General features: G+C 40.4%; 2 protein-coding genes across 6 annotated transcripts in view; one reads left to right on the forward strand and one right to left on the reverse strand.

Annotated features, from left to right (window-relative positions):
- Positions 1-10,141, reverse strand: part of PABIR2 (PABIR family member 2) — a 22,228-nt gene extending 12,087 nt beyond the window's left edge. For 2 of the 5 annotated variants that reach the window (XM_004379645.2, XM_004379643.2), the window contains exons 1-8: positions 9,999-10,141; positions 7,649-7,727; positions 3,431-3,487; positions 3,090-3,133; positions 2,950-3,004; positions 2,599-2,700; positions 2,194-2,276; positions 1,569-1,630 (exon numbers count right to left, since the gene is read on the reverse strand). In XM_004379645.2, coding sequence (XP_004379702.1) covers positions 1,569-1,630; positions 2,194-2,276; positions 2,599-2,700; positions 2,950-3,004; positions 3,090-3,133; positions 3,431-3,487; positions 7,649-7,727; positions 9,999-10,096 — 580 coding nt within the window. In that variant the 5' untranslated portion in view covers positions 10,097-10,141. Of the gene's footprint in view, positions 1-1,568; positions 1,631-2,193; positions 2,280-2,598; positions 2,701-2,949; positions 3,005-3,089; positions 3,134-3,430; positions 3,488-7,636; positions 7,728-9,998 lie in introns of all 5 variants that reach the window. The other 3 variants (XM_023734315.1, XM_023734314.1, XM_023734313.1) reach the window with 3 other exon arrangements.
- Positions 10,142-13,591: 3,450 nt separating this feature from the next.
- On the forward strand, positions 13,592-44,189 carry LOC101344307 (PABIR family member 3). The gene is given in 11 exon segments (XM_023734316.1): positions 13,592-13,862; positions 14,043-14,229; positions 21,485-21,563; positions 36,086-36,129; positions 36,242-36,296; positions 37,545-37,634; positions 37,731-37,823; positions 38,436-38,524; positions 39,084-39,142; positions 41,896-41,992; positions 42,472-44,189. Coding segments are annotated over 11 exon segments (1,125 nt in total). The 5' UTR covers positions 13,592-13,675; the 3' UTR covers positions 42,617-44,189.
- The last annotated feature ends 27,900 nt before the right edge of the window (positions 44,190-72,089 follow it).

Consider the following 72,089-nt stretch of genomic DNA (forward strand, 5'->3'; position numbering starts at 1 on the left):
CCCTGACAACCCTAAGTCAGAAAGAAAAAGCCCCTTTCAAAATAAGCTATGGTTTGAATTAAAACATGCACAAACCCTGGTTTTGAAACTTTTTATCTGATCTTTAAAATGGAATGTTAAATTTCATTCGTGAGCCTATCTATATTCCAGTAGGAAATCAGTTAACTTTGAACTTAAAATTGTACACGATTCTTATGATGAAAAAAGAGTAAGCAAGAACAAATGCACCATTCAGCTTTTCCATATTATTAATTAATTTATATTATCTTTCCTCTGCATCTATTATGAAAATTCCTGAAATCCAGAAGTGGCTATATTTTTATTTGCTTTTTCTATGCTCTAATATGTAGCTTTTAAAAGCAGCTGCTGGGCTTTCAAACTCCACCTCATTAGCAAAAGACTTCAGCCCTTTTAGCAAAGAACCTCTCCATCTGCTGGTGTATTTTGGAATTGCTATGAAACTAAACAACCATACTAATTCTACCAACTTACTTCCTGCAACAAATTTAATAATAATTTTTGTTTTCAAGTGTGATTTTCACATAATAGCCCCTGAGTAAGTCCTCAGGACTGTAACTATTGCCTTGCAACAAATTTTAAGGAAAAATACTATTTTTATTTATAAAATAAAATTTGTTCACTAAGTACTAATACTGTCACCATGAGGATCTACCTTCTAGAGCACACCATTTTCAGTTTTAAGTTGTCTGAAATATAGCACTTGTTTTATGACTCTACCACTGGAAAGTTGTAACCAAAGCCACAAGTACCCATTCACCTAACATTAGGAGAGTTGGTTTGTTTATTGGTCCCAAAGGTGATCTTCACAAAGTAACCACTCAGTGAATTGCTTTTTTAAAGTCACTGTTAAAAGTCTTGTTTAAAATGACATACTACACTTGCAATTGTGTGGTCATATCCCCAGGAATAATGACTAAACCTGTGCTAACTTTCTTTGCCTTTTTTTTTTTTAAACAGATGCTATCAGGTGCCTCTATAAGCATGAAAAAACTAGCACTGATTGAGATTATTTTAGTTTACTGCTTTGTGGTTCAAAATAAGGTAATTAAGAGAACACCCTGTTATATCAAAAACACTATAGAGACTTGAATATCAGGCAATTCCCTCTTTGCCGAGGAGTAATTTGGTGGTGGGCGGAGGTGAATCTCATTGTATATGTGAGCGTATAGCATGTTTATAGATCTATATGCTATGACAGAAGCGTATACTTCTGCAACATAGCAACTATATATTTCCTTCACATTTGAATCATTGACAGGCAATATTTTTAGAATATATGTTGATAATATGAGTTTTTGAATAAGATTCAGTTATGAAGTGTAAAAAAGATACAAAAAAAAATCAAACCCATTGCCATCGAGTCAATTCCGACTCATAGGGACCCTATAGAGATAGTATCAAACAACCAACTTACAAAACTCAGAATCGGTAAAGCATACATTCACATTCAGAAAAAAAGGAGAGTATGCGTTGAACTAGTTTCAGACAGGAATTCTAGTTTTTAATTCAAGCTCGATTCAGTTTAACATCAGAAGTGTGAAGCATACCTTTTCTTTTAAGAGGACCAAGGACGCTGGGCCTAATGCACTTGACTGGACTTTGACTCCGCCTGTTTAAATGAATAAACGAACAGGACGACTTGAAGTACTTCCAAGATGGAAGACAAACAGTGTTACAGCCCACCAAATAAATAAATAAATATAAACAAAAAAATAAATAAATGAATTTGACATTCATGTAGGGAGAAAAGGAAAATGTTTGTGTTGCACATAATCTGATCTGGTATACAGCAATCGGGAATAACATGGCATTTTAAGCAATTTATTTTAGTCATAATGAAACAAAATGCCCACAACAGTTTTAAAAAATGATACCTTATTAAATGTTATTTGGATTTTGACTGATATACGATCTTAAAAAATTTTCCTAATCGTTAAGAAGGATAAATTATAGCGTGCGTGTGCAGGCGCGCACATGTCGTTTCCCTCTGGATATATACATCAGCACTAAGTCTCAATACCGGCAGCAGGTATATGGATGTTCACTGTGAAATTCTTTCCGTTTTGCTGTACATTTGACAATTTCCATAATAAAACGTTGGAGAAAAAGTTAATCTATAGACAAATTTAATGAGTGGCACTTAAACTACATTTAGAATACCGGTTCACATACCTCGAAAATCGTCTTGGACTAGGAACAGGACTTGGCGATAATCCACTGCTACTCACAAACATTTGTAAGGATGGTGAAAAACACTGCTAGAAAAAAATTTTAATATTAAAATCTTTCTACTGCTCCAGTTTTTACAAGGTTCTTTTAAAAATGACAGACACAAAGTACTGAGAACTGCTTATTAGCTGTCTATGGGTCTTATAAATATTTTTTCAAATTACTATCATAAATTTTCATTAATGTTCTTTTAAGTAATTGAATTCTTCATAAGAGAGGTGGTGTGTGTGTGTGTGTGTGTGTGTGTGTGTGTGTGTGTGTGTGTGTGTGTGTGTGTGTGTGTGTGTGTTTTAGAAAAGAAACAGCTCAGTGTGTGAAAGAAAGTTACTATCTTGCCCATGATCCTACCTTTCCAAATCCTCTGGTGGGTGATGGTGCTGGAGAAACTGGAGTGAAGTCAATTCTCTTCGGAGAATATAATTTCTCCGACTTGTCGAAATCACTATCGCTCTGTAAACATAAAGTGTTACCTCTTCATAACAAGTCTTACTTACTACTAGAACGTACCTACATTTCTAGAGCAGAAATATATAGACCAAAAAGTTGCACTCTACTATTCTTCTGGAAAAGCAGAGATGAAAAACGAATACAAATTTGGAAGCAGGAGGTACAAAAAGACATGTAAAAACTAACGAAGTCAATGAACAATGTACAGGTTTCTGGAAAATAAAAAAGCAAGCAGATAAGGGAAAACTTTACCAGGCTCAAGCTCTCATCCCATGATTGGCTTATCTGCATTGCTGTTTGCACTTCCCTTAAACAAACAAAATGAAACGCTATCAGTGCTTACAAACAAGACACATTCGGCTCTCTATGTTCTGTTCTTGTGAGGCACTAACCTTTCACGTGAAGTCTCTCTGTTCATCATATCCACTCCTTCTTCCTGCAAAGACAACATGTGCCGAAAACATAATATTTATCCACGTATTTCTCTACTGAAAATAAAATTAAAAGGTTTTTCTACCTCATTTGACATAACACAATACAGTAGAACTAACCTTCTAAGATTGCCACCCACGCCACATTTGCATTTTGTCTGCAAACCCAGAACTGTAATCTGTCTACAACTAACCAGAGTTGCCACTTGACTCATTTTTAGTATCTAACCTTCAAAACGAAAATAAAATCAAAATGTAAAATCCAGAAAATGTTTAGATCTGAGCTAGTAAGTAAAACTTACCTTTCTGATTTGATGCAGTCTGCTACTAGGGATACGGCTGGGTGAGGATGACAGCAACTAGAAGAAAAAAGTAAACATTTACTATTTCCTGAATCACAAAGCAACAGTCCGCTGTTAGTACTGGTGTACAACCAATTCCCAGATATTGTCATATTCTTCTTAGAAATTTAGCTAAGTCATTGAACAGTAATGGACTAGAGGCAATACATTCATTCAGTCTTTACAAAGTACACCAGGTGTCCAACCTCAAACCGCCATCTGTCGCTCAACAGGCACTGACTTTAGCACTTTTCCCAAATGAATGTAGAGCTGTGTACATTTATGTAAAAAGACTCCTGCCCTTGGAAATATCCATTACCCTACTTATCTAAAATAAGGAGCTCTATAAGAAGAGAAAGTAAAAAACAGTGATTTTTATTCATTTTTATTACCACCGCACCAATGGGGGAAGACAGGCTAATAAAACCAGTATAATGTTTTGTCTAGGATTAGTGTTTACCTCAAACACCTTAAAATTGCAATAAAGAGATTTTGCTTACATAATGTAAAGCCATTCTAAAATTTGATCACTAATGCTACCACCACAAACCTTAATGGTTAAAAATAAAATCAGTGCAAAGGCAGGGAGTACCTTTAAAATCACTGTTGCTTTCCTTCAGATCGTCATTTTTAAAGACTAATTTTTAAATAATCACAATCTGATTACAAAATATAAGGTATAATTCCTTCCAACAGATCTTCCAAACCAAACCAAACCCACTGCCATCGAGTTGATTCCAACTCACAGCAACCCTACAGGACAGAGTAGAACTGCCCCACAGGGTTTCCAAGGCTGTAAATCCTTACGGAAGTAGACTGCCACATCTTTCTCCCAGGGAGCAGCTGGTGAGTTTGAACTGCCGACCTTTCGGTTAGCAGCCGAGCACTTTAACCACTGTGCCACCAGGGCTCCTTTCAACAGATCTTACAGGGTTCTAATAGCCAGAATGTAAACAACTACAATTTATTCCCTAATGAGATACAAATGAGTTTGTAATACCATAAAACTAGATAAGACAACTATCCTGTTGCAAAACCGAAACCAAACCTGTTGCTGTCAAGTCAATTCTGACTCATGTTACAAGAGGTACTATTCTGTTAAAACGTTCTTGAACACAAATGTAATAAGTAGTATAAAATGGTAATAAACCGCTAAGTGTTTTAAGTCAAATCTAATTCAGGTAAAAAAAATTTTAAAGTTATCCACTAAAATATGATGTTACCTCAAAAGATATCCCGTCATTACCCAGCCCTTTTACTTTTTCCTCTTAGGCTTTAAAAAGGGAAACTAGCAGTAAAATCATTTTAAAAAGTCTTTTTTTTTTTCCATTATGAATGCAATATGTGTTTACTGGTAACCTGTTAATGAAGTCATTTGGAAAATGCTAAGCCACTAGGCAAGTAAATAAGGCAGGGAAAGCTCTCTTAACAGGAGGGTGTGGAAGAAAGCATGGATGTGACAGGCTCACAGGGAACAAAAGGAACCCAAAAGGCAACAAAATAATCAGGAGAGCCAAAGTAAGCATTGCCAGAAACTGATGGCAGAGAAAATCAGAAATTTAGATTCTACACCTACATGACACACAACTTGTCAATTTTACACAAAACTAGAAAGTAGACCAGAGAGGGACAGAGAGCAGCAAAGCTGCGTCTAGTACCAGAAGCAAGAGAGTGATGGATAGGCTGAAAAACTGCCTAAGAACTTCAAGGAGGTGCTGGTTAATGGTGCTGAGTAAAGCAAAGAGCTCAAGAGGGATAAGAAATGAGGGCCCTGACACTGACAATTAGGTGGTCACAGGGACTTTTACAAGAACAGTCTTTTAATGGAGTTGTGGCAGGAGTAGGGAGATTACGAATTGGCTGAATAGTTTGGTAAAAAACTGGGAGACAAGGAATTAGAGGCAGCTGAGCTTAGATGATGCTTTGGTAAAGCTCTCAGAGGGGAAGGAAAAGAGGGAAGGAGACACCTATGGAAAGAAAAAAGGTTTTCTGAGTGTTAGATGTGTAAGCTGGGAAAAGAAGGCAGGAGGAACAGAGGCAGCGAGGAAGGGACTGAAGACTCAAGATAGAGAGGAGGTAAGAGACGGAGCAAAGTGACAGCAGAATCAGAAAGTGCATGCGCCATTAGGGGCACAGCACCATGAGTGAAGGTAAAGATACTTTAAGGAGAAGAAAACTAAGGTTCATGAAAGATAGGTGTCTGTCTTCTCTGTGGGGTGAGCAGCAGGGGTCATCTGGAAAGTGAAAGGTGGTGAGATAGGAAGCTTGGAGTTAAAAAAAAAAAGATTTAGACTGTTGCTCTAGACAATAGCATGGGGCCAGTAGCACCTTGAACTCCACATGTCCAAAAATAATGCATCTTCTTCCCCTTCAAACCGCCGATTTCTCTCGATTTCCCTACTCCAGTAAAGGCAATACCATTCCCCTGGGCACCAAGAAATAACATTTCAGCCACTCTGAGTCTTCCTTCTCCCTGCCCTGACGTCTAATCAGCTGTCAAATCTGCATGTGTTTTTCATCTGCCCCCTCCTTTCCATCTCACTTGCTATCATCTTACTTTTTTGCAGATTACTGCGGGACACAGACAAGTGCATCAAGATTTATACGTATGCTGTGATCTAATGTATACAAATGATTGTTGTTAGTTGCCTTCAAGTCGATTCTGACTCATGGCAACTCCATGTGTGCAGAGTAGAAGTGCTCCACAGAGTTTTCAAGGCTGTGATCTTTTGGAAATCAATCACCAAGCCTTTCTTCCTAGGCATGTCTGGGTAGGTTCAAACTGCCAGCCTTTTGGACAGTAGTTGAGTGATAAGCATTTGTGCCACCCAGGGACTCGTATACAAATGATAGAAGTACCCAAAAGAGTGCTGCGGAAGGCTTCCCAAAGGAAATAAAAGGATTACACTGAGTTTTGAAGGTTTCGACAAGCTAGAAAGGGGAATGGGATGGGATGGGGTGAAGGCAAGCATAAGGGTTAACACAGAGCAGGGAATTAACATGGTCCCTTCAGAAAACGAGGTATTTTAGTGCAGCCAGAGCAGAGTATTTGTAAGGGAGCAGTGAGAAATTAGCCTAGACTCGAGTTGATAAGAATCTTCATATCTTACAAATGAGGAAAGTGAAGTGTAGAGAGACGGACTTATTTTGCCCTTCTCTGTGATGCTACTGATATGAGGAACATAGCTGTGTAACACTTATAAACATTTTTCCTACATATGACAAAAATAGTTATGATATTTTCTAGTATTCTTGGGGAAGGAAGTGAAGTGAATCAAACCTCCAGATAACTAACATTTTTATGTATTTTTAATTAGTTCAGCTGGAAAGCTAAAATGTGTTATATATTTCCCTTTCTTAAACAGATTATACCACATAGGATGGCACCGGAAGATATCTATTCTAACTCCAGCTCTGCCATTTATTAATTGTGTGATTCCGAGCAAGCCACTTATATCGTCTGAGTCCTAGCTGCTGCTTCTTTCAAATGGGAAAAATCTTTTGCCCTGCCTTCTTCATAGGGGTTGTTATGAGAAGTAAATGTGTGAAAGTACTTTGTAACGTGTAAAATACCATACAAGTGTAGGTATTACAATAATTTAAGATGAGGTTAATGACCCAGGTCTCCTTAAGACCATAAATTATACTGTTCTATACCAGTGACAGGAGCCCTGGTGGTACAGTGGTTAAACGCTTGGCTGCTAACCAAAAGGTTGGCGGGTCAAACCCACCAGACGCTCCGCGGGAGAAAGATGTGGCAGTCTGCTTCTGTAAAGATTTCAGCCTTGGAAACCCTATGGGGCAGTTCTACTCTGTCCTACAAGGTCGCTATGAGTCAGAATGGACTTGACAACAATGAGTTTGGTTGGGTTTGGGGTTCTCAACTACAATTAGAAATTAACACTGACTTGCCTCACAACCAGATGCAAGTACTGACAAATAACAATAATTTTTAAAAACACAAAGTCCCACAGCAAAAAAAAAAAAAAAAATTTCTTTAAACCAGGTCACCTTTTTCACTGAAAGCTGAAAATGGCCACAGTGTAAGCAGTAAATGAGATAGGTAAAATAAATCTTTTCTTTTTTTAAACAATTATGCACGGCACACAATTTTAAGAAGTAATTATTTGAAGTGTTTTCCCCTACCCAAACCACTTAGATACTTACTTCCATACTTACCAAGCTGTGATGGCTCATAATGGTTGTACTATTCCTCCGAGTTCTAAATGTGTATGGTTGAAAAACCTGTGAAAAGTCGCTGCAAAATAAAAACTAAATTGTTAATGTCTTCTCATTTAAGATATTTGTCAACTATATTAACATCTGTTCTCCAATTAACAACTCAATGGCTCCTCCTTTCGTACAATGAATAAACTCCTCACCCTTCTCTTCACAGGCTTTCCAACTGGTATGTTGTGGATTACAGGTTTGCCAAGATACTGATCTCCTCAGGGGGGTGGGGGACACCCGCAGGGAGAAGTATGGGGCGGAGCTCTAGACTGGTTGCCTCCAGCTGCCCCAGGTCAGAGCTCACATCCCTAAACCGGTTCTCTCCAGACATAGAAAGCCTCATCTGTTTACCCTACAGGACCTACAAATACTGTCTTTTTCTGTGTGCAGTGATGTGAGACTCCTAGCAGCACATCTCCCACTATTGCCCTGAACATGTGTTCTACCTCTGAAGCCCACCGTTCAATGAAATAAACATACCTGAGGTTCTGCTCATGTGGCTCCTTCTGCCTCGGTTGCCCTCCTTCTTAGCACCATCTGTAAAGCCCTTCCTCCCCTTCAATGCCCACCTCAAATGCCATGCCCTCCACAATGCCTTTCTGCATCCCACAAACCTAATGCAATCTTTCAACCCAGGAGCACTGTGGGAGATGAGATGCTTCTTGAGACACCTACCAAACTTTACCTTTTATCAAAGAAAAGTGGGTATACATCTTAAAGCCCTTAGTACCGAAGTGTTTTGCTCAACTTTGTATAAGGACCCTGCAGTGCCTAGCAGAGTGCCATGTCTGTGATAAGTGTTCAAGATGGATTTCCAGAACTGAACTGGATCAGGCTTTGGGGCACCGTTGAGATCACCTACCTCAGCTATCCTGATTTTTAAATGAGAAAACGGAGACTCACAAAGGTTAAGTGATTCATTCATGATCATAGCTAGTGAGAAAATCGGGATGAGGTCTGGCCTGTCTGTCACATCATGCTATCTTCAAGTAATTACTTAAATCATCATTCAAAAAAACAGTATATTTTTAGAATTACCTAAACGCAGGTCAACAGGGTCCCCCAAGTGCGTAACAATCGCTTGCTTGCCAGATTTAAAAAGACAACCAAAAAAAGATGAGTTTATTCCTATGTTGTTGTCAGGGGCCGTCGAGTCGATTCCAACTCATAGCGACCCTACAGGACAGAACAGAACTGCCCCATAGAGTTTCCAAGGAGCAGCTGGTGGATTTGAACTGCCGACCTTTTCGTTAGCAGCTGAGCTCTTAACCACTGCGCCACCAGAGCTATAGTATCAAAAATAAATGTAGTCTTAGGAAAGCAAAAAGGTCACTCAATCATTCCTTCAGTTTCAAAATGGTATTTAATGAAAGAAAAAAATTAATCTGTTTTTTCCCCAAAATAGATTTATAATTAGTTCACTATCCAAGGATAGCTTCTTTCCTTGCCTTCACTGTGCTTGATTAATATGTTTTTCGCTAATTCTATTCCCATCCCTTTTTTTGGACTAATTCCATTTCTACAGGGTCTCCCAAACTGGCTCTCTACCTAAAATGAATTATCTACTTATACAAGTGAAATGCAATAGGCTCAGGAGGTGAGCCCACCTAACCGTAATTATCACAAGATTCTACCTTAAAATAAACCCACTGATGACTTTTTCACAGGAATACACAGGACCCTGCCACTAAAAATCAAAGGTCGATTATTTCCATCGTTTTCCAAAACCTGTGTTTTCACTGATCGAAGCTACATGCCTTATTTCTTATTTTTATTCACTAAAATGCATTTCAGGACACTTTAGAATCTGAAAACAGAACAAATCCAAATCATTTAATATGACAAGAATGCACCATTTCATGACAAGTTATTAGATAAACTATGATTTATTAAAGTAAAATTAAGGCCAGGGTTCATAAACTAAGCTTAGAAATAGCAGCTCTTAGGGACAGGTGTCAAGTTGCAAGTCTAGTTCCAGGGGCTTCAGTCTGATGTTCGGTTGTGTAAATTAGGCAGGACAAGCAACCTGTCAGAAGAGGCAGAAGCTTCCTAGAGTTCCTTTTAGAGTGGGACAACAGCCTCAGGTAGAGGGTCCTTCCTCCTCCCCGCCACTGCCCAGCTTAGGGTCAAACTTTCACTCCACCTTGGAACCCAAGTCACTGTGAAGCAAACAAGTCCCCACCCCCACAGTTAGGAGAACCCAAATGAGCTCCAACTCTCACTTTAGGGAAGGAAGACTGCTTGCCCGGGGCCAAGGAGCCCCCGAACCCCTTACTCCATCCTCCCCAACCCTGCTCACCTGAGCCCATGGATCAGGGGAGCGCTGTTGGCTCTCCTCAGGGTGCCCCCATCAGATATGTCAGGCTCAAAGTCCAGCTCCATTTTCTCCTGAGCCATGTCCGGAATTTGCAGGCAGGCACAGCGGACAGTGCTCAGCTCCTGGTGCTTAGCTATGGACTCCCAAGACTCTCACTGCAGGACTGAGCTGCTGGGGACAGGCAGCTGGGGGCGGGGGCGAAGGGGCGGAGGCTTGGGGGCGGTGGCTGGGGCGGAGAAAAGTAGGAAAGGAGGAGGAGGAGGGGAGGAAGAGGAGGAGGAGGAGGAAGATAGGATGGTGAAGACAGCGGAAGGAGGATGGAGCATGAAGGAAGAGGATGGAGCAGAAAAGGGGGAGGAGGAGAATGGGGGGAAGACAGGGATAGTGGGAGGATCAGAAGGATGGAGGGAGGAGAGAAAAGAGAAAGAGGGATGGAGGAAGGGAAAAAGGATAGATGGAAAAGCAGGACAGGCAGGATAAAAGGAGGAATGCAGAGGGGCAAAGGAAGAGGAAGATTGGAGGAAGAAGGAAAAGGGAAGAAAGGAGAAGGAGGGAAGAAAGAGGACAAGGGGGTAGGAAAGGAGGACTAGGTGTGGGGAAGAGGATAGAGGAAGAAGGAGCAGGACGGGGAAAAGAAAACGAGGGGGAGGAAACTAGGCAGATGTGGAACTCATGCTACTATATTGCCGGCCGTCGACCTCAAGCGGGGCCCGGCTACACGCGCCGCAGGTGCCCGGACAGTGCTAGCACCGAGGAGCTGGCAGTCGGGCAGGGCCTGGCCGGGCAGCCCCGGCGGCTCCAGCCCCCCATGCTCCGGGTCCCGGTCCCGGAGTCTCCTCAGCTTGGGATCAGTGCTTCTCCCCTCCCTCCGCCCTCCCGCCTCGAGGACAGATGGGGGTTCTGCCCCTCAGCCGCCGCCGCAGTGCCTCCTCTTCCTCTCTCTAATTCTTATGGCCTCAAGGAACCCGTTGGGGCCAGGACCAAAACCCACAACCTGCCGCCTCCTACGCTTCAGAAGCAGGAGCCTCAGCCGGGCCACGGGTCTTCCGCGTCCCAGCACCCATCACCTCCTGCGCACGCGCGCGGCGGCCGCGCCAATAGACCCGCGGGCAAGGAGCATGCGCGCGAGCCCCGCCCCCTCAAACCTCCTCTAAAGGGGAGGAGCGTTTCCAGGAGTCCCAGCGCCTTCCTCAATGGCATTGGCCCGAGGAACCTGGCGCTCGATTTCGAAAAGAGCCAATAGGTTGGAGAACTGCAGCATCACCTTTCAGGAGTTTGGTCCAATATTGATGGGAAATCGAGAGAAACGTGGGATTTCCACGGTTTTTCGTTCCCAATCTGTATGCTATGACCTCTGTAACTTAATAGTTGATCCTCACTAATTTCTTAAACCCCTTGATTTTGTTGGTCTTTGGCTGGTGGGCCTGATTCCTTTTTCAGATCATCCATGTGGGTGCACTAGACAAAAGGGAAGGGTAAAAAAACAAACAAACAAACAATGGAGTAGAAGTAAAGTAAATCTAATGACAGTCCATTCACATAGTGAGAAGCATTCATCTCCATGTTATAAGCAACGTTTGCTTCACCGATATTAGGAATATCCAAAAAGTCCCGGAGAACAAGTAGCAGAATCAGAAATCTCTTTTTTTTCTTTTTTTCTAGGATTTATGGAGACCCTAACAATCATGATTCTACATGTGTGAGACCTGGGATTGTTTATTTTATTTAACCAACAACTTATATAGTACTTACTGTGTGCCAGGCACTGTACTAACAGCTTTAGAAATATTAACTCGCTTAATCCTCACCACCTGAATGACCCTGGGGGAAAGAATGCCATTGTACAGTGTTAATTATACATGCCTAGAAAGCACAGAAAATTTGACAGTTGTGAAATTGGTTTCAAAAATTAGCAAAATTCATTTTGCCTGCCTCTTGAATTCAGTTGTCCCATATTAAACTTGCCAAGTCCAACCAATTGTCATTTCATTCCTCAATGTTTATGTTTTCTGCTTGTGATATGAGGGTTTTTAAGCACTTTTGGATAGTTTTCTCTAAATTGCCTGTATTTTCCCCCAGCTAGATTAGAAACAACAGCCTCTGTTTTTGAGCAGTTCATGTATCTCTTTTTATCTCAAGGTCTCAGCAACCCCCATCTGCTCAAAGAGGTACAGTACATTCTTTTGTTCACAAAAGCTACTAAATAATCATTTGTTGACCACATCCACAGTCCCTAACTCTGAGAAGTCAAACAATTTAGAACTCCTAAGTTTCAGGAAACCCTGGTGGCATAGTGGTTAAGAGCTATGGCTGCTAACAAAAAGGTTGGCAGTTTGAATCCACCAGGTGCTCTTTGGAAACCCTATGGGGCAATTCTGTGGGGTAGTTCTATGGGGCATAGGGTTATTATGAGTCTGAACCGACTTGATGGCGATGGGGCTTGGCCTAACTTTCAGAAGTTTAATAATTTAGAAGAAACTCAGGATATGTGAGAAGAAGGATGCTATCTTAGCCATCACTGCCACGTTTTATTCACATGATTCTTGCATACCTAGTTTCTTTTACCCGTAAGATGAGTCTTTTGGGAGGTTTGGGGCATTTTTGGTTTGTGAACATGAGTTCAAGTTGTGTTTGACTTACTCTTGTAATAACTAAAAAAGCTAAAATGTAGGTTAAAGGTAACAATGACAACTAGTACAATAAAGAGCTGATTATGACATATTTCTGGGACACACTTTATAAGTAAGAAGCTTGGGACAGATGGCAGCAGCCTGGGACATACAAAGGCAGGAATAAGAGAAGTGTCAAGGTACAGATCTAAGCAAATCAACGATCCAAGATCATGACATACTTCTGTGAAACAGAAAGAGCTTATCAAGAAACACAGCTAGGTTGGTATAATGTGTAGGTAGAAATGGGAAGAAGTAAATGTAATTTCTTTAAATACTATTTGCCATTGTAGCATACAGAATTCTGATTTTGTAGCACTTTCTCCTTTTGACATTCCAACCTGTGTATGTACTATGAATCCTGTCTATATCCTTACAGGTTTTGGTTTCCTGACATGTGGCTGCACTTTAAATTCTTCCTCCTCGGTAATAGCTGAAAACTAATCGCCGTCTCATATATTTAACCATTTCATATTACTACCCCTTTTCCAGGAGCAGTCTCTTAATTGTTCTTTCCTTGTTGTTTTGTAATACCTAGGTTCTTAGTATTATTATGCTTAGTTTTTTTAAATTAGATATCTGTAATGCTCTTAAGTGTGAAGATATTTTATTTGCCTATTAACTCAATATATTTCTACTAAACCTTATTATCTGCCAAGAATCTTAAATCCTTTGAAAAGTAAAATAGTAAGCAGTAGAATGAGTATTAGACATAGGGCAGAAAGGCTGGAGCTCTACACAGTTTACTCCTCCCACCCTTTCTTTACTAAGTAATAGTCAACGAAACCGTTACAGGGTTAACAAAGTAGCAGATGAACTCCTTAGGAACAATAACGGTGCGTCGGCTCTACGAAGAGCGGAGGACATGGCTTGGGAAAAGAGACGGTTCCTTGACTACGCGGTGGCCCCAGCCAAGGCTGACAAAGGCGCCTTTAATGACGCTAATTGTTTCCGTAGTAAGCATGCGTCGTCAGGCCGGACACAGGGCGCATGCGCAGAGGGGCGGGCTCCAGTTTATTCTCAAAGGCGGCAGGTTGTAGTTTTTGTTTTGGCTGGAAAGGCTTCCCTGGGGTTGCTATCGCTGAGCGAGATAAAGGAGTACGATTCGCGGCGGTGGCCGAAACAATAGATTGCCCCATTTGAATTATAGACGTGGAGGTGGGGGACCTTCTCAGCGGTAGAGGCTCGGAGCTTAGGAGGTAGGAGGTGCGGAGCCAGTCCTGCCCCACCTTGTGCCCACTGGTGTTGGGGATCCTGGGCTGCAAAGATGAGCACCCCCACGCGTCTGAGAGCTTCCTCCTCTCTTCTCGTTTTCCCCTTCTCCTCTCCCTACACCCTCTCCCCACCCCCTACCTAGCCGACTTGCCCAGATGTGAACGGGAAACTGAAAGCTTTGAGAACGTCGAACTAAGAAGTGGCTTCCTCGACATCGACATGGCACAAGAGAAAATGGAGCTAGACCTGGAGCCGCTTCCGAGTTCGACCACCACAGACGGCAACATCCTGAGAAGATCCAGCAGTGCACCTTTGATCAGTGGTCTTGGGTGAGCAGGGTTGAGATACTGAGGGAGGCAAGGGAGTAGTAGGAGGGGAAGGGCTAGGAAGAGTTGGAGAAAGTGATTTCCGATAGCATTCCCATCCCAGATCCCACCCTCAGGGGGGTGAAAGGTGGGACGGGCTAGCTGGAGGTAGAGCGCACACCCACCCTGAGGTTGACAAGCATCTGAATCTGAACTTCCTCTTCTGACTGCCCACCTGGACCCGAAAACAGCAACCAATTAGTGTGGAGCACGACGTTTTCGAACTTCACCCCTCTCTTACCCACACCCCTTTGAAGTACCGGAGGCGCCCCTCCCCCTCCAGATATTCTGTGATGAATTTTTACCATTCTGTCAACTGCTTTGTCACCTCCGACCTTCACCGCAAGCACACTCGGGATAGAAATGGTTGTCAAGCAAATAAGTTTTGACCTCTTTTTTATTCCTAGTTTTTATTTGAAAAAAGTTAAGGTACCACAGAACTTGATCTCCTAAATTATGCATTCTCAGTGGGGGCGAAAATTGGTCTTGAGGGGGACAAAAAAATCTTACTCTTTGTGTATAAAGCATAGATATACATAAAGAGATATTCAGTATATCTGTGGTATTAAAATTTCATGGAGGGAGGGTGATTAGGGGGAAAAAAAGTCTAAAAAAGGCTCCTTAGAAGGCCAATAATCACAACAATAGCAAAAAGATTTAGAAACACTGCCCTAAATGATGATTAACTGTATTTCCTGTACATATCCAAAGGTCTGATGTGACTAAAGCTGATTATTTCTTAGAGTTTTAAAGTGAGGTCTTAGATTTCACATCCCAGTATCATATTCTAGATATTGTAAAAATGTCTAAAAATGTATGCATTCACTTCATAAGCTCCTCAGCTTTTGCTGCCATCATGCTAATTGATAGTTGTAATTCACAACGTCATAGACTGTTAGAAGGGAACTAAGAGATCAGATCTGCCTTTCTTGTTTAACATATGAGGAAACTGAGGCCCAAATAAATCTCCAAAGTGATATATTCAGTACTAGAACCAATGCTGTGTTTCCTGACTCCTAAGTTAGTTCCATCTACTATACTAATCAACATCTAAACTGATTAACTCTAAATAATTCCAGCTTCCGGTCATCTGTGGTAGGGGAGAATATATTGCCACAAAGTGAAAAACAACTAAGATTGACCCAAAAATAATATATTACCTTACTTCAATAGGCAGATAGAAAATAGGGGGAGGGGGCTCTGCATGTTGTGCTGAGAACAACATTTTATAAACTCAGGATTTTGTGAATGAATGAATTGCTATGGGACCCACTCTGTTAGTGGAAGAATGCAGTTGGGGAGAATGTTGGTTTTATTGGAAGGCTTTATGAAAAGAAGAAACAGTTGCAAATAGATGGAGGGTGTGTTCTTGAAGGAAAATGTGGATCTGTTTAATATATTAAACATTACTGTTGGGGAGAACCCCCCCTTCCCCAATCCCCAAAGTCCTGGGAGCAAAGGGAGTGATCTGTTAATCCATTCATAGCTTGTTTTGTTCTACAAAGGATTTCTGTTAATCCATTCATAACTAGCTTTGTTCTGCAAAGGATTTGATGTTTTTATCATATGTATTAGAGCATAGTTACAGAGTTAAATCTGTAGCTTAAGATCCTGATGCATGAAGTAAAATTTGTACAGGAAGGGATGGGGGGGGTAATAGCATATTTATCTATTATTGTTAGGTGCTGTCCAGTCAGTTCCAACTCATAGTGACAGAATGAAACGCTGCCTGGTACTGCGCCATCGTCACACTAGTTACTATGTTTGAGCCCATTGTTGCAGCCACTGTGTCAATCCATCTCATTGAGGGGTCTTACTCTTTTTTGATGACCCTCCACTTTACCAAGCATGATGTCCTTCTCCAGGGACTGGTCCCTCCTGATAACATGTCCAAAGTAAGTGAGACAAAGTCTCGTCATCCTCGCTTCTAAGGAGCATTCTAGCTATACTTCTTCTGAGACAGATTTGTTCGTTCTTCTGGCAGTCTGTGGTATATTGAATATTCCTCGCCAAAACCATAATTCAAAGGCATCAATTCTTCCTTTTTCATTGTCCAGCTTTCGCATGTGTATGAGGCAAATGAAAATACCATGGCTTGGGTCAGGCACACCTTAGTCCTCAAAGTGACATCTTTGCTTTTTAATACTTTAAAGAGGTCTTTTGCAGCAGATTTGCCCAATGCAATACATTGTTTGATTTCTTGACTGCTGCTTCCATGGGCGTTGATTGTAGATCCAAGGAAAATGAAATCCTTGACAACTTCAGTCTTTTCTCTGTTTATCATGATGTTGCTTATTGGTCCAGTTGTGAGGATTTTTGTTTATCTAGTAGGAGTTAAAGAAACCTCAGTGGACCAAGTCCAGGAACTCTTGTCCATCAAAAAGAGGTAACGTAGGAATGATATACGACATGCCCTGAGAGCATATTTTGTGCTGTTGTAGCACAGATTGGGGTCAGGCTAGGGTACACCTACCCTTAGTTGAATTCATTTTCACCTCATTTCTTTTCAGTTGCATATGTCCGCTGCTCACTTTTCTCACTTTCCCTTATGTGGACCCCTAATACTTGTTGCCCCACCTCCTTTGAAACTGCACCTGGCAGTAAAGCATTCTAGTCACAGCTTGTTAAATATTTTTGCACCTCTTTCAAGTAATTTTCCAATTTTGCTTGATGCTTTCTGTGTATAAAGACCCTCTCTCTTGCACCAGCATTTTGCCAAATTTATTCCTTAAATGTCTACTCTTTAATACAAGCTTTACTCTTTTTAAGAAGTTCCTGCACTGTTTTGTGTACATCTCATGTTAAACAAAAATACCAGCATCAAGTTTTGAACCTCTTGGTTTTTTATAATCTTTCTCCCTCCCATTGGCTAACATTATCACTGGCGTCAGTAGCAGTATATTTAAAGGTAGTAGTTTTCTTTCTTCTCTTTATCTGCTCCTTATTAAAAGAATTATAGATTAAGTTCTTGGATTTCTGTCAGTGGCTCCCCTCTTTAAACAGCTCTAGCCTGACCTCGCATTTAGACTGTTACTGTCTCAGTCCCTGTGCTGAGAACCTCCTAGATCCAGGAGACAGAGAGAGGGCTGTAACATTGGAGATAGTGCAAGATGGCGAGAAGTGGCGGCAGAGAAATGATAGCAGCAGAACCAGGAGACTGGCGCGAGACGGTGCAGTGGGCTTCCTGGCCCGTGGAGCAAGGCAGTTACAGTGGGTGTGCCAACCCACAGAGCAAGAAAGCTGAGAGCCTTTGGGCTGAGGCTTCCTGGCAGAGTGGAGTGCCTCCGGGACTCCAAAGGATGTGCTCTGCTCCCATCTCTTCTTCTTGGTGGTAGTGAGGCCCCCCCCCCCTTTGCTCTAGGATTGGCTTTCTTTTAAGCCTAGCAAGATAGCAGAACTAACCAATCCCCTCATTAGGGTTCCATACACCTTACTTACATGGTCACACCCCCACAAGGGTGCCATGCACCTTATTTGCATTATTAGCAAGCTGTCCAGTCCTCTTGGTGAGTCACAAACACCTTATTTGCATAGTCCCACCCAATCATTTGGTGAGAGTTACAAGACGATGGCGAGAAAGGCCCTATAAAAGCGATCCATTGCACCGTATTCTGCCATTGTAGTAGAAAAGTAGCCATAGGCAACAATAAGTAAACAAATGGGCATGGCTATGTTCCAATAGGAAGTCTCTGAGTAGTGCAAACGGTTAACGTGCTTGGCTGCTAACCAAAAGGTTAGTGGTTCAAGCCCAGCCAGAAGCACCTTAGAGGAAAGCCTGGCGATCTACCTTCAAAAAATGAGCCATTGAAAACCATCTAGAGCGCAGAGCTATTCTGACACACATGGGGTCACCATGAGTTGGGGTTGACTTGACAGCAACTGTTTTTTTTATGTTCCAATAAAACTTTATCTATAAAACCAGGCAGCAAGCTGGATTTGGCCAGCGATTTGTAGTTTGCCTTGGGCTAATGGTGATAGTGATTCTCTCTCCCATTTGTGATGTTCGAGGAGGTCGGACAACCCCCAACACCATGCCATTTTTACAGTCCATGATATTTTTATAGCCACAAAGCCTAAAATATTTACTATTTGCCCCTTTGCAGTAAATGTTTGCCAACTATTTGGTTTATTGAACTCTTACAAACCTGGAAAAATAGTGGCCATGAAAAAATGATTGCTTTGGGTATATAACTGGCATAAATCTATTGTAGTTTAAACAGTTATATTACCTTCACTTTTTCCAGTTTGGAAGTAGCACTTAACTCAGTTCTAGATATCACCCAGGGTTTTATGAATTCATGTTGAATGACTTATACCGATATAAGCATAACCTGCCTCAATTAGTTTTTTCAATTAAAGTCTTATTTAGTAAAATTGGCAGAAAAAAAATGTAGAGAATTGCTAGCACTGAGAATTACCTCCTACCCCACCCAAAACAAAAGATAGTGGAAATATGTAACTCACTAGTGTTCCTCCTTTGCACTCAAGTAGTAACCTAAAAGTTGGTGGTTTGAACCTACCTAGCAGTGCCATGGAAGAAAGGCCTGGCGATCTGCTTCCAGTAAAGATCACAGCCAAGAAAACCCTATGGAGCAGTTCTACTCTGTAATACACAGGGTCGCAGTGAGTCGGAATCGACTCGACAGCAGTGGGTTTGATTTTTAGTGTCCCTCCAACTTCCTTATAAGTGACTCCTGGAATATATTCCTTTTTTCTTAGGGAAAATGACTGGGAAAGGAAGTAGACATTAGACCCATACATATATCTTCTCATTCATAAAATATTGAATCAAAGCCTGCTATATGCAAACTGCCACGATGCAAAGATGTATCTCAAGGCTCAATAATCATTTAATTTAGTAAGGAAGATAAATACTCAAAGGACCTAAAGGTAAAGAAAGTGTTAGGAGAAGTCAAAGAAGGGAGTGAGAAACTCCAGCAGGATTGGTGAGGGATAAGGGAAAGGTTTATGGAGAAAGTGGCATTTGAAATGGGCCTTAAATGATTGATAGGAAGCAGACTGGAAAAGGGAGGGAGATGGCTGGGACGGCATTTCAAGTATATGGAGCAGGCATGGAGGCAGAAAAGCATAGGTGTATCCCAGAGAGCTGAATAATCGGCTTTGCCGGGACCTGTGGCTCCCAAATGTTCATTGGCTGATGACTGCTGATCCCAGGTGAAGTTTTCACCAATCCATGATTTTTAAAAAAGTTAAGTACAGCATACTTCAATAATGTTGTTGTGTGGTTGCCAATTGTCTTTTCCTGAGCAGAGCTGCGGTTTACCATGAGGTTGTTAGTCCTACCTTTTTTTTCTTTAATACCAAAATATCATTTTGTAAATGAAACAATGGTGTTAGGAGATGGTGAGTTTTTTTTTTTTTTAATGACCTTACGTGGCAGAAGAAAAAAGGTAGCAACCATATGTTTGTCGTCAGATTTTTGTTTTGAAATTTTACTAGTCTGTGGAATCCCAAAGTCGAGCCAAATTGTGGAGAGCTTTGAATGCCGTAGTAAACATGTGACTGAATTCAGCAGGCCATGGAGAGAGTCACTGAGAGTTTTGGGCTGGAAAGCAAGCTGTTTTTAGGAAGGTGGCCTCGTTGTAGAGCAGAGGAGGCCAGTTAGACATTGCAGAGTCTGTAGAAAAGTAAAAAGGTTTTGAAATAGTTTTTGGTAAGGAACCTGAAAAGAAAACCATGTATATAAGGGAGATTATAGAGGTAAAAAATGTTCCTGGGTGGTGCAAATGGTTTGTGCTCGACTACTAACCGAAAGATTGACGGTTGAAACCCACCCAGCAACACAAAGGAAGAAAAGCTTAGCAATCTGCTTCCGTAAAGATTACAGCCAAGAAAACCCTATGGAGCAGTTCTACTCTGACACCCGTGGGGTCTCCATGAGTTGGAATCGACTCAACGGTAATGGGTTATAGAGATAATACCCAGAAGACCTGGCACCTGATTGGATATGTTGTTGTTAGGTGCTATCGAGTCGCTTCCGACTCATAGTGACCTATAGGACAGAGTAGAACTGCCCCATAGGGTTTCCAAGGAGTGGCTGGTGGATTTGTACTGCTGACCTTTTGGTGAGCAGCTGAGCTCTTAACCACTATGCCACCAGGGCTCCTGATTGGATATAGGGGGCGATAAAGAAAAGTATTAAAGATGATTACTTATTATCACTGGGGAAAGCTCGGTGAAGGGTACATGGGAACTCTCTGTGTGGTTTTTGCAACTTCTTGTGAGTCTTAAACTGCCTGAGAATAAAAAGTTATAATAATGAAACCAAAAGTAAAAGATGACTTCATTCAGGGTCACAAGCTTAAGTGGGACTGAGGCAGGCTGGGCGGGAATGGTCGTAGCTGAGAACACCAGCACTCTCTTCAGTGGACAGCAGCTGCTCAGCTTCAGTCCATTGGTGCCGTGTGGAAATGTGGACCCAGTGATGCAAAATCTTGCCAGTTTTCCATCAAAAGCAGAAATCTGGAATCTGGATTATTTATGTGAAATCTTCCAGTGTTTTAAACATGCACAACTAACTCAAAATTGTTTTCGACACTGTGGAGGCCAAACAAAATGTTATCTGTGAGAGTCTCTGTTCTATGGACCTCTAAAACCAAAAAAAGAAAAAAACCAAACCCGTTGCCATCGAGTCGATTCCGACTCATAGCGACCCTGTAGGACAGAGGAGAACTGCCCCATAGGGTTTCCAAGGAGTGGCTGGTGGATTTGAACTGCCAGCTTTTGGTTAGCAGCCAAGCTCTTAACCACTGTGCCACCAGGGCTCCTGTCAACCTGGGCTGTTGGTTAACTCTCTTCATGTGAAAATTTGGGAGTTGAGAGGGAATTGGTGCTTGCACATTGTAACTCTGAGCATAAATTTAAATAAGTTACAGGTTTACACTGAAAAATGATGTTTCTAAGGTCATAATAAATTATACTTATTCTCAGTAGCTTGATTAGAGGTGAAGCGACATGCTTGAGAATTCCTTACCTTACGTGGAAACTTGTTTAGGTTCAGCCAACTAAGGCTGTGTGTGTGTGTGTGTGTGTGTGTGTGTGTGTTTGTTTTAATTTCTACATGGGCACAGCTGTCTCTACAAGTAAGCCATTTACATTAATGACATTACCGTTTAAGTATTTGAAATCTTATTTCTTTAAAGAAATTTTTGTAAGGGATTTTATATGACAAATGTTTTCTTTTTCCTTTTTTTCTTAGTGATAATTCACAGGTGTTCCAAACTGACACGTTAAGAACTAGAAGAAACAGTACAAGCTTTACAAGCCAAACCTGTCTGGTAAGAAAATGCTTCCAGTGGCCTCACTGTCCAAGACTTATGCTATTGGTCTTAACCAGTGGTTCTCGAACTTGTGCAGGCATCAGAGTCACTTGGAGGGCTTGTCAAAACACAGACTGCCCGACCTTAAGCCCAGAGTTTCTGATTCAGCAGGTCTGGGGCAGGGCCTGAGAATGGGTATTTCTAACAAGTCCTCACTTTGAGAAACACTGCCCTAAACATTACTGAAGGAAAAATAAAGACATCGACTACAATTATGATTGCATTGCTGCAGCTGCAGCAGAATTCACTTTTCAGTCCTGTATGGCTTTAACACTGAGATTTGCTTTTACATATGAGAGCATCTGTCTTCAGAATGTTTTTAAGAACATTCTAACTTTGAGAGGAAAATTTGCAGACTCTCCTAAGGGTAGTTTTCAGGATTTTAGTTCTACTTTTATCTTGCATTTATCTTGAATTGTAAATAAAATTTGTTTTTCATAGTGCAGTTATAATGCAATCTCTAAATTATAACTCTTTTCTGCTAATTGTCTGGTAAATATAGAAAATACACTTGTAGATGAGTAAGCCAAAGTGAATAAATGATTCACCATATGATTTTTTTAAGTATCATGGAATACATTTAAGTGAAATGTTATTGCTTGGAAGCGATTTTAGAAGGGAAGACAAATTCAGTTTTGGACATCTTAAGTTTAAGGTTCTCTGGAAATATCTAAATTGGATGTATAGAGAGATATTTAAGGAAGTGTTTTGCAGCAGATTTGCCCAATACAATATGTTGTTTGGTTTCTTGACTGCTGATTCCATGGGCGTTGATTGTGGATCCAAGTAAAATGAAATCCTTGACAACCTCAGTCTTTTCTCCACTTATCACGATGTTGCTTATTGGTCCAGTTGTGAGGATTTTTGTTTTCTTTAGAGATGTAATCCATACTAAAGTCTGTGGTCTTTGATCTTCATCAGTAAGTGCTTCAAGTCCTCTTGGCTTTCAGCAAGCAAGATTGTGTCATCTGCATGTCGTAGGTTGTTAATGAGTCTTCCTTCAATATTCCAAATGTTTTCTTCACCACTGTGGTCACCATGAATCAGAATCAACTCCATGGCAACTAACAACAACATCAGGAAATCACTCCACCCAACTTCTGCTGATGAGCGGTTCCTAAGAACTACTTCTGACTAGGACTATCCCTTCTCCCCAAATTACCCCTTTGCTTTATTTCCTAAGAACTGAGGTTAGCACATCTGTTTCCCACTGTTTCACCAGGGGGCACCTCTGCTGACTTTGGTGCAGTTGCACTATTCCCCATCTCCCTCCTGTTCCAAAGGAAGCAGAAGAAATGTTTCATCTTCCTATCAGAAATGGTTATGCTTTTCTTGAATAATTGGTCTGTTTTAATTTTATGGCTGTTGTTGTTGTTAGTTGTTGTTGAGTCGATTCCGATTCATGGCAACCCCATGTGTGCAGGGTAGAACTGCTCCATAGGGTTTTCTTGGCTGTAATCTTACATGATGCTGCCGGGTGGGTTCGAACCGCCAACCTTTCAGCTAGTAATCAAGCGCTTAACCATTTCGCCATCCAATCAAAACCAAACTCGTGGCCGTGGAGTTGATTCCGACTCATAGTGACCTACAGGACAGAGTAGAACTGCCCCATAGGGTTTCCAAGGAGCAGCTGGTGGATTCAAACTGCCGACCTTTTGGTTAACAGCTTAACCACAGCACCACCAGGGCTCCATTTTGCCATCCAGGGACTCCTAATTTTATGGCTACTGATCATTATCTGATTAAGTTTTGCTTTTCACATTGGCAACTAGGAAGCCTAAATCCAGTTTATGGGCCACCCAGGAGCAAGTGTTTAATACATTCATGGCCCTGCTTTATGTCCTGTCCTTCTAGCTTACATTCAATTGATGTTAAATATTATTGTAAACCACCTTAAATCATTTCTGGAACTAGGCAAAGACGTTCAAAAACATAGTAGACAACCCTTTGTCCGAATTTCGTTTGTGTTTTATCACTAGATAGGGCAGTAGAAAATGAGTTAACAAGAGCAAATCTAGGAAGGTTCAAAATTACTTTCTAAAAATGTAATCCCTTTACAGCATTACTTTTCTGTGGCCTGTCTTTTAAATGGAACTAAGCTTCTTCTTGGAGCTCTGGTAACGCAGTGGTTAAGAGCTGGCTGCTAACCAAAAGGTCGGCAGTTAGAATCCACCAGCTGCTCCTTGGAAACCTTGTGGGGTAGTTCTACTCTGTCCAATAGGCTTGCTATGAGTGGGAATCGACTTGACGGCAAAGGATTTTCTTTTCTTTCTTTTTTTTTGGGGGGTGGTGGGGTTTAAGATTCGTCTTTCTATCTTAATTCTTTCACTGGATATAACTCTTGGGAATAAGGTTCACCCAGCAGCCCCCACCCCCTGCACAATTTTTCTTCCCCTTGGTGCTGGTTCTCTTGCTTCCTCCTAAGCTTTTTTCTCTCCTAGAGTGTGGAAGAAAGACACAATGGGAAATTTACACAAAAGACACCAAGAAGAGACTTATTTACATCTCAGGAAACTCTATTTCAATCTTAATAGTTTGCTTCTTGTAGAAAATTTATCTAAGGTAAATCCCTTGCAAACACCACCTGTAGTACTTAACCTTTGGGAGAGTTCTTTTCCTGCAGCCTTGTTTTCACCACTTAATTTTTCATGTTATTACTAAAAGAATCATCCAAGTTCAATATCTGATCCACATTTTATCTAATTTAAAAACTTTCCCATGGCTTATGATTCTGTAGCTCAAGTTCAAGTCCTGCCTACTCCCAGACATTTAACATTATATCCCTGTTGATGTCATCAATTTCAGTCAGGCAAATCTTCTCATGATTTCCTGGAGAAAGTTTTCCAATAGGAAATTCTAAGCCTTTGCCTGAAACTAAAGTGATTCCTTCCCATCCCTTAGGTATCAATTAAAAATAATCTCTTCCAGGAACTCTTTCATAATTAATTTAGAACAGCTTGTCACACCATGCAATTCTCCTTTTGTTTTTTTCTAACGTCATTATAATACAGCTGAAGTCCCATCATTTTTGTATATAGAGATGTATTTATTATATGTGTATATAGTTAGATTCAAGTTAGCATGTCTTTTCAATTAGATTATAAACCTTATGTTTCACATTATGTACTGTGAATTTTCTGGGCATTTGAATGATAAACATATGAAGTTTAGTAGCATGAATTAAACTTATTCAAGTTCTGCTTATTCTAAGATATATGTGTGTGTGTGCATATATATATATTTTTAAAGAAAACTGAAGTTTTTCCGATTTGGTGCACGTCACTGCACAACCACTTCTCAGTGCGCTAATAGCGGGGAAGAACAGCCAGAACCGTGTAGAAATTACAATATGCTCTACTTGCTTACGAGTGTTCTTTTACAGTATGCTTAAAGAACTGGCATACAAATTTTTAAGTTAGTAATAATGTCTAATGTTGTAAGGGTATGAGATAATTGATATTCTCACATACTCCTGGTAGGTACATCTGTATACATTTTCTGGAGGGCAGTTCGGCAATGTGTATCAACAAATTTGTGACTCAGACATTCCAACTCTATGAATTTATCCTAAAGAATTAGTTGAGGATACGTGCAAAGGTTCACTTAAAGGTTGTTATCACAGCATCATTTATACGAGCTAGCAAAAAAATGTGGAAACAGTCTGAATGTCCAACAATAGGGAATAGGTTAAATGAATGTGACTTCGTTATCTGTGTTTGGATCCCAGTTCTAGCAATTGCCAGCTGACGGCCTTGGGCAAGTTCCTTAATCTCTCCCACCCTCAGTTTTCTAATCTTTAAAATTGTAATAATGTCTATGTCATGAGGTTGTTGTGAGAATTGAGTGAGATAAAACATGTCTGGCTCACAGTAACTACTTCTTATTTTGGTACATCCATGTAGTATCATATTCATCCTTTGAAAATGGTGTTGCAGATGAATTTTGACATGAAAAGCTGCTCAGAATATATTAAGTTAAAAAAAAGACAGATTCAAAACAGGTTGTATAGTAGGATCCAGGTCTGGATAAATAAATACTGAGATATTAACTATGGTTATCTCTGGATGGTGGGGCAATGCTGTTGTTTTTCTACTAATTATGTTTTATACTGAACCTGCGTTGCTTTATAGTGAAAAAAAAAGTGAATCTGTTTCTGTTTAAAAAAATAAAAGGTCAGATGAGGAAAAAACTGAAGAATGCTGGGTAGCAAGAGACACCTTAATTTTATAAAGCTACTGTATATTGTCCAAGTTATGGTCTGTAGGTAATTAAACGTTTGATGATGGTGGTAGTGGTGATAATAGATAGCTACCATTTATTGAGCACATAGGATGTGCCAGGCACCGTGCGAAGCATATTACACACATTATCACCATTATCACATTTAATATAAATAAATGCTTGAAAAGAGAAGCAGTTGTTCTGTTACATTGTTCATAGCACCATTCCATATAGCAACAAATCATATATCCAGTGTATTCCTTTTATATAAGTTTTATCCAGACAAGTTTCCTGATTGTTAGGTCCTCATTCCTGACTTTAGTGAGACGGGTCAGCTAGTAGCATATGGGTTTGAATTAGAGACTTTTCTTGAAATACCAACCCTGGAACATGAGTAGTACAGCCAGTCTGAGTTACCGACCAGTTGATAACCCACAGTTGTCAGACACCTCCTCCTTTATACCCATTCTTAGGATAGGAGCTGAATGTGGCTCAGGGTGAATATCTTAGTATGGCTGTTCCAAACTCAAATTGATGGTGCCGTTAGATATAATCTGCTCTTCTCATACATATACCAGAGTAGATCATTTTTTCCACAGTTCAGACATTTTTAGCATGGCATTCAAGGTTTTCCAGCATCTTTACCCTCCCAGCCTAAGAGTCTTCTATCCTCCAGGGACTGGCCTTCCACCCACACAGGACAATCACTTTTCCTAAAGCTGGCCAAGCACTTTCACTTTTCTGTTGCTCATGCTGTCAAACTCCTCATCCTACAATGCCCAACTCAAAGCCACCTATGCCTTTGTCATCTGTCTCCCACCCTCTAACACACATTCACTTCATCTTTGCTTTTGAGTCTCGCTCTACTTTGCCTCCATTTAACACTCATTTCCTGTCCCTTATATAATATTTGCTTCCATGTCTGGTTTCCCCCATGGATTGTAAGGTCTCTAAGGGTCATAACTATGGCTTATTAGTTGTTGCCTTTTTAAATCTCTCCCCTCTGAGCAGAAAAACACAGCTCCTTAAATATAAGGATTCAATAAATATTGAAATACTTAAGGGTTAGCCATATTCCCATGATACAGAACCATTGTAGTGAAGGAGTAAACAAAAAACCCGTTGTTGTCGAGTCAATTCTGACTCATAGAAACCCTTCCCACTCCCTGAAATGTCCTCCCTCCTCTTCTCCAGCTAATGAGTTCCTACCTCCTCTGTGAAGCCTTCTCCAAGACCCCAGGCAGAGTCGTATTCTCTGTCCTCTGAACTCCCACAGATTGTAACTCTCCCCAGGTATTTGCCTGTGGCCTAGTTTTGTCTAACTAGACTTTGAATTTCTCAAGGACAGGAAAATGTTTTATTTATCTTTGGATCCTCAGGGCCTAGCACAATGCTGTAGCACATAGTAGGTGCTCATTATTTTTTTTCATACACACTCAATATACTGTCAAGATATAACCTGAAGGTTGTTGTTAGTTGCTGTTGAGTCGATTCTGACTCATGGCGACCCGATATGTGCAGAGTAGAACTGTTCCATAGGGTTTTCAAGGCTGTGACCTTTTAGAAGCAGATCTCCAGGCCTGTCTTCTGAGGCACCTCAGTGTGGGTTAGAACTGCCAACCTTTCAGCTAGGAGTCCAGGGCTTAACCATTTTCACCACCCTAGGGGCCTGTAGGAAACCCTGGTGGTGTAGTGTTTAAGTGCTATGGCTGCTAACCAAAAGGTTGGCAGTTTGAATCCACCAGGCACTCCTTGTGGACTCGATGGAGAAGTTCTACTCTGTCCTGTAGGGTTGCTATGAATTGGAATCAACTCGACGGCAATGGGTTCTGCAGAGTATCTGTCTGCACAACAAAGAGGCAGAAGAAGGCTTGGGCTGAGCAGGCACATTACTTCCTTGATGAGCAGTGATTACGCCTGTAACGCACACTAGATACCAGGACTACAAAAACCAAAAGCAAATATTTATTGAGCCCTAATATTAAAAAAACAAAGGAGCTCTGGTGGCGCAGTAGTTAAGAGCCCGGCTGCTAACCAAAAGGTTGGCAGTTTAAATCCACCAGGCGCTCCTTGGAAATCCTATGGGGCAGTTCTACTCTGTCCTATATGGTCACTTTGAGTCGGAATCCACTCCACAGCAAATGGGTTTGGTTTGGTTTTTTGGAGGGGCCTGTAACCTGAAGGTCAGATATGGTAAATTCATTATCTGACATTTCAAGAAATAACAGGATGCAGTTAGAATGAATACCTGAATTCTAACCTAATTTTCACACTTTAGCTTTAAATACCGCCATCCTTTCCGTTTTTCCTGTTTACCTTGTGTGGGTCCTCATAAGCTTTGAGAAGAGACTGAAAGGGTATTTAAGCAACTAAGAGTGAAATATAGTAAACTACTTGAAAGTGACTGCCTCAACTCATTCCATGTTATGAATGTTTGGTTCCCCCAGCTAGATGCCAAGATATTTGTTGAAGAGATTCTGTTTCTTTTGTATCCCTGGCAAGTTAGCTGCTGATTTAAGGACTGTTTCAGCTTTTCTGGGTAATGCCTGTCACTAAACTTTAACAATGGGCTACAACTGGCAAGCAAAATGAGGTGATTTTAAGATCTAGTGCCTTGTGAAAGGAAGGGTAAGGATAAAACAAAATATTCTGTTGATGTTCTGCCACGTATTTTTTATATTAACAGTCCTTTTGTTCTGTTTTGAGATATATAGACTTTTGATCTGAATTTTCAGTCAAGGTTCAATTAGACTTGATTTTTTTAAACTTCAAACGTAATTAACACCATTGCTGGCATGCATTAGGCACACATAATAAATATTTTAGGTAATTCAACATTGACGTAATTAATGTTTAGAAACAGAAGCAAGTTTGACTTTTATATTTTAAATTTCAGTTGTTGCCACCTTCTCCTTTTCATACTTTCATCAGTCGCCTTCATCAAATCAAACAGTAAGAATATGACCTTCAAAACTGACAGCTGTTCCTAAAAATAGATTTTAGTTTTCTTTAAAAATATATCTATGATAAAGACAATGCTCTACATTCTACCTTGGTGAGTAGCGTCTGGGGTCTTAAAAGCCTGTGAGCAGCCATCTAAGACACTCTACTAGTTTCACCCCTTCGGGAGCAAGGGAGAATGAAGAAAACAAGATACAAGGGAAAGATTAGTCCAAAGGACTAATTGTCCACAGCTAAGCCTCCACCGGACTGAGTCCAGTACAGCTAGATGGTGCCCGGCTACCACCACTGACTGCTCTGACTAGGATCACAACAGAGGGTTCTGGACAGAGCTGGAGAAGGATGTAGAGCATAATTCTAACTCACAAAAAAAAAGACCAGATTTACTGGCCTAAAGGAGACTGGAGAAACCCCGAGAGTATGGCCCCCAGACACCCTTTTAGCTCAGTGGTGAAAGTCATTTCCGAGGTTCACCGTTCAGCCGGGGAGTGGACAGCCCCATAAAACCAAATGGGACTAATGAGGCACAGCAGTCCAGAGACAAGGGCCAGAAGGCAGAAGGGGACAGGGAAGCTGGTGATAGGGAACCCAAGGTTGAGTAGGGATAGTGTTGATGTGTTGTTGTGAGGTTGTTAACCATTGTCATAGGGCAACATGTGTATTAACTGTTAAATGAGAAACTATTTTGTTCCGTAAGCCTTCATCTTAAGTGAGAATAGCAGCACAATTGGAAGAGCATAGTCAATGTCACTGAACTGTGCAAGTAGAAATTTTTGAAATGGTGTATCTTTGGCTATGTGGAATTTCAACAAAAAAAAAAAAAGGTTGAGAAGTTAGAGGATTGACATGTGGTGGGGTTTTTAACCAATGTCATAAAACAATATGTGTACTACTGTTTCATGAAAAACTATTTGTTCTGTAAGCCTTCACCTGAAGTACAATAAAAAAATAAATAAAATAAAAATATATTTATGGGTTCTGTAATTTTAAAGACATGGTTAAGTTTTTAATTCCAGGAATGGTTTCTTAAAAAAGATAAATAAATAATTAAGGAGTCCCTTATTTATTTGGGTTATTAACTATTTTAATAAATTGATAGTTTCCAGAAATACTACATATTCTTTTACCTCAGATCTAGCTTCTTCCTTCCAAGGATCTCAGAAAATGCTGTACATAAAAATTAATTTTCAAGTCCATAATAACCAAAGTTATCGTGTTTTTCTTAAACCCTCAGACGAACAATTTTTATTTGACAGATAAAATGGTCATTATGTTATCACATTGTGTTCACTTCTTAGTGATCCGAGTTCGAGGACACATTGTACTTCATGGGTTTGTGTTTCATATGTGTCTACATGTATCTAATAGCACAAGCCTAATACAGATTTAAACCTTTTAATTATCCGTGGATTAGCCTCAGAACTCAAAAGATCAAATCACCACTCCACCACAGGTGGTGGGAATTTTTTTTTTGACCCAACTGCAAGCAGACTTTTTTTCAAGGGGGCTTAACTGTTAAGAAGCACTTAGGTATTATTCACTTAGCACCATAATTTATGTCTGTGGTTTCATTTCATCTCACAACAACCCTACAAGGTCGGAAACTAAAGATGGGAGAAGTTTAATCATTTACCCAAGATCCAGCATTAGTGAGTGTCAGAGCCAAGATTTAGCCCTAAATTACTGGATTATTTTCCAAATACCCTTTCTCTGTTTCAGTAGCACAGAACCCATAGTATCTTGTAACCCTTCTTTTTGGTACTCCAACTCTTGCTTCCTTTCTCTCTCTCCCACCTCCACACCGTGGCTTCCCTAAGGTCAGGATATCAACCACCAGCAAGAAAGTATGGTGGAAAACATTCTTGTACTTTTTTCTTGTAGGCAAAACATTCTTTTACATTTCTAAAATAACTACATTCTTTGTATGTAGTTATTTTAGAAATTCTTAAAGAATAAAGGAACCTAAAACCAGTAGTTAACGTGAGCTCTGGTTTATCTGTGCAATTTGTGTTTGTTTCTCCTCGATTAGACCAAACATTTGAAAATTGATTACACGTTGCTTCTTGATCATAAAGCTTGAGATATAGACTAATTTAACTGTTAGTAATATAAATTGTAAAGCGGCTTGTTATTTCCATAATGATATAATATATATATATTCTAAACATTTTAAATGAAACACAAGGGAAAAACGAGTGAGGTGGGAAAATAAAAATAACATTAACCTTCAATCTAGCTGCTGATTGAGTGGAAAATCCAGACTTATTTTCAGTAGTTTAATGATCTGATAGATATCTTTAAAGTTGCTTATTTCTTTACACACATTCTTTAACCATGACTTCTTTTTAGATATTGAACTTAACCTTTTAAGTGCAAAACAGAAATGTCTGCTCATCTCCCCATTACATTCTGCTTTTTCACTTTAACAACATTAATAATGAAAAACCAAACCCATTGCCATCAGTCGATTCCAATCCGTTGCGACCCCATAAGATAGTAGAAGTGCCCCATAGGGTTTCTAAGGTTGTAATCTTTATGGAAGCAGACCGCCACATCTTTCTCCCTCGGAGCAGCTGGTGGGCTCCAACCACCGGCCTTTCATTTAGCAGCCAAGTTCTTTAACCACTGCGAAACCAGGGCTCTTTAACAATATTGATAAAGACTTTTATTTAATTTTTAAGTAAAATGGGGGAAATAACAGTAGCTACCCCAGAAGGTAGTTGTGAGGATGAAAAGAGTTAATATATGCGCAGTGCTTAGAACAGTGCCTGGCACACTGCATTAAAAAAAATCTTTTATTTGGAAATTTAAAAACATACACAAAGTAGATCCTCCATGTACCCAACACCCCGCTTCAACAATGAGCCACATTTCATGTATCATTTTTCATCTACCCCCTTCTATTTTTTTGGGAGGGGGGTGCTTTAAAGTAAATCTTTCTACTCATAAATACTCAGTATGAATCCCTGAGAAGGACTTTTTTTTTTAAAACATAACCACAATGCCATCATTACAGCTAACAAAATTAACAGTTATTCCTTAATATCATCTAATAACCAGTCCATATTAAATTTTTCCTAATTCTCAAAAATACCTTTTTTAGCAGCTAGGGTCGCTGTGACTCGGAATCGACTCGATGGCAATGGGTTTGGTTTTTGCAGGTTTTACTGTGTCAAACAATCTGGCGGATCCTGTAAAAGTTAAACACAGACTTGCCATATGACTCAGCAATTCCACTCCTAGGTATATACCCAAAAGAACTGAATGCAAGAAAAACTACATTTTGCTGAAAAGATGTATTGTGATTCCATTGTTTTAAAAGACTGATTAACTTCTTAAACTACCTTTCCCATTTTCCTCAATAGCATCAAAATCATCACAGTCATAGAGTTGTCAGGCTCAAAGCTCTAGGTTCATCTTTAATTCTTCCTTATTTTTCTACTGTATCCAGTTAGGCACCTGATCCTATTAATTCTTCTTTGACAACATGCTCTCTGTTCCCTCTGCCACTTCCTTCTTCTGTCCCATGGGTCCAGATTACTGTAATCATATCCTAATAGATTTCCTGTCTCTCCCCTTCTAATCTGACGTCCACAACCAACACCCAGATAACTTTTCTAAAACATTTTCACCTCCTGCACAAAAAGTTACTACAGTAGCTTCCCATTACTTATTGAATAATAAGAAGAATAACAAGAATAATATGTATTGAGTACTTGCTATGTGCCAGGCACTATGATAAGAACTGTTCAGCCACCGTATTCTCCTCATTTTATGAATGAAGAAACCAAGGCTCTTCAGAGGTTAAGTTGCTTGTGCAAGGTTGTACAAATAGTAAGTTTCAGAGCTGGCATTCAGTTCAGTTTTGTTTGGCTCCAAAACCTGTGGTCCTAACAACTATGCTATTCCACCCAAACTCTTTAAGCTCAAACTCTTTAATTATTCAAGACTCGATAAGTCTGGCTGTGTCTTACTGCTCCAGTTTTATCTCTCATTATTCCACAGCACAAGCTCTATTTCAGCCAAGCTAGTCTCACTGCCCTCTCCCCGCCACCCCACCAACCTGCCATGTTCTTTCCCTCCTCTAAACTTTTCTTCATGATTCCTTCTGCTAGGACTACCCTCCCTCCACCATCTTTCAAGGCCCGGGGCAAATTTTAATTCTTTCACACAACTTATACTACTCTTCCATTACTGACTACTCATAACATTTATTGTCTATATATAAACAATAATCTTTAAAATCTTTTGATCACACACTCCACCAGTAAAAAATAAAAAATATTTGTTTTTTTACTATATATATATGTATATATTTGTACTTTACATAAATGTTTACAGAACAAATAGTTTCTCATTAAACAGTTAGTACACGTATTGTTTTATGACAATGGTTAACAACCCCACGACATGTCAACACTGTCCCTTCTCAACCTTGGGTTCCCTATCACCAGCTTTCTTGTCCCCTCCTGTCTTCTAGTCCTTGTCCCTGGACTATTGTGCCTCATTAGTCCTGTTTTGTTTTATGGGGCTGTCCAATCCCTGGCTGAACAAGGAACCTCGGGAGTGACTTCACCACTGAGCTAAAAGGGTGTCTGGGGGCCGTACTCTTGGGGTTTCTCCAGTCTCCTTTAGGCCAGTAAATCTGGTCTTTTTTTTTGTGAGTTAGAATTATGCTCTACATCCTTCTCCAGCTCTGTCCAGACCCCTCTGTTGTGATCCCGGTCAGAGCAGTCAGTGGTGGTAGCCGGGCACCATCTAGCTGTACTAGACTCAGTCTGGTGGAGGCCTTGGTAGCTGTGGCCCATTAGTCCTTTGGACTAATCTTTTTCTTGTATCCTGTTCTCTTCATTCTCCCTTGCTCCCGAAGGGCTGAGACCAGTGGAGTATCTTAGATGGCTGCTCACAGGCTTTTAAGACCCCAGACGCTACTCACCAAGGTAGAATGTAGAACATTTTCTTTATAAACTGTGTTATGCCAGTTGAGCTAGATGTTCCCTGAGACCATGGTCTCCACAGCCCTCTGCCCAGCAATTCAGTCCCTCAGGGAGTTTGGATGTGTCTATAGTAAAAAGTATTTGAGCATGTGCCAAATATATGCATACTGTATTTACATATACATTATGGAGATATACTCTGGTGTTGGTATATTATGAGAGAACCATGTAATATATACAAAATAAAAATAGAAAAAGGATGAAATGATGTTTTTAGAAATTTTCAAGTTTTATTAACTCTAGGTCCTTAATGCTAGTGAATGTGAATTTATATTTCTAATAGCTTGATAATTTAAAATAATTGAAGCCTTCTTCTTGCTTGATCAGATTAGCTCAGCCGTGTATTTTCACAGAAATGTGGTAGAGGATGAGCAGGGCTAGGAGTAGCACAAGCTGTACCTTTGCCTTTTTCCTGTTGGTTGCTTAGGCTTGTGTTACCAGGATTACCTTCTATCCAGGGTTTCTTTGTAGGACTCTTGTTAAGGCACTTGTCCATTTTGTGGGGATTGGTTTAGTTAAAACTAGATAATACCTGGCTACCACCACCGACTGCTCTGACAGGGGTCACAATATAGCGTCCCAGACAGAGCTGGAGAAAAATGTAGAACAAAATTCTAACACACGCACACAAAAAAAAGACCAGACTTACTGGTCTGAGAGACTGAAGAAACCCCGAGAGTGTGGCCCCTAGACACCATTTTACCATACTAATGAAGTCATTTCTGAGGTTCACCTTTTAACCAAAGATTAGACTGGCCCATAAAACAAAATGAGACTAAATGGGCACACCAGCCCAGGGGCAAGAACAAAAAGGCAGGAGAAGACAGGAAAGCTGGTCAAGAAGGGGAGAGTGTGACATGTCATAAGGTTGGCAACCAATGTCACAAAACAATATACGTATTAATTGTTTAATGAGAAACTGATTTGCTCTGTAAACTTTCATCTAAAGCACAAAAAAACCCAAAAAACTAGATAGTATATCTGTATACCCAGCTAACTTGACACAGGTAAAATACTCTCCCCTCAGAAGCCCTCCAGACACTGTAGGCTGAGTAAAGGCACCTCTGTCAGTCTGGATCTCTACTAGTAGACCTTCATTTCTTTCTGTCTTAGATTAAAAAAATAAATCGGATTTCTATTTTTTTCTTTCTGCTCAGCAGATCTTTCTCTGCACCCCTGGGGTGCGATCATTCTTACTTTGGAGAGCACTGACTTAATGAATATAAAGCTGTCTCTCAAATATGATTGTAGACCGCTCTAAGGAAAGGACTAGCTTCTCTGCTTCTTGTACGTTCCCTGCAATATTGAGCACCTACTACTTGGCCAGCACTATCCTAGATATTTTGTTACGTGTGAAATATGTTTTTAAGAATGCCAGGATGAGGAATTTGGATTGTGGGTTATTTTTTAAAATAACTATGTTTATGAAAAATGATACTGCCTGTTATAAAAAAGTCAGAAAATGTCATAAAGTACAAAGAAAGAAAGAACAAATTACCCCAAATCTCACTATTAATTGATAACTGCTACTAACTTTTTGCTGAACATCTTTCTGAACACCTTTGTTGTATGTGTGTGTGTGTGTGTGTGTGTGTGCAGACATGTATGCGTGTATGCATACACAAAAATTTTATATAAACTGAATCTGGTTTTTCCCACTTACGTAATGCATTAAACTATAGATTTAAACCATGTTTGTACTATCATTTACTTAAGCAAACTCATACTGATAGACATTAAGTTTGTTTTGGACTGTGAGTAATGTTTATTGATGTCATGGTGTTAATGAAAGGAAAACAGTATAATTTTGAATATTTGATGTTTTCTCTTTTGAATGCAGAAAGGCCAGAGTCCTTCATCTAATCGGTTCCTGCATACCTCATGTGCTATGATGCCTAAGTGCAACATCTTTTGGGTTGGCAGTTGGTGCAACAATGAAAAGTAGAGGCTCAGACATTTGTTTAGAGTTCATTTATACTCCATGTCTTCTATTGTTCTGTGCCACTGAGTCGATTCTGAATCATAGCGACTGTATGGGACAGAGTAGAGCTGCCCCGTAGGGTTTCCTAGGCTGTAATCTTTACGAGAGCAATTCACCAGGTCTTTTCTCCCTTGGAGCCGCTGATGGGTTCAAACTGCCACCCTTTCAGTTAGCAGCTGAGTGCTTAACAATTGTGCCACCAGGGCTCCTATCTCTTCTATAGTCCAGTGAATAACAATAAAGGTGCACCCAAATGAAATCAACCTTTGTAAAACCACTGGAACTGGGTATTCAGTTTATTCTCATTTCCTCCCTTTCAGGAAGAAAACATGGATTTGATAAATAGAGAAACAATCTGTGAACGGTGAGTACTGTACTTTGCATTAATATTTTGATTATTTATATATTCAAATATATCAAATATATCTTTTCTTTTATGTAAGCAAACTGCAGTTGTGATTTCTTTGCTTTTCTAGGGAGATACAAGCTGCAATCCAGATAGATCAATTTGGGGAAGAAAATTTGAACCTGGTATGATAGTAACACTTCAATTTTGTAGAAAATTTGAAATTTTTGCCGACTTGCCATGTTGCTGTTACCTAGTTTTGCTGTAATTTGTAGAAATCTGAGTTCTCATTTGAAACTAAGATTGTATCTGCTGCATAATTTTGATTGCTTCCTAAGAAACAGTTTATGATTTACCCATAAAAATTACTATCATTGTTTATAAGTGGGGTTCACCATCACTGTGGTGTACTAGCTTCCCCAATGTCCTAGTGAGCCTGAAAAGAGTTCAGTAGTATTGGTTAAAATGCTTAGATGACAAAACAACAAATGATTTCACTCCCCTCTACATAATTTATCAACTGTATATTAGAGTTTTAAACCACAGATGATAGTTTTATTGGAAAAAATACTGCATTTTATGTCTGTAACACATATACTCCCATCAACATTTAACATACAACCTTCAATTTCAGCGTATTTAGAATTTAGTTGTATCCCTTGCTAACTTTCTTTAATGTTGATGGGTATACATTATGGTTCATCTGTTGTGGTTGTTGAACGATGGTTAGTATTCTTTTCCATAGGCATCTCAGATAATGACAGAACAAGAAGAATTGAACTGAAATTTGAGTAGGAAAGATTCTGGTTAGATGTCACTTTCCAGATTTGGGAATTAGTCAATAAGGAACTAGGTCATAAGCAGAAGCAGTGGCATCTTCTTTTCCTTTGAGCCCTGAATGCCTTAGATGGTCATCTAGCCCTGATTTAGATCCTAAAGAATGAGTAGATAACCTCTGGAGCCTGTCACTTGTCATGTTCTGGCGCTAATACACTTTATAGCTGCTGTTGAATTCCCTGAGCTGAGCCAATTCTAATTACGTTAGCGTTGGCATGAGTGAGTGAATGAGAGAGCTGCATGTATTAGGAGGAGGAAAGGAACACGTAATATGCAAGTTTAACTTTGCTTGTGTCTTGGAAAAGAAAAGAGTACTGATTTTGTCTATATAAAATCTATAAAAACTTTTTCATAGCTGTAGTTATTCCTGCTGTCCCATTTGTACCTTAGTTTTGGCCAAATCCTTGTTGGTCCTTTGCTAGATATAGTGTTTTAGTTTTCAGTAACAAAGCACAGGTCAAACCCGAAGAGAAAAGCTTAAATTTAGGGTTAATGTGTATAGCAGCTCTTGCTCAATATTGAGTACTCACATTTTAGGTCTTTCTGGGGTGCTAGAGAAGCTTCTTAACCTCCATGTAGCTCTTTTCCCCCCAAAGATACCTTTTCTTCTTGAAGTGGAACTTCGGGTCCATGCTTGCTTTAGGATGGTGAGAACGCCTCACCATGTGACAACCGGGGACTCAGTAGTAAGGGCCTCTTCCCCAGGCAACAGCTGTCTCCCTAAGTATTTGATTAGTAAGCAGTTGCTGCTATCATTATATACTGTTTTCTGCTTAACACAGAGTGACGACAATTTAGAGACACCATCCTCTCTGAATCACGTTGGTTTAATTCCAGTACCCTCAGTATCTTCTCCCTCAGGGGGGATTGGGCAGGTAAGAAAGGACTGCCTAAAAGTCTTTTTTCTTGAAATATTTATGAAACATTAATGATTCAACACTCAAATCTTTTTGGGGGGTATAGTTTGTTATGGAGTCCCTGGGTGGTGCAAACGTTAAGAACTTGACTACTAACCAACAGTTTGGCAGTTCAAACCTACCCAGAAGCACCTTTGAAGACAAATCTGGCGATCTGCTTCTGAAAGGTCACCGCCTTGAAAACCCTATGGAGTAGTTCTACTCTGCATACATGGGGTCACCATGAGTCGGAATTGACTCAACTGCAACTAACACCAACAATTTTGCTATAGTAAAACTGATTATAAGTGATAGTTTTCCCTTCTTTTTCATTTCTTAAAGTATTTTTTACATAAAATTAAATCCACTAATTTTAAGTATATGGTTTGATTAATTTTGGTAATTGTATATAATCACATAACCACAACCATAATCAAGATATGAAACAGTTCCCTCACCCTAAACAACTTCCTCGTGATCTTTTGCACCCCATCTCCTACCTCCCTCCAACCCCACCCACCCTGGGAAACCACAGATCTGTTTTCCGAGAAAAGCAGCAGTTTTAAAACCTCTTTTCCAATTTGGTTTTAGCAGTGTTTTTCTCCGTCTTTACAAACTTTTGTGAGTTGCAACAGTTTGCCTCCAAATCCTATTCCCCATCCTACACAACGATTTACAACGTAAGTTTATATTATCTAGAAATACAAAATTGCTTATAAAAAGTAGTAATTTCTTTCTTTCTTTTTTAACTAAATTAAAATATCACTGTTTTGGTTTATTGTTTTTTTAATTGAAAAAAGTCAAGTGACTAAGAACTTGTGAGAACCTGTGAGGAATTCAGTAATTCCTGTATCTTGTTTGAGCACAGTCTCCCTCTTTGTGGCGTAAGCTTGTTGATAAGAATCAGAACTATCTCTAGAATTGTAAGCAACTGTACCCTTTTGTCCATCCATGAGTCTCACCTTGATTCAAGGCAGGTCACAGCCAGGACTGCAGGTCTTTCTAGATGTTTGGCCACAGCTTAGCAAAATCCTGAGCCTTTATGAATTAGAAGGTAGTTTGCCCCTAAGTCATTCCTGTTTTTATCCATATTTAGCGAAAAGCAATACAAGAATGTGATGTGCACTATACAAAGGGTCTTCTTTTAGTATATGTCCTTAGATCTGTTATAATGAAATAGTTGTAGCTGCTCTTGTTGTTCGAATTTTTTCTTGTAATGATCATGATGATTTTTTTTAGAAGCCAAAGCCCCATCAGCAGTATTAGACCAAGTGTCCTTGGACCATTAAAAAGAAAAGGTACTTTTATCTACCAGCAGAAATAAATATAATTGTTAATTATTTTTATAAAATCAAGTGTTATCCAAAAATTAGTTTTTTTAAGAATTAATTGATTGACAATACATTTGATAAGTTACTAAAAGCATTTCATCTTACTGAAATTAACTCTAATGGGAAGTGGGAAATGGTAAATAGGAAAGGAGATTGAAGTTTAAAAATGTGTATTTGTGGAAAAATCCATTAAGTTGGGAAAGAGGAAGAAGGAAGAGCAAAACTATAGGGAAAGAAACTGAAATATACTTACGTGTTGCGTATGTTTTAGATTAATTAATAGCAATCTCCCTAACAACATACCTAATCTAGCATGCACTTATTATACTCTAAGACTATTTAAGACTAGATAAATTCTGAAAAACATTCTTTTCCAAACCAAGCACATTGTTTTATGACAATGCATCGATGAGTAAGCTTAAGGGTTTTTTTGCCTGTGCTGTGATGTTTAGGCTAATGCTGAAAAACACATTCAGAAAGCACATCAACATTTCAGTTTAAGAGCTGTTAGGAAGTTGGAATCACTTGAGTATTTAACATAAAGTATGCTTAAATTGAAGGTGCCCTGGTAGTGCAGTGGTTAAAGCACTCAGCTTCTAACCTTTCAAAAAGGTTGCCAGTTCAAACCCACCAGTCGCTCTCGGGCAGAAAGATGTGGCACTCTGCTTCCATAAAGATCACAGCCTTGGAAACCCTATGGGGCAGTTCTACTCTGTCATATAGAGCTGCTATGAGTTGGACTTGACTCAACAGCAGCGGGTTTGGTTTTGGTTTTGGGGATGCTTAAAATGAAGGTAGTGTTTTACCAAATTAAAATAGTTCTCCTTTTAAGACATTTACACATAATATGTTTTATCATATTGACAGTACCTGGAATTATCTTAGAATTTATGATTTTAAAAATTGCTTTTATATTTCAGTGTTGACAAAATAGACTTGGTTTCTGCATGCAGTGTCTTAGTGGGTGTGACATGTCTCTGATAGCCACACAAGACTTTTGTACCTGGTTTTCATCTGCTTTGGAGGATGACTACCTTATTTCTTTGAGGTATCCCTAAGGGAACTCTAAAGCAAATTCTGTATGTACCACATAGTCTATATTTTAAGCCAGACCCTCTCAAACAACCCTATACAAATTTGGTCAAAATTCATCTTGGCCAAATGCAATAACAATAATTTAATTTTTATATTTTGGGATATGAATATTCCTGTGTGAAACAACAAACTGTGTGCTACTTGTGGCCTATTAATACAAATAAAATGTGGGGAAAGATGGTATAAAAATCAAAAAGAGGTCATGAGGGGGAAAAATTAAATAGAATCAGGACTCTGTAAAGTGAAAGATATGAGGCATTCAGTGGCAGAATTCTCGCCTTCCATGTGGGAGACTCAGGTTCGATTCCCTGCCAATGTACCGCATGTGCAGCCACTACCTGTCTGTCAGTGGAGGCATGAGTGTTGCTATGATGCTGAACAAACTTCAGCTAAACTTCCAGACTAAAATGGACTAGGAAGAAAGGCCTGGTGATCTACTTCTGAAAATCAGCCAGTGAAAATCCTATGCATCACAATGGTCTGATCCCTTTTACATGGTGTCACCATGACTCAGGGGCACGTGTGTGGGGTGTGTGTGTGTGTGTGTGTGTGTGTGTGTGTGTGTGTGTGTGTGTGTGTGTTTGTGAGTGTGGAGGAGAGTGTGAGATGAAGAGTCTCCAACCATGTGAATGCATTATGGTGATAACCAGCAGTGACTTCCATTAGGAACAAGGAAGAGCAAAAGCAGGAATTCTGAGAAATCTGCAGAAATTGACCAGGTGCAAATATTGTTTTATGAGTAATACTGGACTTAACAAAGAAAATTTTAATTTTATTCTCTGATAATTTTGTTTTGATTAGTTTTGTTTTTAACTGAAACCAAAAAGGAGAGATGAGTAGTTTTTCTGTAATGCTGTTAAGTGTAGTCTGACAAGCGACAGGATAACAGACCTCTTTTGAGCTTCATGAGGCTTGATTACATTCCTAAGGAAGGTCTGTGGAGTCTATCTCTGGGGATAATTTTTCAAAGGGAAGGTAACTTTAGTGTTCTTTCCTCCAAATATATTCCACCTAGAAGTTATGGGCTTGAATGTCAGTTTTTCTCACCTCCAAGCATTAGTTAATATGAATGTGAAACATTGTACAGGTTTTAACATTTATTTCAAAGTGAAGATTATAGCAACACAATTTTTTGAGATTAGATGTTTCTCCTTAATTTTTAAAATATATTTTGTTCATTGTGTTCTATAAAATAATTTCTGTATTTAGTTTATTGTGTGTTATATCTAATAACAAAATAAAGGTAGCAGGTAGCAACAACCTAAAGATTTAAAACAAGGAATGAGATTAAATTATGGTAAGCCTTATTACCTATAAAATCACATTGTAGAGTAATAGTTAATAATATGAGAAAATGCTAATCTTTAAAAACAGAAAGTAGATTACTTATTGGTATTATATACAATATGAACCCAGTTTTGTTTAAAAAACAATCATGTATACACACACATATTCAGGAATTTATAAAGAGTAGTTATTGCTGGATAATGGTGATTTAAATTTTTTTCTTTCTGTTTTTCTGTTTTATAAATTAATTGCAATGAGCAAGTATTATTTTTACAGTAAAAAGGCATAATAAACATGTTTTTAAAACATATCTACCTTGAACTACTATTTTGTCATAGGTGAAATGGCACTTGAAGATCAGCCAAAGAGATTTTTCCAAGGCACGACCAACACGCTTTCTTTTGACACTACCCAACTGCCAGATAAGAATGCGTAGTGAGTATTAACATGAGGCTTTAAACATTCATTGGCCATTTTCCACTTGGTTTTTAAGTTTACTTTGACCATTGTATATCTTCAGAAGTAAGGTACGTTACTGAATTTTTTTAGAAGTTATAAAACTAATCCCAAACAGACACAGTTAACTTTAGTTCTCTCTTACATGTATGTGTGACATTGATATGTGGTGGATACATTTTAGAAGTGTGGTTTTGACAATAGATTAAAAAGGTCTTGGAGAAATACATAAAAATGTGTGCTTGGAAAGAAAGTTTTCTGCCCATCTTTTCCACTTTGGATTTTTGTCTACTTCTGTTAGGCTGAGAGTATTATTGAGAAGTGTGCCTAAGAAAGCATGTCTTAATAATCTAAATGGGAAGTACAGTGAGTGTTTTGCATCCATATGTAGACAAAGCAAAGTGCACATAGAGATCTCATGAATTCTGTTATCAATGCGTGGCATTTTCTTCTCCTAGTCTATCTTCGGATATTCTTGATAGAAACAGCAGCAGTGCTGGATCTTCTTGTAATTCACCAGCCAAAATCAGCACTCTCACGAACTCTCCTGTGTCGCCTTCTGATTATCCATTTATTCTAGTAGATGAACTTTCAACCAAGTGATTCACCCAGCCCAAGACTTTCCTACCAGTGGAGAAACAAATAACAAACAGAGGTTGGAGCAATAACAGAACTGTATGATACACTTTAGACTGTTTCCTATTGGTCTTTTTTCCTTCTCAGTGTCCTAAAATTCTGTTTTTCTACGGAGCTTGCATGTCTAATTCTTGTGTATGCCCATAAATTCAATGTACTGATATTTTCAGAGATGTTTCCAAATATGAACTATGTATATTGAAGACACAATCATAATCTTTAAGTTGCTAAAGTCTAGAAACATGCTGCAGGTTGATTTTTAAAGAATCCTTGACAGTGTTTATGGGAATAGTAAGTTCTGATGAAATGTAACTTGTACAATTGATCAACAGGTAAAATGATTTTTTTAATTATGTACTTAATAGCCATGCCAGTGTTTGATGATATTTTCAGTAATTGCTAGTTTCTATGTGGTAAGGAAAAGTCATCTATCAAAAGCATCTTTTAAAAATGAGCTAGTTATGTCATACTGATCCAAGGGTTTCCTATTTTGCACATGGATTCTTGGATATTTAATTTGCTGGGAAGGAGTAGGTAGAGGAAGAACAAGATGAATAAAAGCTAATTGAATAGCACGAAAATAATATGTAATTGGAGCTTCATTTAATTTATACTCAACTTGATTATCCTTGATCAATTTTGTGTTCTAATTAAGTGTGGAAAAAAAGACAATGTTGATAAATTGTGGTCTTATACATTTTTATGAATTACCTTTCATTCATCATCATGACTACTGATTTGATTAAATACAGGCTTAGTATGTTACAGGTTTTTTGCAAGAATCATGTGCATCCAGCTATTCCCTGAGGGCTATAAATGTTTTAACACCAGTTTCCTATTTAAAAGTCTTAAGGATTTTTTAATAGGCAAAATTATGTGTTAAAATTTTTAAATGTAAAATAAGTGCTTTAAGTAATCAGGGGTATGAATTACAAATAGAAATATATCCTCATGAAGTGAAGTTGAGAATTAGTTTAAATTGCCTCTGCTAATGAAATAGGAACAGTTATCTAAAATATTTATAAAAGTTTTTCCTTGTCATTGGAGGTAATCAGGATGATGGAAATATGATGTAGCTAGAGATGCCCCTATGTGGGAAAAAGAATTTTTAGTGGCACCAAGAATTTTTTGACCATGGCCCTGATGGAATGGATCAAAATGGATATGTGGGGGAGGATTTGCTTCATCTATGAATAAATAAAACTGAATTATTTATGAGATGACTGGGATCATGATGCTGTCCTAAAACTGGAACAGGATTCTACAAATTGGCTTAGGACAATTGAACTATAAATATTGCTTTTGTCACTCAGCTCACTTGCTTGTGAGACCTTCAGTGGACCAGTTGTGAACAGATGAGGTGCCCTGATGGAATGAGGTGTGATGTTCCTTGCTGAAATTGTAGATCATTGACAGACAAAAAAGTCCACCTATACCATTGACACTTTAGCACAAAAACGTTTCACAGAATGTTGAAGTACAAAGACTAAGGATGGAGAAAGTGAACGAGAGGGAGGCAGTTACGTAGTTATATAATATAAGGGACTTTTATCAGTAAATCTTGGTGATCTTGACTATCTCAATACACTTTTGCCAACTCAGACAATTTATTTCACTCTATTCGGTTAGTTTGTATTGTTTTAGTTGTACACTAGAATGCCACAACTTACTGTAATATGTTCAGTGTGAAGGATTCTGTAGTTGGTTCTCATTCTGTTTCCTTTTGAGGTTGTATATTATTAGGATCCATTGCTTAAATGATTTTCCATTTATTGACTTATAAACCAAAACGATTATAAATTTTACATGATGTTTTGTGGTTGATTTTTTTAAATTATGGTAAAGCTGTATTTTTCATTCTAAATACGCCAAAGAATTGCTGTGTCAGTTTTCCTTAGTTAAGGATTTGCATTAGTTCCTTCAGGCTGCCATAACAAAGTACCACAAACTGGGTGGCTTAAAACAACAGAAATTTATTCTGTCACAGTTCTAGAAGCTTGCTGTTATTGTTAGGTGCTGTCGACTCGGCTCCAACTAATAGCAACCTTATGTATAACAGAAAGAACTATTGCCTGGTCCTGCACCATCTTCACAATCATTGCTATATTTGAGCCCGTTGTTGCAGCCACTTTGTCAATCCATCTTGTTGAAGATCTCTTTTTTTGCTGACCCTCTACCAAGCATGATGTCTTTCTGCAGCTATTGGTCCCTCCTAATGACATGTCCAAAGTAAGCGAGACAAAGTCTCTCCATCTGTCTTAGTTATCTAGTGCTGCAATAACAGAAATACCACAAGTGGATGGCTTTAACAAACAGAAATTCATTCTCTCACAGTTTAGGAGATTAGAAGTCCAAATTCAGGGTGCCAGCTCCAAGGGAAGGCTTTCTCTCTCTGTTGGCTTTGGGGGAAGTTCCTTGTCATCAGTCTTCCCCTGGTCTGGGAGCTTCTTAGCACAGGGACCCTGGGTCCAAGGGAAGCGCTCTGCTCCTGGCTCTTCTTGCTTGGTGGTAATGAGGTCCTTATCTCTCTGCTTCCTTCTCTCTCCTTTTATCTCTTGTAAGACAGAAGGTGATGCAAGACACACTCCAGGAAATCTCCCTTTACATTGGATCAGGGGTGTGACCTGAATAAGGGTGTTGCATCCCACCATCATCCTCTTTAACGTAACCTAATCTTGCCTTATTAACCATAGGCAGAGATTAGGATTTATAACACATAGGAAAATTACATCAGATCACAAAATGCAGGACAACTACATAATACTGGGAATCATGGCCTAGCCAAGTTGATACATATTTTTAGGGGACACAATTCAATGCATAACACCGTCCTTGCTTCTAAGGAGCATTCTGGCTGTACTTCTTCCAAGACAGATTTGTTTGTTCTTCTGGCAGTCTGTGGTATATTCAATATTCTTTGCCAACATCACAATTTGAATGCATCAGTTCTTCTTCTGTCTTCCTTTTTCATTGTTCATCTTTTGCATGCATATGAGGCATTTGAAAATACCATGGTTTCAGTCAGGTGCATGTTAATCCTCGAAGTGGCATCTTTGCTTTTTAATACTTTAAAGAGGTCTTTTACAGCAGATTTGTCCAATGAATTTCTTTTATTTCTTGACTGCTGCTTCCATGGGCATTGATTGTTGAACCAAGAAGGGTGAAATCCTTGACAACTCAGTTTCTTCGTCATTTATCAATATGATGTTGCTTATTGACCCAGTTGTAAGGAGTTTTGTTTTCATTATGTTGAGGTGTAATCCACACTGAAGGCTGTAGTCTGTTAAACTTTCATCAGTAAGTGCTTCAGGTCGTCGTCGCATTCGGCAAGCAAGGTTGTGTCTGTCACCTGCATATCACAGGTTGTTAATGAGTCTTTCTCCAATCCCGATGCCGCATTCTTCTTCATAGAGTCCAGCTTCTCAGATTATTTATTCAGCACATAGATTCAATAAGTAAGGTGAAAGAATACCATCCTGCCACACACCTTTTCCAGTTTTAAACCACGCATATCCTTGTTCTATTCAAACGACTGCCTCTTGGTCTAGGTACGGGTTCCACGTGAGCACAATTAAGTGTTCTGGAATTCCCATTCTTTGCAATGTTATCTGTAATTTGTCATGATCCATACAGTCAAATACCTTCCCGTAGTCGACAAAACACAGGTAAGCATCTTTCTGGTATTCTCTGGTTTTGGCCAAAATCCAACTGACATCAGCCATGGTATCCCTTGAATCATCCCTTAAATCTTCTGAATCCAGCTGGAACTTCTGGCAGTTCCCTATCAATGTACAGCTGCAGCTGTTTTTGAATTATCTTCAGCAAAGGTTTACTTGAGTGTGATATTAATGATATTGTTCAATAATTTCCCCATTCCATTGGATCACCTTTCTTTGGAATGGGCACAAATATGGATCTCTTCTGGTCGGTTGGCCAGCTAGCTGTCTTCCAAATTTCTTGGCATAGATACGTGAGCATTTCCAGCATCGCCTTGTTTGTTGAAACATCTCAGTTGGTATCCCATCAATTCCTGGAGCCTTGTTTTTTGCCAAGGCCTTCACCATGGCTTGGATGTCTTCCTTCAGTACCTGCAGTTCTTGATCACATGCTACCTCCTGAAATGCTTGAACGTTGACCAATTCTGATAGAGTGACTCTGTGTATTCCTTCCATCTTCTTTAGATGTTTCCTGCGTCATTTAATATTTTCCCCATAGAATCCTTCACTATTGCAACTCGAGGCTTGAATTTTTTCTTCAGTTCTTTCAGCTTGAGGAATGCCGAGAGTTTTCTTCCCTTTTGGTTTTCTAGCTCCAGCTCTTTACACATGTCATTATAATACTTTACTTTGTCTTCTTGAGCTGCCCTTTGAAATCTTCTGTTCAGTTCTTTTACTTCATCATTTCTTCCTTTTGCTTTAACTACTCAACATTCAAGAGCAAGTTTCAGAGTCTCTTCTGATATCCATTTTGGTCTTTTCTTTCTTTCATGTCTTTTTAATGACCTCTTGCTTTCTTCATGTATGATGTCCTTGATGTCATTCCGCAACTCGTCTGGTCTTCAGTCATTAGTGTTCAATGCATCAAATCTATAATGACGCAAGGCAGTCTGTGGCTATATAGACACATATGAAAGGACCCGTATTCTATAAAAATAGGATGTTGTTATTGTTGTTAGGTACTGTTGAGTCAGTTCCAACTCATAGCAACCCTATATACAACAGAACAAAACACTGCCCAGTCCTGTGCCATCCTCACAATCATTGCTGTGTTGGAGCCCATTGTTGCAGCCACTGTGTCAATCCATCTCGTTGTCGGACTTCCTCTTTTTCACTGACCCTCTACTTTACCAAGCATGATGTCCTTCTCCAGGGACTGGTCCCTCCTGATAACATGTCCAAAATACGTAAGACAAAGTCTCACCATCCTCGCTTCTAAGGAACATTCTGGCTGTACTTCTTCCAAGATAGATTTGTTCATTCTTCTGGCAATCCATGGTATATCCAGTATTCTTTGCCAACACCATAATTCAGATGCATAATTTCTTCTTTGGTCTTCCTTATTCATTGTCCAGCTTTCGCATGCATATGTTGTTGTTGTTAGGTGCCATCAAGTTGGTTCTGAGTCATAGTGACAACAAAATGAAACACTGCCCAGTCCTGTGCCATCCTCACAATTGTTGCTATGTTTGAGCCCATTGTTGCAGCCATTGTGTCAGTCCATCTCGTTGAGGGTCTTCCTCTTTTTCGCTGACCCTCTACTTTATTTACCAAGCATGATGTCCTTCTCCAAGGACTGATCCCTCCTGTTAACAAGTCCAAAGTACATGAGACAAAACGTTGCCATACATATGAGGCGATTGAAAATACCATGGCTTGGGTCAGGTGCACCTTAGTCCTCAAAGTGACATCTCAGCTTAACACTTTAAAGAGGTCTTTTGCAGTAGGTTTGCCCAATGCAGTATGTCATTTGATTTCATGACTCCTGCTTCCATGGGTATTGATTGTGGATCCAAGTAAAATGAAATCCTTGACAACTTCAATCTTTTCTCCATTTATCATGATGTTGCTTATTGATCCAGTTGTGAGGATTTTTCTTTTCCTTATGTTGAGGCTTGTGGTCTTTGGTCCTCATCAGTAATTGCTTCCAGTCCTCTTCACTTTCAGGAAGCAATTGTGTCAACTGCATAACGCAGGTTGTTAATGAGTCTTCCTTCAATCCTGATGCCCTGTTCTTCTTCATATAGTCCAGCTCCTTGGATTATTTGCTCAACATACATATTGAATAAGTATGGTGAGAGGATACAACCCTGATGCACACTTTTCCCGATTCTAAACCATGCAGCATCCCCTTGTTCTGTTCGAACGACTGCCTCTTGATCCATGTACAGATTCCTCATGAGCACAATTAAGTGTTCTAGAATTCCCATTCTCTGCAATGTTATCCATAATTTGCTATGAACTGACTCGATAGCAGTGAGAAAGTGGGAGAGAAAGGCAATATTGGAGTCATCGAATCTTAGAATTTAAAGGATTTTAGAAGTCTTTTAATCCAGCTTTCAATGCAGGAATCCTTTTAAGAATTCTACATAGATAATCTTTTAGCTTTAGTTTGAAATCTTGTAATCTCACAAGATAGTTTGTTCTATTGTTGGACAACTCTTACTTTCTGAAAGCTCTTACATTAAAGAGGAGAGGGGATTGAGGAATGCCAAGAATTGCCAGCAGCCACCAGAAACTAGGAAAGAGGCTCACAGAATGAATCAATAAAGACCCTGATTTGGACTTTTAGCCTCCAGAACAGTGAGAAAATAAACTTCTATTCTTTCAACCCCAAAAAGGGGAGGGAGTGGATTTAGAATTTGTTTCTAGGTGGCTTGCTTCATTGGCTTTTTAAAGTTGAGGCAAATCAAATGGGCTATTAAAAGCACATGAGTTAAGATTCTAATTCTGCATTAATCTTTGTCTCTGCTCCTTGAATTATTATTACTCCCACTACAGGATATATTTAATCTCATCTCCTAAATGAATTTTTAAAATTCACCTAGAAGCCACTATATATAAATATCTATGATGAAAATGCATGTATGGTACTTTGGATGTCTATGGGGAAAACGAATTACAACTTGGCCTAAGGTGTTCTTTAAACATTTTAGATATTAAAAGTTGAGCTTGAAAAATCTGTCATATAGACTTCTCTGCGAAATAGTTGAAATTGTAATTTTGAAAAGGCCAAAGGACCATAGGTACTCTGGCAAAAAGGTAGCTTTACATCCTAAAAATTCCATGGTATCTCACAGATTTCTTACAATGTGGTTCTTAACCCAAGAGTAAATAAGATTGATTTTCAGAATTGTCTATAGTGTATAGGAGGAGAGAGTCATATATCATAGCAGTACTCAGAGACTTGCTCAATTCTATTAATAGTGAGCAACTTAATGACCATGGTCTCTCAGAAGAAATGCATTAAATTAATGCAGTTATTAACTGATTCCTAGAAATTGATCCATAGCTATGTGTATGAAATTGGAAATCTCTATGGCTTCACTGAAGGAGCCCTGGTGGTGCTATGTTTAAATGCTTGGTTGCTAACCAAAAGGTCGGTGGCTCCAAGGGAGAAAAGACCTGGTGATCTGCTCCTGTTAAGATTACAGCCTAGGAAATCAACCCTATGGGGCAGTTCTACTCTGTCCTATAGGGTCGCTATGAGTCAGAATCTACTCGATGGCACGCAACAACAACACAACATCGTGGCTTTACTGACAGCAATGTAAATTGGTAACGTAACTGCTCACATTAGCCCTTTAGGGGAATGACCAGGAGTCAAGAGACCTGACTTGTAGCTCCAGCTCTGCCACTAGCTGTGTGTGACTCTGGGCAGGTCTCTTCACCTCTCTGAACTTCAGGTTCCCCATCTGTAAAATAGAGTTGGACTAGATATTTTTAAGGTCCCTTCTGCCTCTTAAAATGTTATTGATTCTATGAAAGCATCTGCCTTCATCTTTGCTAGCATGACAGCGAAAAGTCATGATGGCTTTAAGCTTCAGAATGCTTTAAGAAAATATTTAGAAAATTAGAGAGCTTTATACCTAAGATTTTTATTCTTGCCGGCAACAAGAAACTTTTTTTTTCCAGCCTCATCAATATTTTCCTCTTTCCTCTGAATTATGCATGATTTATGATGAAATGTGGAAAGCTAATTTCCCCTTGGTTACTTGTTTTGTGTGAATAAATGATCCTCTCAGGATTTCCATATTAATAACAAATCCTCTCAACAAAGCACTCACCAGAAAATTGTCTTTCTGCTGTAACTACAGTTTAGACAAAATAAAGATGTACTTGGTATGTATGTTTCAGAGAAGCAAGGCAGAGATGGCCAACAGCTACATCAACTATAAAAACTATGCCCCAATACGCCCTTTGGAAATGCTCAACTAGCACTAAAAAGCTGACTACGAGCAAAGTGGCTTTTTCTGTTTCCTTGATAATTATTATATGGCTACAAGAAAAGCCCTGTAACTTCAGTTTGGTTCATTTCTTGGCATAGCTTTTGTACTTGGTAACTCTCCATTGAACACAAATGAAAAAGGACACACGTAAAACTCATGAGCAGCTGGTTTGTGACTTTGTGCTGTGGAAGGAAGTACTTTGAAATGACTTATCCAGCAGAGGAACCTAATTATACTTTTCATTTCTGGTTTTGCTCTTCTGAGAGGAAGGGTTTAATTTGCTTCTTTGACTGGACTTATATTAAACTATACAGTGGTTTATGTTGAGTCCTCTTTTTGGAGCATCTTTTCATAAGAGCGAGGTCTTTGCAAAGGAATGTGATGAGGCAAGCATGTTAGGCTGTCTTGAGAAGTTCTACTAAAACTCCCTTAGCTTCGATTTAGAATACATTCTCATGCCGCATTTTACGTAGCAGATTGGCGAAGATTTGTAAAACTTTTATAATAGACAAAGCTGGTGAGAGTCTGGGGTGGATTCTTAATGTCCTTCTGGAGATGATGGTTGAAAAACATGATGGGTGTAATGAATGACACTGAATTGTACCTGTAAAAAAAAAAGAAAAGTTGAAATGGCAAATGTTTTGTTATATATATATTTACCACAAAAAAAAAAAAAAAGCCTTGAAAATGTGTGCAACTTTTGAGTGAGCAACTCTTCTAGGAATTTCTCTCAGGGAACAATATGGGGCGGGTTGAAAAGGATGTTTGTTGCACTGGTGTTTGTGATTGTGAAAAAAAAAAATTACGGAAAACCTAATGTCTAACACTAAAGGATTAGTTAAGCCAGCATTTCTCGGGGTGTTCACATAAGTAAATGTCCCGAAGAATTAAAGAAGCAGGGTCTGTGGTCAGGGAAGTTTGAGAAACTCGACTAAGTTAAACTGGCTTCTTTTACATTGCAAAAGCCCAAGGAAGGGGATATGGTAGGAAGCATTTTCAAACTGCCTAACCCTAGTTCCCATCTTGTGGGACTGGTGTGATGCAGAGCACCCTTTGGGAAACACTGGGTTAAACAAATTACATTCACTCCATGGATATCTCTGCACTTGTTAAGAATGATGATGCAGTTGTATATCACTTGACGTGGAAAGATGTTTACAGTCTATTGTAAAGTAAAAAAGCAGTGTGATTAATGAGATCTCATTTTTGTTTTAAAAATGTCTATGTATATATTTTATATGTATATGTAACACAGCAAAAAAATCTGTAAGTTTACCATATTTTTACGCAAATAAAACACACATTTTGTTTTGCCAACGGCACGACACGCTCACATTATGCATGTCTTGTGTTTGTGTGTTATTTGTGAAAAAATACAGTATATGCCAAAATGTTTAAACAGTGTCTGGGAGGTGGGAAGATGGATGATTTTATATTCATTTGCTGTTCTCTTTCCTTGTCTGAATTTTCTGATTTTTCCACATGGAATAACTGTTACTCATGTAATTAAAAAATTATAGAAATTAAAATAAATATGTTTTAAAAACTCACATGCAGTTATTAATTAGTGAGGGAAGCAGGTGAGAGGATCAGGAATCCCTTACCTCTGTATCAGCCTTCACTTACTTTATTTAAACATTCATCGAAGGATATCAAAGAGCCTTTCAACTACTGGAAAGTTCTAGTCATTCAAAAATTCTTCCTGTTATTGAACTAAAATCTACCTTCTATCCTTTGGGCCTAACTTGTCCTAGGAAAAAATAAACAAAATCCATCTCTTCCCCCATAGACAGACCTTCAGATATTTGGCAACAGCTACCATGTCCCCACAAATCTTTTCTCCTCTAGGTTTCCATTCTTCCCATTTTCTTTCTATGGGATGGTTTCCAAACCCCTCTGCTTCTGATTTTTTGTTTCCATGAGAAGTCTTTCTTTAATATCCAATTCCTTCTAAAGTAGAACAACTTTAGCCACTTAAAAATATTATTATTTACATACGGGTTCACCTTCCCTTTATACACTGAGTATTGAAGGGCAGCACCAACGATCACATTCCAGGGTTACTACATTATATTGAACTTTTCTTAGGTGGTGTTGTTGGCCTGTTCATCTGTGTGACTTTGTAGTATCTTATTCAATGAGAACTGAAACCAGGGAAAGACATATCTCTGGCTCAAATTCTTTGGATAGTAGGTCAAAGTCGATATTATTTCCTTGAACTAAAGTGTGTGTGGGTGTTTATACAAAAACAGACTTCTCAGGAGATTGCTAGCAGTAGTATGCCTTGAGAGACTAAGCAGGCACCGTCTCTCCACTGATGCATTATTTATTGTTATTTATATTTGGCTTCTTTCCCCAAAGGACATAAATTAGAGACAACTGAGATATTGATAATATTGAGCCAGTTTTTTAAAGTGTTTATGAATGTACAGTAAAACCTACGAAAGCCAGAACCTGTGTAAGGCAGAAACCTGTTAGAGAAGGAAGACTCACTGGGTAGGATTCTTAATAGAGAGCAATAGAAAAATGGTAAGAACCCTGTCAAAGGCAGAAAACTTACAAGACCTGGAAAAACAAGGCAGTCCCATAGAGTTCTGGCTGTCACAGTTTTCACTGTAGTTGTTCTGTTTCCATCATTATGTAAGTGATTCTTAGGATCATAGGATAATGTGTTACATCCTACTAATTCATACTGCCTCTGTCTATGAAATTCTTGACAAGAGGAGTGTCGTTGGAACACATCTTTTTTGTTAAGAGAAGCATTGCTTATTCTTCCAAGTCAGAAATCAGTCAAAGTGAAGACAGGAGTGTAAATACTTTACCCACAAGATATATTTTAAAAGGATGGTGATGTTTGACCAAATTAGAGGAGTGGGGCTATTGAAGTAGCCAAATAAATGACTTTGGAGTGTTTTAAAAACAAATACCTTTTACATTGCTGTAGAGTATATAATAAGTGGCACTGATAAAGCTAATAATAATTACCTAAAATTTATCAAATAATTTCTACATGCCAGGAACTGTTCAATCTGTCTGTCTAAATCAGGGGTCGGTAAACTTTTTCTGTAAAGGGCTAGATACTAAATAGTTTGAGCTTTGCAGACAACTTACTCAAGTCTGCTGTAGTATCATGAAAGCAGCCAGAGACAATATGTAAACAAATAAGAATAGCTGTGTTCCAATAAAACTTTATTTACAAAAACAGGCAGCAAGCTGGATTTGGCCCACAGGCTGTAGCTTGCCATCCCCCTGATGTATATAATAGCTATATACTGTATATATTCTCTCATTTAACCCTACTAACAACCATCCGACATAACAATTCTCATACGAACCCTATTTTTTGGTTGCTAAATTTACCCCCATTTATTATTTGCCTTTTACCACTGCTTACAGTGCTATTTTTTTTAAAGTTTTCATTTTTATAGATTCCATCATTGCTAATATATTTAGAAAGGTTTTCCCTATCCCCCTGTTATATAAATATATTCTTAAAATTCCTTCTAACGTCTTTATGTTTGTTTTTTGTTTTTTTTTCCGTTAAATCTCTATCTCTCTACAATTTATCTTGGGTAGGGTATGAGGTAGGAATCTAGCTACTTACTAACCCTATTTTAAACATGAGAAAACTGAGGCACATTGAGGCCAGGTAATTTGCCCAAGGTCACACAGCTAGAAAGGTGATGCCAGGATTTGAACCTAGGTAGTCTCTTTCTGAGCCCAAAAGTTTAACCACCAGCCTGTTTAACCTTCTAGAAGCAGTTGGCTAAAATATTGTTACATGAAGGTTCTTAAAGCATTGAATGACTAGATAAGAGACATTTGTAATATATCAATTTTTATCTATAAATGAGTGCTTCCAAGATGCTTAAAAGCAGATTGTCTCATGAAGTAGTTTAAACATCTAAGCGCACATTTGTCAGTTCTGATTTAGCGTAGATTTTGAAGTGGTGGACTCAAATTCGGTTTTTCTGTATTTTTCTTTTCAGCAGAAACATGACTATAAATGACATCTATGTATACAATGCTCCCCTCCCACGCCTAATTACCCAGATTTCTGTTACAATCACTCGCACTTCAATTCAGTGCTTTGAAAAACCGACAGTGCTAATGGCGACACGCTGGCACCAGGGCCTTTGACAAAATTCAGAAGTTGATGATACAGTTTGTCTGTAGTTTCCTTCCACCTTGCTTTCTGCTGCCTCTTTCCCTCCATCTGCCGAAGGCCCTTCCACTGGTATGTGCCCAGGTCTGTGCTCTTCCAGAAGGGGCTGGTGCTCCAAAAGCGCTTTTTCCTCACCTCTCCTAATCAGAACCCCTATCCTAGCAAGCCTGAGATCAATTGGACATTCTGATTAAAGTCCTTCACGGGAAAAGTAAAGTGACCAAGAAATTTAGCTTTCTGGGGAGGGGATGTTTGCATTTTAAAAGAATCATTTAGTTCTGATCTCAAATTTGGGGGAATGATCAGAGGATGATGTAGCTGGGTCCCCTTCCTGTCCGCTCTCCAAGTCTCCCCAAGCAGGACATGGGGTGGTCAGGGGCCATGGGCCCTTCTCTCCTGTATCCCCTTTTATCTAGGAGAATCCTGGGGTTAATCACTTGTCCGAGGTTCCTCCTAATAAATGGGGACAATAGTTCCTACCTCACAGGGTTCTTGTGAAGGTACACTGACCTGCCGCGTGCAGAGCACTCAGCTGCCAGATAATCAGCACGCAATTTAAAAGGTGCTGGTAGAGGAGAGGGAGAGGCCAGTCCTAGGTATCCTCCAGTCCCCCTTTCTAGGCCTTTGTGGCACAAGATACTGGGTTTTCATTTATGCTAGTGTTATCAGGTTTCCTTTAAAATAAATGCAAGTCAGGAGAAGCAAGTCGATTTAAAGAAAAGCACTAGGTGGCAGGTAGCACGTGGTATGCGGATATGGCAGAAATTCTGGTGACGATATGTGGATGCCTCCTTCAATGACTCCTTGTCGCTCGAATAATTGCAAAGGTCATAATGGGGCGGCCACTCTGTTTCCTAGTGCACCCTGCCTCCCCCACTCCCAGCACTCCTGATCCCCCTTAGCCTGCTCTAGCCTTTCATTTTTCTATGAGACGTATCACCTTCTAACATATATAATTTATTCGTGATTTTTACTGTTTCTTTCTCCCTGTTAGAATGTAAGCTCCTCCAGGCAGTGCCTAGAACAGTATCTGGCTTGAGGTAGGTGGTCAGTAAATATTTGATGACTGGCTGATGAATGATGGTGGCGTTCACGGTCCTTCATAATCTGGTCTCCTGGATTGTCCAGCCTCGCCTCTTGCCAGCAGTTCCCCATGCACACCGTTCACTTCCCCATCTTCATGCTTTTCCTCATATTTTTTCCTCAGCCCTAGATAGATAATCGTGGATCTATGTAAAGATTTAGTTCTAAGAATGTTCTTCACAGTCTAGGTTGTGACAGTGAAACATGTGAAACAACCTCAATCTCCATCAATAAGACACTAGTTAAAGAAATTGTGGTAACTCCCCTTGGATGGAGGGCAATTTGGCAAAATCTATCAAAATTATAAACATGTACAGCCTTTGAAGCTGCAGTTCCGCTTTGAGGAATTGTATCCCACAGATGGACTTGCGCGTGTGCCAAATGAATATTGTTGGTGAGTCACTGCGAGGCCTTAGTCACTCCATGCAGACAACTGCAGTGGCAGAGCTCATTAAACTATTATGTAGAGCTATATTTATTGACGTGGGAAGATCATAATAGCTAACATTAATTCAACTTACTATGTGTCAGGCACTGTGATAAGTGTTTTTATATATTTTTATCTCATTTAACCCTCATAACATCCCTGTGAGGTAGTTACTATAATAGTCCCCACTTTACCCAGGAGGAAATTGACTCAGAGAAGTTAATTTACTTGCCCAGGGTCAGACAACTAATCAGTGGCAAAGCTGAGATGTCCCAAATATATGATGAAGGGAATGATGAAATTTACAAAATGGTATGTCCACTATGATCCAATTTTGTAAAAAATATATAGGTGTGAGCCCTGGTGGCACAGTGGTTAAGCACTTGGTAGAAATGTGTGTATGTGCATATACAAAGATTGGAAGGAAAGACATCAAAATGTTAAGCGTTGGATGCTGGCGTTTGGGGTGATTTTTTTTCTTCTTTTTGCTTATCAGTATTTTCTGATTTTTCTATTAAATCGTGACGCCAACTTGAAAGGAGGAAGGAGGCCAAGAGGCACATGATTTACTTGTCTAATTTAAAAGATTACTAAATTTAAAAGTTTGGCGGTAACGTGGAACAGTAACGCAGACATGAGAGAAGTGGTTTTTAGGCCGAAAGGAAATAAGGGAGAACTCTTCTGTGAGGGAAAGAAAATGGCTCCTGGGGCAAAGTGCAGAGAAGGTAAGAAAACCTAGTGTCATAAGCGGAAGGGGTCACCTTGAGAAGGAAGTACCATCCTTCCCAGGAGGTTAGGGGGGTGGAGGGATGACCAAGTGTTGGTGACTATGCAGAGAAGAGGGGAAGAACAAGGTGAGGAGGAGCAACTTGAGGGAGTTCTTGCTTGAGGACCTAGGCCCTCTACTGTGGGGTCTGGAGTGAGGTTGGGGTAAGGGATTTGAGGAGAGTGAGAGAATTTGGAACAATCGCTGAGCGAAATACGATACAGATATATATAAAAGGACTGCCTCACAGCCCTTGGGGCCCAGCTGAAGCTGGCTGGCCTGGCTTTGTAGAGGAGCCAATTACATGACCTTCTCCAGCAATCGTTAACAGCCTGGGAGCGGGGGCTGGAGAGAACGGATGGTGGGGTTTTCACAGGGCTGGGGACTGGCAGAGCAGGTGCAGTAGAAGGTCACAGGGAGAGCGAGTCCAGGGGTCAGTGAGAACAAAGCTAATATGGCTGACTGTGGGGCCCACTGGGAAAGAGGAAGGGAGGCCAGGGGGCTACGATGGCCTCTGGGAAAGGAACAGGGAGGAGGGACAGATTGGTGGCCCTTGGGGCCAGACAGTACTAGAGGGAGACCAATGGGAGGCCGAGGTCAGAGGGGTGTTTCTGAGTTTGAGGTGTTGCAGTGGGCCCCCATGGGACTCTGGGAGTAAGTGGAAAGGAGCAGCAAGGAAACTGTGCCGGATGAAAGGGCAAAGGCAATATTAGCATAACTCCCATCTGACTGAGGGCAATTTAGCAATAGCTATCGAAACAACAAGTGCACATGCCCTTTGATCTAGTAATTCCACGTTGAGGAGTTTATCCTACAGAGACTTCCTTGCTTTTGTACAGAATGAATATGTAAGGTGAGTCATTGCAGCATTGTCTGTACCAGCAATGGATTGGAAATAGCTGAAAAGGCCATCGATAGTGATTTGATTAGTTAAATAAAGTATGGCTCCTAAATGGAATACTAAGTAGCTGCAAAAAAAAAAGAACCAATGAGGATGCTGTTTATGGACTGATATGGAATGGTCTCCAAAATATATTGTTAGGTGAAGAAGCAAGGTACAGAACAGTGTGAGTAGTTTGCTAGTATATACATAAAATGTCTCTGGAAGGATGCAAAGAAAAACTGTCGGTATTGGTTGTCTCGAAGGAGGAAGAGCTGTTGGCTAGGGGACAGGGGTGGAAGGGAACTTTTCACTTGTCCTTTTTTGTACCTTTTGAATTTTGAGTCATGTGAATCTATTACTTACTGAGAAAAAGTAATTAAAATGTATTTACATGTATGTATGTATATACGTGTGTGTGTATAATTTGAATCGCTTTTATAGATAGTAAATCATTAAAACAAAACCACAACAAAAACTCCCACCAGAGGATTTGCTTAAAACCAGTCAGTCTGCAGGGTAATTGATCGGAATTTGGACGAAGTGAATTGACCATGTGTCGGTAATTTTTGAAGCTGGGTGATGAGTATATGGGGGTTCATTGTCATTTGAAACATATGAAATTGCTGTTTCTGTAGGTGAAAAATGATCGAATTTCGACAGTGCCATGTGGCTTAACCTAATGCTGTTCTGTTTTTGTAAATTTTTCATTATACGAAAGTTTAAAAAGAAAGAAAAAAGTGAACTCCCACCAGGCCCCTGCTAGGAACAGTCATGTACTTTCTCATTCTAGCTCTTGTAGCTCATAATTGAGTGGAAATTCCCATTCCCCCATCAACTTCTGAAACAGCAGCAAGCCCTCCACTGATTTCCCTTTATTATGGGACCCGCCACTGTTGTCAGGATTTTTCCTATTAGCAACAACCTCTCCCCACCCTGCTGTGTGTTAATTGGGTACTACCTTCTCCTTATTGTGGATAAAGCTCATCCTGTTCTTGAAAAATCGCTTCTTTAGTTTCTTATGGTCACTTGACATTCTCTTCCTGCCTTTCAGTCTATTATAAGCATGCCCTTATCCAGGTTACTGATAGTTATCAATCTAGGGGCTGATGTCTCTAGAACATTCAGTATCCATCTCTGCAAAGTTCAGCCTAAGCCATCAGTAAGCCCACTTGTGTTCAACCTTTCAGCCTCAAGTAGTTTTGCTTATGTCTGCGCGTCTTATATTACCTCAGATGCTATGGCGAGCTGGCCTGGTCCCCGTCGCTTGCTAATCCATGCCTTGTCTGTCCTCAGGAGACAGGTGGCTTCCTCTTGCTGCCTGCAGGCCCAGGCATCTTCCCTATATCCCACAGTCTGTTGGTCACCTCTGCTTGCACATCCCTTTGGTACTCAAATCTTAATAATCGGATCCACTGATGACCCAGCGTTAAGCCTCCCCTTGAGCATGACCCCCTCTGACCCCGGAAGGCTGGGGCTAGTATATCTCCTCTGTGCTCTCACACATCCTTTATCCCACTGCATTTACTTGTCTCTTTATCTCTCTGCCCGCCAAGACTGTGAGCTCCTGGGTTAAGAATAGAGACCCTGTCTTGTCCGCCCCTGAATAGCTCACACCTAGCACAGTGTCAGAGGCCCTGGGTGGTGCAAACAGTCAGCGTGCTCAGCTGCTAACAAGGTTGGTGGTTCAAATCCACCCAGAGGCACCTTGGAAGAAAGGCCTGGTGATCTACTTCCAAAAAATTGGCCATTGAAAACCCTGTGGAGCGCAATTCTACTCTGACACACATGGGGTCACCAGGAGTCAGAATCGACTTGACGGCAACTGATTTTTTAGCACAGTGGGTGGCACATGGTTTAATGCTCAAAATAATGCATCTTTTAAATTTTAATTTGAATTACTTTCAAACTTACAGAAAGTTGTATGCAAAATAGTAACATACTTTCACATACCCTTTATCAAGATTCATCTGTTGTTAACATCTTGCCACATTTGCTTTATCGTTCTCTCTCTACACACACACGTTTCTGAAACACGTAAGTGTAAATTGGAGACATCATGCCCCTTTGCCCCTTAATACTTCAATGTGTTTCCTAAGAACAAGGCCATTCTTTTATACAGACACAGTTATCAAATTCAGGAAATAAAACATTGATATGCTATTATCTAATCTACAGTTCATATTCAAAATTCATGAATTGTCCCAATAATGTTCTTTGTAGCTTTTTTTTTTCAGTCCATGATCAAGTCTAGGATCACGCTTTATAAATAGTTTTCATGTCTCTTAAGTCTCCTTAAATCTGGAATAGTCCTCAACCTTTCTTTGTCTTTCATAACATCGACATTTTGGAAGAGTACCGGCCAGTTATTTTGTAGAATGCCCCTCAGTTTGGGTTTGTCTGATGTGTCCTCATGATTTATGGAAAAGGAGCCCTGGTGGTGCAGTGGTTAAGCACTTGGCGGCTAACCAAAATGTCAGTGGTTCAAACCCACTGGCTGCTCTGAGGGAGAAAGATGTGGCAGTCTGCTTCCGTAAAGATTACAGCCTTGGAAAACCTGTGGGGTGGTTCTCTTCTGTCCTATCGCATTGCTATTAGTCAGAATTGACTGGGCGGCAGCAGGTTTGGTTTTTGGTTTAATGGCTAATGGAGGAGCCCAGGTTGCGCAGTAGTTAAGTGCTCTGCTATTAACTGGAAAGTTGGCCGTTCAGACCCACCAGCCAGTCTTGGAAACCATTTGGGGCAGTTCCACTCTGTCTATAGGGTCGCTATGAGTTGGAATCGACTCATCGGAATGGGTTTGGTTTTTGGGGGTAAAACATAAAAAGGCACATGATGATGATTGTTGGTGATGTTTACTTTGATCACTTGGTTAAGGTGGTGTCTGCCAGGTTTTTCTACTGTAAAGATACTATTTTTCCTTTTGTACTTAATTAACGTATGGGGGGATACTTTGAGACTATGTAAATATTGTGTTTGGCATCAAACTTTCACTCACTAGTTTTAGGATCCATTGATGACTCTTTCCTGAATCAGTTATTACTGTGGTGGTTGCCAAATGGGTGATTTTCAAAATAATGCATACACATTGATTAAATGAATCACCTGTTGTCCTACAGAAGGGGTAAGTAGATCTCAAAATGCCTCCTTTGCTAGGACAGCAACCTCTGGTTGGCATCCTGAGTGCTGGCAGCTTGGCTCTAAAGCACAGTGATATTCTGCAGCACTTGGAAACCTTAGATGAGCTCAGTTCTCCTCCTAAAGCATCCCTGGCCCTTTTCAAGGCCCAAAATGGACTCGATGGCTTTCCCAAGATAGTCTCCATGTTGAGGGCTACTAGCAGCAGCTGTTTGCTCGGTAGGCCCCATGCCTGTGGGTCCTGCGCCTGCCTGCCCCTTGCTATTTTCCATCAAACTTGAGAATAGAAAAGGTAAGGGTGGGGGACACCGTCCTTGTTGATGTATTTGCAAAACATGAAACAGGATTAGTATTCTGCACAAGCTCTTGAGCCAGTGTGGAGACCCATATTTTTAGGTGCTTGGATCAAGTCATCATTTTCATGTGGATTCATGTACATAAAAGGAAAGAGCACCATGACTACACGGGGGGCAGAGGAAAGTGCACAGTGGAGCTATTCCTATGTAGGGACGTGTCTGGAATCAAACCCATTTTAAGAACACCAAGTGGAATGCTGTTCCCTAGAATGCTGCAGCCCAGCAGCAGGCCTCTCTCTCCTTCCTGCTGATTCTGCTCTTGGTCGGCTTGCCTACATGGAAGGAACAAAAATGAGATGGGCAAAACCTGCTCAGCCCTCTTGAAATAGACTTTGGACATAATTCTCAAATGATCATCAGCTACTCATGTAACTATTGCATTGTTATTGTGGTTAGGTGCCGTTGAGTTGCTTCCGACTCATAGTGACCCTAACTATTACATAGAGGACAATAATAGTGACCAATCACAGTCTGCAAAGCTCTCGTCCCTGCATTCCCTCATATAACTCCCACAATTACGCTTGGAGATAAATATATTTGTTACCATTTGACAGATGGGGAGCATGAGACCCAGAGAGGTGAAGTGACTTCCCGCAGGTCGCACAGCTACTAGTGTAGTAAATTCCATGAAGGGCAGGATCATGTTGGTGATGCATAGAGCCTGGCCCCTTCTAGGCACACAGCGCATATTTGTTGGCTGAATGGGCTCTAGTCTTAATTTCCTGATCCATTACTCTTTCCACTGTACCTCACTAATAGCTGTAGATTGAGGTGTGGGCCCAAGACAATGACTGGAGTAGAATGTGACTGGGTCAATTTCAGATTCTCTTGCTAGATTTTATAACCCCTTGAATTCTGTGGCAATAAGCATGTTAGTCTGTAATTGTTGTTTTCTACTCTACCCCTAATGCAAATGGTTAAGGACTTGGCTTCTATAACTGAAAGGTTGGCGGTTCAAACCCACCCAGAGGCACCTCGGAAGACAAGCCTGGCGATCTGCTTCCAAAGGTCACACCTTAAAAAACCCTATGGAGCAGTTCTCCTCTGCACACATGGGGTCGCCATGAGTCGGAATTGACTCCACAGCAGTTAACAACAACAAACACCTGATAAACTGCTCAAGAAGCCGCTTCATCAACATACTTAAACCATTGATTTCTAATTTTACTTGAGCTGCATAACATTTGTCGAAAATTATGTGTGCACCAAAGGCAGGCCTTATTTGCGTGAAGAGTTTTGCTATAACAATGTATCAGGGAAGTAAAGAATTCAGCATGTTACCTTCATACCTTTGAAATGGAATGTTGATGTTCCCTTATGCCTATTTCTGGGTTTCCATCAGCATCACTGAGGCAGCCAGGAAAGCCAGCAGGCACTCCATTTCTCCTGGCCAACAGGATTCATTAACGACTTGCTGTGTGCCCACCCCTCTGCTAGGCACTGGAGGAGAAATAAGAGAAGGAAGCTATCTCAAGGAGCTTCTGGCCTAGTGAGGAATGTGGCATCCACGTGGGAAACAATTAGCAGAGGAAGGAGAAGGCTAACATTTCCTGAGCACCTGTTTGGTGCCGACCGCTTAACAAACTCTGTGAGTCAGGTTTTAGCACCATTTACAAATGAGGAACAAATGAGGAAACTGAGAGGCAGAGAGGTGAAGACTGCTTGCCCAAGATCACATAGCTAGTAACTGGTAGAACTAGGATTTGAACCCAGAACTCTCTGACTCCAAATAGGAGAATCATATGAGATAGCTCTAGTCAAGTGCTAGGTTGTGTGGGCCGAATGAGATGTATGAGGAAGTTTCAAAGAGATGAATGGAATCTCTGAAGGCCAAGATGGGGCCTCTAGGAGATAAGAGTGTGTCAGGAAGCTGACAGCCTAGGGCAGGTGCTCCCATCCCACCTCCCTTTATGACCTACCCAGTACAACCACCTGTGTTCTGCCTGAGGGGCTCAGGCTTCGTCCATCTCCTCTTCTGGACGGGGAAGCTGGTTTAGATTTCTAGATTCAACTCAAGCTACTTATTCTCTTAGGCTTACTTAACTATTATTCTTCCAAGTGCTTGACTTCCTAAAGCCATTTCTCCATGTTTTTCAGTCCCCAAAGCACAGCTCCCTCTGAGCTGAGAGGAGCCTCTGCTTTGTGTGGTAGCCTGGTGCCCTGTTTTTTTTTCGTCTTTAAAAATGTTATTGTGGTAAAATACATATATAACAAAAAAGTTGTCATTTTAACCATGTTTACATGTACAGTTCAGTGACGTTGATTACATTCACTACATTCACCATGCTGTGACCTCTGTTGTTGGGTGCCATCGAGTCGATTTGGACTTTTAGTGACCCCATGTGACAGAGTAGAACTGCCCCATAGGGTTTCCTCGGCTATAATCTTTACAGGAGCAGATCACCAGGTCTTTTCTCCCACAGAGTGGCTGGTAGTTTCAAACCACCAACCTTTCGGTTAGCCAAGCGTTTAATCATTGTGCCACCAGGGCTCCTTCCAAAAACCAAACCAAACCCATTGCCGTCGAGTCGATTCCAACTCATAGCAACCCTATAGGACAGAGTAGAACTGCCCCATAGGGTTTCCAAGGAGCAGCTTGTGGATTCAAACTGCTGACTTTTTGGTTAGCAGCTATAGCTCTTAACCACCGAGAGCCACCAGGGCTTCCCAGGGCTCCTAAGGGACCTTAAAATTGACTTCCAATACAAAGATGTCACAAGGACTGAAATTCTACCATTACAGATATTTTCACGTGGGTTAAACATTGGACTCACTCAGCAGTCTTTTTTTTTTTTTTGGTTTTTGATTGTGGTGAAAATATACACAACAAAATATTCCCCAGTTCAACCATTTCTACATATATAATTCAGTGATGTTAGTTACATTCTTCTTGTGTGCAACCATTCTCGCTATCCTTTTCCAAATCATTCCACTGCCATTAACATAAACTCAGTGCCCCCTAAGCAAAAACTTTCCCTTTTCCCTCCTTTCTGCCCCTTGTAACCACTAATAATCTTAAGTTTCTATATATTTGCTTATCTCATATAAGTAGGCTCATACAGTATTTGTCCTTTTGTGACTGACTTACATCACTCAGCATGATGTTTTCAACGTTCATCCATGTTGTGGCATGCACCAGGACTTCATTTCTCTTACTTCAGAACCACGGGACCCCACATCCTCCTGGCCTGCCCTCTTCCCCCTTCCTACACTTATGTTCCTATTCTCAAGGGATGAAAGGAATTTAACATGTTTCTGCTTTTATTTCCCTGGCAGGGAGAAGAGCTGGCTTTGTCAGATATAAAATCTTCCCAGTCCTCTCAGGGCATTACCAGCGCCAACAACTCCATTCGAAACATCACACCTGCAGATTAAAATAGAAGAATGGCACACACATTGTCTGACTTTTTTTCCTAGTGGAGAAATTAAGATGGAAAGGGAAAAGTTTATTCCTAAGCCTATATGTAGTTCCAGTTCTCAAGAGCCAAGGAGTTATGGCCTATGCGTGTGTGTGTATATGTGTGTGTGTGGCAGCAGGGGTGGGGAGGTATTCTTGAAAAAAAAGATTGGATAAATGAAGGTTTCATAGGACACTTGCAAGAAATCAAGAAATGCAGGATTGTGCTTGCTTTTTTGTTTTGTTTTTTACTTTTTATTTTGAAAGAAGTATAGATTCATAGGAAGTTGCCCTTCACTCAGTCTCCCCCAATGGTTACATGTCACATAATTACGTTGTTGTTAGGTGCCGTCCAGTCGGTTCTGACTCATAGAGACCCTGTGTACAACAGAACAAAACACTGCCCCGTCTTGCACCATCTTCATAAACATTGCTGTGTTTGAGCTACAATACGATACAACAGTGCCATATAAAAACGAGGAACTTGACCTTGGTACAATGTAATATGTATAGTTCTATGCCATTTTATTACATATACAGATTCGTGGAACCGCCACTGCAGTCAAGATACAGAACTATTCCATCACCACAAAGATCTCCCTTAGGCTACCCCTTTCTAGTCACATGCAACCATTCCCCCATCCCTAACCGAAACCAAACCAAACCCATTGCTGTCGAGTCCATTCTGACTCATAGCGACCCTATAAGACAGAGTAGATAGAACTGCCCTGGAGGGTTTCCAAGGCTGTGATTTTTACAGAAGCAGACTGCCCCATCTTTCTCCCATGGAGCATCTGGTAGGTCCAAACTGCCAGCGTTTCATTTAACAGCCAAGCACTTAACCACTGTACCACCAGGGCTCCATTTCCCATCCCTAACCCCTGCTAACCACTCATTTGTTCTCCAGCTCTATGATTTTGTACCTTAAAAAGTACAGTTTCCTGAAGAAAACAGATTGGCACCTCTAGTTTTCACAGAATCTCAGGTTCAAAGGAGTGGTCCCTCCAGCCCCATCTTTCGTGCCCCAATTCCCTCTACAACCCCAAAGGAGAGATTACCCAATAACGATGTAGTGAAACCCATATGAAATTGTGCACTACAGATTAGTAAGTAAACACAAGTAAGCCCGTGAGCACCTACCACATATAAGCCAGAACCTTCTCCAGGATTTTAAGAGTGTTAAGGTATTTGTTTTAAATATTTGAAACGTGAACATTGTTTCCTTCCATAAGCTTATTCAATAATTAGCAAAACTGTTCCTTTTCCATTACATGATCGAAAATGTCCTCTCACCTACTGTCGTGTCCCAAACTGAAGCATCTTTTTTCTTATGTTCCTTTTACCTAGTGAGAGGAATGAGATGCAGGAAGCCTGGAAGGCTCACAGAGAATTCCAGAAATCCCTTCCTTAACTACAGATTAATCTGACCTGTAGCAGTTGAAGCCTTTCAAGGTTGAGATGATTCACTGGTGGAATTTATGTCCTGGGCTGATTGAAGTCAAGATATCTACTAGGGCCTTTCATGAGAAAATCCAACCAGGAGCTCAACTCCCCAGGACTCCTTTGTGGGTAAGGGAGGGCACTCTACCACTCATCCTGGTAACATCAGAAACTAATGAATCAAAGTCATGCTAAACCCGAAAGGGGCTAGCAGTTGAAGCTCGTAGACTAGGAGTTTCCATGGGTATTCTATACCAAAAAAAAAAAACAAAAAACAAAAAACACACATTGCTGTCGAGTCCATTCCAACTCACAGTGACCCTATAGGACAGGGTAGAACTGCCCCATAGGGTTTCCAAGGAGCAGCTTGTGGATTCGAACTGCCAACCTTTTGGTTAGCAGCCGTAGCTCTTAACCACTACGCCACCAGGGTTTCTGCGTATTCTATACCTAGGATTAATTTGGATCCCTGCCTCCTCCCCAGTCTGTTGTGACGTCTTAGTTCCACTCTGCAGGAACCTAACTTGCTCTTTACTTCACAAAGAGTGCTCAACTGGACAGTGGCACACACACAAATCTCCACTCAGACCCACTAAAAATAACCAAACCAGTTGCCATGGAGTCGATTCCGTGGCAACTGGTGGCTAACCTTACAAAGGTAGTCATTTAGATACAAAGAGAGCTTAGAAAATTCTTCGTGAAAGTTTTGGTGGGAAAGTACAGTGAGTACATTTTTTAAAACTCTGCTTTGAAATGTTCTTCAGTGTTTAGAAGAACATTCTTAAAATAACCCCTAAACTCTTATCTATTTTCCCTTAGGTCTTTTTTTTTTTTTTCCTTTTGGCCTATTTGACTCAATTCTTAAAATTTTTTAGTATGAAGGTGAGGTTGGCGATAAAATATTATTCAATCCTTTAGCAGATGGGATAAAGTGATCTAGTTATTCAGATGGCAGAGGAGATGCACTAAGGACCTGGTTTCATGCATGAAGATAACTAGCTTTGTTGAGCCAGTAGTGGGTCCACTCTTTTCAGTAGGATAGCTGTTTCACAAGAGCAAGTTATGTCTGGGTCATTTAGTTGTAACATGGTGCCAATCGTAACCCCTGTCAGCAGGCCGGTATAAGTGCCTCTTCCACCTGTCCTTTTGTGTGTGTGTTTGTGAGGACAGATCGCCCTGAGCCCAGATCCCTGGGGCTCTGAGCTGAGAACTTCATCAGGTTCTAGCCAGAGGCTAATTATTCATCAAATCATCTCATAGCAACCCCAAGTAGCCACGCTGATCGGCTAATGCAGGTCCCCAGAGTCATTAGGGCAGAGAAAGAAGGAAGTGGCCTCATCTTGGCCCAGGATTACATGGGAGACGGTCCTGAGATCTAATGAGTTTCTGCTAAACTGGGGTGTGCTCCAGGAACTATGCTTTTTTTTTTTTACCTTTTCCTGTAATATTCCTTTCAAAGATGCTACCCAGAAAACAAAAGGGCCAACTGCCTTGCCCAGCAGTGCTCAGGCATTTAAAAAAAAAAAAAAAACCCAAACCCATTGCCATTGGACTCATAGCGACCTGGTAAGATAGGGTAGAACTGCCCCCACAGGGTTTCCAAGGAGCAGCTGGTGGATTCAAACTGCCAACATTTTGGTTAGCAGCCTGAGCTCTTAACCCCTGCGCCATGAGGGCTCCACGTTCAGGCATTTAAGACTCCCTAAAAGGAACCCTGGTGGCACAGCAGTTAAGCACTCAGCTGCTAACCGAAAGATAGGCAGTTGGAACCCATCCAGTGGCTCCTCAGGAAAAAGACCTGGCCATCTGCTCCCATAAAGATTACAGCCTAGACTGTGGGGACCATGGTCTCAGGGAACATGTAGCTCAATTGGCATAAGATAGTTTGTAAAGAAAATGTTCTACATTCTACCTTGGTGAGTAGCGTCTGAGGTCTTAGCCTGTGAGCAGCCATCTAAGATACTCCACTGGTCCCACCCCATCTGGAGCAAGGGAGAATGAAGAAAACGAAAGACACAAGGGAAAGATTAGTCCAAAGAACTAATGGACCACAACTACCACAGCCTCCACCAGACTGAGTCCAGCACAACTAGATGGTGCCCGGCTACCACCACTGACTGTTGTGACAGGGAACACAACAGAGGGTCCCGGACAGAGCCAGAGAAAAATGTAGAATAAAATTCTAACTCACAAGAAAAGACTAGACTTACTGGCCTGACAGAGACTGGAGAAAGCCTGAGAGTATGGCCCCCAGACACCCTTTTAGCTCAGTGGTGAAGTTATCTCTGAGGTTCACCGTTCAGCCTGGGAGTGGACAGCCCCGTAAAACCAGATGGGAGTAATGAGGTACAGTAGTTCGGTGACAAGGGCCAGAAGGCAGAAGGGGACAAGGAAGCTGGTGATAGGGAACCCAAGGTTGAGTAAGGATATTGTTGATGTGTTGTGAGATTGTTAACCATTGTCATAGGGCAACATGTGTAGTAACTGTTACATGAGAAACTATTTTGTTCTGTAAGCCTTCATCTTAAGTGAGAATAGCAGCACAAGTGGAAGAGCGTAGTCAATGTCACTGAACTGTGCATGTAGAAATTTTTGAAGTGCTGTATCTTTGGCTGTGTGTATTTTCACCAAAAAAAAAAAAGGTTGAGAAGTTAGAGGGTTGACATGTTGTGGGGTTGTTAACCAATGTCATAAAACACTATGTGTACTACTGTTTCATGAGAAACTATTTGTTCTGTAAGCCTTCACCTGAAGTACAAAAAAAAAAAATTCTAACAAAAAAAAAAAGACCAGACTTACTGGCCTGACAGAGACTGGAGAAACCCCGAGTATGGCCCCCAGATACCCTTTTAGCTCAGTAATGAAGTCATTCCCAAGGTTCACCCTTCAGCCAAAGATCAGACAGGCCCATTAAACAAAACGAGACTAATGGGGTACACCAGCCCAGGGGCAAGGACTAGAAGGCAGGAGGGGACAGGAAGCTGGTAATAGGGAGCTCAAGGTCGGGAAGGGAGAGCGTTGACATGTCGTGGCGTTGTTAACCAATGTCATAAAACAATATGTGTACTGTTTAATGAGAAACTGCTTGTTCTGCAAACCTTCATCTAAAGTACAAAAAAAAAAAAGTAATGAGAAAAGAAAAAAAAAAAAGGATTACAGCCTAGAAAACCCTATGGGGCAGTTCTACTCTGTCACACGGAGTCACTATAAGTCGGAATTGACTCGATGGCACACAACAACAACTCTTGGTGTAATCAATTCCACGGCCATGCAGAGCTGCAGGCTAAGGCAGCCCAACTGGCTGGAAAGTGAAATAGCAGTCAATCAGCTACCTGCCCTTCCTGTCAAACAGGTGTGGCTGATTTTCTTTTTTTTCTGACTGGTTTTTTTAAATGCATTTACCAGTTATTTGGGTCTATTGTAAATCTTGCCTTTTTTCTGGGAGAGCTTGTAATTCAGTTCATATTTGAGTCAACAGGCACTGTCAAAAGGGAGTTACTTTGATCATTGCTCCAGGCGGGTTGGTTTGTTTGCTGACCACTTGAAAATACTTGGCTGTATGGGGCGCCATAACTGGTTGAAAAGTGAAAAGGTCTTTCAGGGGAGCAAGCGATCGCTTGCATGATGGTCAACAGTTTGGTTTTCTGTTGTTGCTGTGTTGACCAGTTGTTTCTGTGTCATGTAGACATACACCATTTCAGTTTTTTTGTTTTACTAACCTGTTGCCTTTGAGTTGAATCCGACTCACAGCAACCCTGTGGGACAGAGTAGAACTGCCCCATAGGGTTTCCAAGGCTGTAATCTTTACGGAAGCAGGCTGCCGCATCTTCCTCCCGGGGAGCGGCTGGTGGGTTCCAACCGCCAACCTTTCGGTTAGCAGCCGAGTGCTTGCCCAAAAAGTGAACTCCCTAGCTGGGAGGCAGTGTGCTATAAGGTGTAAAGTCATAGACTCTGAAAGTAGACAGGCCTAAGTTTATTAACTGTGAGATCTTGGAAAAGCCACATCATCTCTCTGAACCTCAGTTATCTCGCCTGTAAATTGGGCATAAAACCAGCGCTGTCATGCTGTTGCCAGAATGCTAGCAGGATAGATTACAAGGCAAACTGTGGCACTTCTTCACTTTTTTTTTTTTAAATGAATTGCATCCATTTTAGTGTTTACAAAAAACACTCAAGATGCCAGCTAAAGTACCGGAGGTGCACGATTAATAGAACATCCTCTTTTTTTTTTTAATTGCTTCTCAACTTTTAATGCATATACACGTCACCTGGGGATTTGGTTAAATGGCAAATCCTGATTCGGGGTCCCTGGGTGGTGCAAATGGTTGAGTGGTCAGCTACTAACCAAAAAGTTGGCGGTTCAAGCCCACCCAGACTAGCCTTGGAAGACAGGCCTGGCGATCTACTTCCAAAAGGTCACGACCTTGAAAACTCCATGGAACAGTTCTACTCTGCACACATGGGGTCACCACGAGTTAAAATCAACTCGATGGCAGCTAACAACAACAACAACCCACATTCTAGTTGTGGGGACTCGGAATTCAGAGGTTGGGAAATGATAACTAGAGATAAACATGAAGTGTGCTCCCTAGGAAGTTAAATATATGACCCCTGATGATACTGAGCAGAAAGGCAGTGTGATTCTGGAGCCATCAAGGTCAAATAACAGGCCCCTGAGGAGTCCCTGGGTGGCGCAAATGGGTAAGTGCTAGATAGCTAACTGAATGGTTGGTGGTTGAAATCCACCCAGAGGCACCTCAGAAGCAAGGCCTGGCGATGTGCTTCCAAAAGGTCACCGCCTTGAAAACCCTGTGGAGCAGTTCTACTCTGCACACATGGGGTCACCATGAGTTGGAATCAACTTGACGGCAACTGGTTTGGTTTTTGGTTTTGGGGGGCAGACGCTGGAATTCTTCATTGCCTACTAGCTCCCAGGCGATGCTGGTGCTGCTGGTCCACAGACCACTCTGAGTAGCAAAGGTCTAGATGATATTTGCAAAGTGCCTAGCACAGTTCTTCATACTGGTCACTCAATCACTCATTAAAAAATTACTGAGAAGAAACCCTCTTCCCACAAAAGTACTACCAGCCTGCAGTAACCACATTCCCTTAACCACACACACACACACACACACACACACACACACACACACACACACACACACACACACACACACACACAAACCAAACCCACTGCTCTTGAGTTCATTCCATCTCATGGCAACCCTATGCGTTGCAGAGTAAAACTGCACTCCATATGGTTTTCAAGGCTGTTTACCTTTTAGAAGTAGATCATGAGGCCTTTCTTCCGCAGTGCTTCTGGGTGGGTTCGAACCTCCAACCTCTGGGTTAGTAGTCAAGTGCTTAACCCTTTGCACCACCCAGGGGTGTTCCATAGCCTTCACTTAATTTGTCTCATCAAAGTTGGTTATGATTGGCAATTTTTGAGGTTAGGTGGTAGATACACAGAAGGAGTTCGTCATATTATTCTCTCTACTTTTGTAAATGTTCAAAATTTTTCATAATAAATTTTTAAAGTTTAGGAAAAACCACAAACGAACAGAAATCGCCTGTTCCCTAATAGTCTGAGAAGAGTCAAGGATACAGATCACCTAGCTGAGCGATTCTCTCCAAAAAATTATGTGCACTAGGAGAGGGATTGCTTTCGTTTAAATTCACCAAATAAATCCATCCTTAACTTTGCCTCCTGTGAGTTATAAGCATACCAAAGTAATTTCCTGTGGGGTTTCCATCTGTGTCTGTCGTCGTGTAGCAGCCCCATGTGTACCACGTTTACATCTTGCCACTCCTCCCAGGGGTCAGCCCATGTTTCTCCCTGACAC

Source organism: Trichechus manatus, unplaced genomic scaffold (assembly GCF_000243295.1).
Source record: "Trichechus manatus latirostris isolate Lorelei unplaced genomic scaffold, TriManLat1.0 scaffold00066, whole genome shotgun sequence".
NCBI lineage: Eukaryota > Metazoa > Chordata > Mammalia > Sirenia > Trichechidae > Trichechus > Trichechus manatus.